We start from the raw sequence: 72089 nt of genomic DNA, 5'->3' as shown, positions 1-72089 counted from the left end.
GTGTTCTGCTTAGAGCCTTAAGCTCCTTATGTGCTTCGTCTCACCAAATCTTCTTAACAATCACTGCAAAAGGAATTATTATTAGTCCCATTTTACCTATGATTAAACTGCGATATTCAAATAACTTGCCTGCTGTTTCATATCAGGTAAGCAGCTGAACAGTATTTTAATCTAAACACCCATTAAACTAATAATTGGTTGAAACCAGTAGAGTTCACTTAGAATATGAATTTTGACATCTTTCCTTGTAAATATACAATTAATTATTGAGACATTACAAGTGCTGATGAATCAGTTGATAATTTTCTTCTTCCATAAGTATTTTGTACTTAGAAAAAGTATACCACATGCAATCTATATTCAGACGCCAAGTTATAGCTGCACTTTCATCAGATGAATCAATTTCATATTTGTTTCCTGGATTAGCTGTGAACTCTGTCTGTAATTAAATTGCATTTAATCAATTTGGGAGAGAAAAACCATCTGTCAGGTGTGTGAACCTAATTAGCCACGGTGTTTTGAATGGACCAGTATATAATGGTAGTGATTTTACTATCAAGAGTTACAATTCAAACAAACAAAATTTTATCATTACACTTTATGTGAATCTCAACAGCTCATCAAAAGTCTATTTCTGGGAAAATCTTCATACTTTGGCTTGGAAAATAACATTTTATGGGAGATTGCCTTTGAATGAAGACATCTGTAGTGGGGCTAGAATTTACAGAATGCCTTTTATGGAAGATAATAGCAAGATCATCCAAACACATTTGCATTAGATACATATCCTGGGCATGACACACATTTGTTGGGTACCCCTGTAATAGGTACTGTGCTGGGTGCTGTAGTACTCAAGGATGGGAAAGATACCATCCCTACATGCAGTGTTTTATAGTATAGTCCAAGGAGGTAGTTTTGTAGATTAACAAAAGAAATCTAAAACTTCCTGAACTCTATCTATCAAGCTCTGTTCTAAATCCTTAGTTAATCCTCACAGCCTGCTCACAGTGGTTATTTCTATTTTACACAAAGACACTCCAGTTGATGAGGGCGAGACATAATAACAAGAGAGAGAGAGTCAGCAAAGTTGGCTTCCAAAAGGTAATCAAACCGTTGAAATAATGGTGAATTTTCTCATGTGGCACTGAATTAGATTTTACTATAGTGCCCAAAGTCATAAAGGTTTGCAAAAACCCTTTGAACAGAAGCACGAAAAGAAGGTACTCTCCAGAGAAAAAGAGAATTTTATCACTTAGAAGGGAAATAAGTGCAGTTCCAGAATTTTCACATATTTTTTAACAGAAAGAAGTATCTAGAAAACTGGCATGTAGATGATTAAATCTGACATTTACAGGCTGAAATTTTATAATTTCAGACAACGAGACTAAGATATTATGGAATTAGAACTCTACTGTAAAACAAAAAAATGACTTACTTGACATATGAGAACATGTATAAGGCAGGAGGAAAATTGGGGCAGTAGATGACAAAGTGATAATCCATTGAAGGACATGGAACTCTGGAGTTAAGTATCCTCAGTCATCTGAGCACTGCTTTGCCTACAGGAAGAATTACAAATTCCCTTGCAAGGTCTGTAAGTCTCTTCATGTGTAACCTCTGGCTCCCTCCCCAAAGACTTTTTCCCTCCCAGAAATAACTGAATGTCCTAAAGCTAAACAGTAAGCTATTTATTTTGGTGGACAATCTATTGTTCTTTCATTCATAAGAACTACTAAGATTTATAGAAGAATTATTATTAAGAATTATAAAAGAGGTCAATTGAATGTCTTGAGCAATTCACCATGAGAGCTGCAAGTATGCCCATATTTCCTAAGACCACAAAGCCAAGGTCACTTTTAGGTATCATTATCACAAAGAAACAAAGTTTTTATCACTTCAAGAGTTAATGCCAGCATTTGCAGTGTGCAAGATTCAACTTCATGCCTCAGCAAAATTACAAATGGCATGGCATATTGATTTATGAATAGACAAAACTTGGAATACTAAGTCTGCAAATGTCAGGGGTCTACTCTATTACAAATGACAACAACTGAACATAATTCCAAGCAATCATATTCCTTGAAATTTAAAGTCAATACCTGTACCTTTCACGACAAGGACTGGTACTTGTCTGTGTGGATGGCATCTCACTACATCACAAAGGTGCTATTACTAATGGACTCACTTTGTGAAGTTACGGCTTTCCTTTACAAGACAAGACATTTATGAATGAGAAATGTAACCATTCCAAAATTCTGATCAAAGGAAAGAGGTTCTGTCAACAAACATAACGGGGAAAAATCTGAGAGACAAAAGCATATAATGGAGTCAGGGAGTGGAATGAGGGCAGTCTTGGGGACTTGCAGAAAATGTGTCTACAGGGACCCTGGCTTATTTTGTATTAGGTTGAGATAACACAAACATATCCATGGAGACCATTCTTCACTCCCCCAAGGAATTCTATTATTCCAGGTTCTTCTTTTTCATTAAATAAATCATTCAAATTATATAAGTGACCCAGAGCAGGCAAAATGTTGTGTTCAAGTCCTCCATCTCTGCCTTCATCAGCTCACTTCTGGGGTTCCCCATGGATAACTATGCTCTCAGGAGCATTAACAAACTTTAACTGGACCATTGTAAAGTCTTTTCTTCCTTGATTCCATCATTAACATAATACGTAGACCAAGCCCTCAAATTCTATAATCCCTCAGTAATATCATGTTCGACTCAGCTCTTCTTCTAAGAAGAATGTAGCAGACACCGTGAAACACTGATATTTATATAACATTTACATAACATATACAAATATATAAATTGTTTATATAACAAATTTTGCATAACATCTATGTAAATATTATTACATATTATCTATGCTCCATAATTCTTAAATATTATTATTCCCACTGAAATATAAAAAAGTAAAACAAATTAAATAATTGCTCGGGGTTTATCACCACATAGCAACAGCTGAGAATCAAATGGCTGTCCATCTGATTTCAGAGTCAGTCTATTTAATTACTCTATGTTACTCGCTCTTGTGAAACTGGTTTGAAGTGATATATTCCCAAAAGACTGACCCACACTCTATGTTTGAAAAAAAGTTGAACTTTTGGTGCTGGAAAAGCAGAGAATCACTGTGTACTTTATTCCATTTATGACCTGAACTGGAATGCAGAAACTTCTCCCTTCTGCTTGTTTGCTTTTTTCTCCATTTTGTAAATTTTGCTTAAAATCTACTCTTCCATGGAAACCTCATTCATTCATTCCACAATTTTATATTAAATCAGTTCTTTGTATTGGGGAATGTGTTAGACACTGGTCATGGCTAACAGTGTGTAAGATGGACTCTATCCTGTCCTCACAGAGATTTCAATTTAGAAAGATTAAGTATAGGGGTGAGGAAATAGCTTTAAAATATATATGTGTATATATATGCATGTATACATATTTTAATTATTTAATCAAATTATACAATATTTGATTAATAATTTTGTGATCCTCTCTTATAGCCCCAATATTGGATCTACAGAATTTCTTTAAAGACTCCATCCCATAGAATCCTATATCAATTAATGATATAACAGCACTGTTTATAATGCCCTGTTCTATGATCAGATCATTGCTGTATCCAAATTAAGAAGCATTATTATATGGAAAATATTTAAAATCAGAGTAGCAATAAAACATATTTTGTATAAGAAAGAAGAAGGAGTTAAAATATATATAAATGAAATATGTATGTAACAATATGTGTTTATTATATAAAATGAAATATTAAAAGAATATAAGTGAACTAATAAAATTCTTAATTATAAGCAGCAGAAGGAATGAGCTTGAGACTTCTTTGAGCATACATTTTTAAATAGTTTTGCTACTGTACTACAAAAATATTTTAGCTGTTTAAAAAATTAAATTATATGTAAATCAAAAAAATGAACATAACTTTAAAAAAGAACATTTTATATCAAAATATTTTAATAACTATAGGGAGGAAATAATTGTTTCTGCTGATCTAAAACATAAACTACATTTAAGACAAGTTAGTAGGATATACACTAAGTGGCCAAAGAACAGTAACGTTAAATTACACTGTATATACTGTAGTCTTATTATTATTAGAACTATTGGTATCATTATTTTGATATTATTATTATAGTGTATGGTAAAGCAAATTAGTGATTGTGTTACTGTTATAGTATAGAGAGGAGTGCTACAAATATAACACTAAAAACTCATGCCAAATCTCCCCAACCTAATTGGAATTTTTATTACAAATTCAGGATTTTCTAAAATTATACAGTTTGTACTCACAGAAAAGACCTAGAAGCCATGACACCCAACAGCAACGAATAGGAAAGCAATAATAATCCTTAAGGCCACCTTTTTTTCTAATCATATTTCTCCACTGAGAGGAACCAGAGCTTGCCAGAGAAATCCAACTCTAGTCTGGATGGGGGATGAACACAGGGAAGTTCTGCAGTGCCCAGAAAACATCGTCTTAGTCTAAACTCTATAACCAGACTCACCAGATTATAACAGGTTACACATGGGACCAGTCTGCTAGTGGGATATAAGACTAGTATAAGCGCTTGCCCATAGGGTACCCTGGGCATTGGTCTTGAGTGGGATTCTGAAGCCATACATCAGACAGCTCAGGTGCAGGGAGATAGATGCACATGACAGGTGTGGAACCTGCACTATCTTAAGGGCCTTATTTCTGAGGGAAGCTGATATCTCTTGCAACAGCTCTACAAACATAGATCCCATGGTCTCTCCAGAAGGATTCAGTCCCAAGAGTGACCACACCCAGGGAAGCAACAGATGCAGATTCCTATCATATATTTACTATTCTCTGAGGCCAGATGCGGTTTGCCAATGAAAGGTAATTTTTACTATAAGCAATGTCACTCAATAACTTACCTTCTTTATCTGTTTTCAAGGATTCAGAGCTAAGAAGTTAACCAAAGTTCAAATCCTCATGCATCAGGGGAAAGGGTTTTATTAACATTTTGCCCACAGAAGTATTCAAATATTAATGCTGTTTAAAAAGTAGAAAAAATAATGGTTTGTTACTATTTGAGATGGCTATTATTTTATACTTTAATCTAAAAGTTGGTAATTAAAAGGAAAAAAAAGGTCTTTATCCATGGAATCCAAGTAGTATCAGCTATTAAGAATGACAGCTAACAAATGTAGGCAATTCAGATCATAGCATTGGGATAGTAGAAGTTTTCCACTCTTAAGGAGAATTCGTTCAAGGCAAGGGTCATTGATGAGAGCTAAAGTCATCAAGTGAAAGAGGATGGGGGAGTGGACACTTGCAGGATTGTTGAAGGGGGTCATCAAGAGGACCCCGGCAATCGGAGACTCCTCACCCCTCCTCTGTACTTGGAATGTATGTCTTCCTACTGTCCCCACAGTTAGAGCTGTTTCAAGGATACAGCCTTGAGGGAGTAATGTGATGTTGAGACCATCTGGACAGTATATGTGACTGAACCCAGTTAAGTCCTCTATGTAAACTTTAAGATTCTGGCAGGTGGGAACTGAGATCTACTCACACTTAAGTTCCCTGTTTATGAAGCCAGCCACCTCCCAATCTGGAGAGGTTGCCTCTTTCTTAGGTCTCTCCTTGTCCTGCATGTAAGGGGGCCAGTTTCAGATCTTACCCGGGAAGCTCCGAGGTTAGGAACAAACAACAGTGCATAAACATCACCCACACAGGACTTGATATTCACAAGGACTCACTCCTCTACCATGCAGGGGTTTGTGTGTCCTCATTGTAACCCAGCGGTTAAGTCAGTCTAAGCTTCCTTGCCCCTTATCCTTAGAGGGGAAATATTGTATGTTCAGCATGTCTGGGGAAGGAGATTAAATTTCCAAGGTTCAGCCCTTCCTTCTCCGCCCTCATGGGTTTGATGACAGGTAGGGGGCACACATTCCCTGTTCCTCTGAGTCATATTCTTTGCAGAATAAATTTAGGGAAGGCTGTCCTGTGGGTTTTCAGTAAAGTGCATGACTAGATGGGTCAATCGAATTTGGAATGCAATATTAACATAAAGCTGGGCAGCATATTTGTCCCAAGTGTTTCAAAGAAGGATTAGTCATTTTGTTGGGGCTTCTCCATTTGTTCCCACAGACCAACTCCCTGCTGTCTTCAGTCTGTATTGTGTTAATTGTATGCAGTGTGCTCACCGCTTTTTAGTGTTCTAGCTTCCAGCGGGTTCAGCCAATGGTGAGTTTTGCAGGAAATCAGAGAAAGGGCAGGAGAATGAGCTGGAGTATTTATTTTCCTAGAGGCTTCCCAAAATATTGCTTTGGGCTGACTTCTTACCTCTACCAAGGTCACAAAGGTGCAAAAAACTTGGGATTTCACATAGGGATACTTGCTGGTTTTGGTATTGTTACAGCTTGTGCCCTGCAATTTTGATAAATTCTATTAGATGAGATTCCTGTTAAAAAAGAAAACCATAGTATGTTTAGAATCATATATACTGTGTTACTGAACATACTTCTTAAAGAAGAGATGCCATTTTGACTAGGCAGCAATGGAAACTGACTCTTGTGCTTACAATTGTTAACAGTCTGATGCTCAGACAAGTTCTTTTTTTTTTATTTTTGAAACGTTTTCTAATTGAATGTTACTTTATTTTTCAAGGTTTAAAAAGCAAAACTTTGAAATAAAACACTTAGGAAATAAAATTAAAATTTAAAATATTGACAAAATTCCATCATTATTAATATCACTAATAAAATTTTTATTTCATTTTCTCTTTTCTGTGCATATTTTCCATAGCTGCAAAACTTCCATGTATTTCATTGCATCTTTCATTGTATCTTTCTTTTTCTCTTATCATAATAGAACTCATTTTGCAAATCATTTGCAAACATTGATTGGCTAATGGCTATTATTGAGAATATGTGCTATAACTTACTTAAGTGTTACCCCATATTTTGACAATTTGGTTACTTCTGATATATTGTTAGGTTACCTAGCTCTTCAATAAGTACTCTTCTATATCAATTTTGTTTTATATTTATAATTATTACTGCTGATAGAGTACAAATAGTATTTATTAACTAGGATAAATTAGTAAATAGAGCTAAGCCATCCAGAAATACTGTATAAAATAGAAATTCCTAAATCAATAATTGTAAAGCCAAGTTGGAATGAAAGAATAAGAAGGGGGGCACAAAATCGGGGTGAGAAGGTCTGGCTGAGGCTGTGGGAGATCATAGTTGGGGAGCAGCCATAGGACAGGCTCATTTCAGAGGCAGAGCTGATGATACTGACTGTCACCTTTCCCGATGCTCCTTTGTGCCTTTGTTAAGTTTATGAACTGTAGGTTAGAAAATGGGTGTGTCAGACTGTTTAACTAAGGTTCTCTTTTTTAAAAAAAATTTAACCATATCTAAACACCGTCCTGGGGATTTCCCTGGCGGTCCAGTGGTTAGGACTCTGTGCTTCCACTGTAGGGTGCATGGGTTCGATCCCTGGTCGGGGAACTAAAATCCCCCACATGCCGCGAGGTGCATCCAATAAATAAATAAATAAATAAATAAACAAACAAACAAGCAAACACCATCCTGCAACAAAACATCTGCAGCCTTGCCACTGTTCTGAGATGGGTCAAGGGTCAAGGGACTGGTCTTCAGGCTACCTGGGCACCTTGTAAACAACGTGCAGCTCATTCTTGATGCAAATGCTGGTGCCTCATGGACGCTCGTGGGCCTGCAGCTGACCACTGAGATAGAGCCTGGGAGAGGGCTGTGGTTGCCTAGGACAGCCAGGATTGTATTGGCTGGGAGAAGAGTGAATTTAGAAGAGCTCGTTGGATCCCAGAGGAGCCAAGGATATGTATAAAAAAGCAGGCATGAGAGCAGATGCCAAACTGCAGAGCCAGGCCATGAAACATGGAACAAGAACCGAAGGCAAGGCTTACAGAAGGTGATGATGTGGTGAGTGGGTGAGTGAATGGATGAACGGGTGGATGAGACTCAGGGCCAGTCATTGACGACAGACTGTGTGAACTCTGAAGGCAGTTACGTATGACATATCGGACTCAGGGACAGTCCTGAGGGAGAAGACACCTGATTTCAGATGGATGCTGCTTTGGGGAGTGCTCTTTGAGTGGACAACAAGGGGGCATGGGTGGAAGCCCCTCCCCCACATCCTCTACACGTCATGCACTTAATCATGCACTTACCTGCTTCGTATGCCAGCCTTATGTGCTTCTACATGACAGAAGAATGCTCCGAAAACAGCAACTGAAATGTTAGAAGAAAAAGTGGAAATTCCAATTCTATCAATATTAATCTTTTTGGGCCACTGTCACCCAGCATTCTACCTGTGTTCTCTCTAATTCCCTGAGTGTGGGTTCCTTTTCCTAGTAAGGAAATACAAACTTCTTTCCTATTTATGGCTCCAAAAGAGAAGTAGAAAGTTTAATTATATGTAGACCCAAGCAATCTCAGGGCCAGACTGTGAGAATCAAAGACATTTGCATTTGCTGACACTTCTTCTCATATAGAAATATTAAAAATTCAATCACAAACACTTGGAATCATTTGTGTTGCCTGTGTCGCAGTCTGTGAATGCACCTCCCAAAAACCTTACCTGTTTTGCCATTTAGAAATGGAATATTTTCTAACTGTAAAATATGTTAGAGTGTTTCAGGATGCTTTGTGATTTAAAATAAGATTTTCTCAAGATAATTACCCTTCGTAATTCTTTTACTCTACTCTAGATGTGCAAAAGTAGGCTTTTAGATGGAGGTTTCTGAACTTTTGGTCAGAAACTATACAGCACATTCACCTGGAATGTCTGTGCATTTTAGCTGTGACATAGATGATACCTGTTTCTTATCCATCCATTTCTACCTTATCATTCAAAACACTCAGTCCCTATCTTTGCTATTTAGAGGTGATGCACCCCTGCCAGAAGCACCGAGGGTGATCAGCATGTGCCTCATTTAAGGTTCATGGGGAGAGTTTCCAACCCAAAGTCCTTGGTTCAAATGCACCCAAATGACATTCCATCCCAGGCAGCCCAAGCCTGGACTCCTCTGTGATCCTGATGGGACAGCCAGGGCAGTGTATGGCAGCCCTAATGAACTAATACAGTCATTAAAGTTTTATGGGCAGCCTTCCTTGGCAATATCCCTTACCTGCCTGGACACTAGGCTAAGAGAGTTTTTATCATTTCTTAGGAATTTTCTAGTTGCATTTTGTATTTCAGCTTATGTCCACAATGTGTTTAATATTGTAATTCCAGTGGAATATTTTTTTTCTCTCTAAATAATGTTTACAGTTTTAGTTGTTGATTTTTCTAGTTGCTATTCAGTTTGATTGAAAGAGGTCCTTTTTACACTGGGTACTCTGCAAAGCACCTACACTGACATGCCTGCCGTCTGGAAAAGTAGCACATCAGTCTCTCTCTCTCTCTCTCTCTCTCTCTCTCTCTCTCTCTCTCATCTGTCTCTCAAACAAGGAGTTTGACTGATTACATTAGATGTGCTGCCATAGACTTGATTAGGAAATTTCAAAGTTCTCTAAAGTATACAGAGTTTTCTAGGGTGTCAATACAATCTCCTCTTCCAGAATACAGAAAGGCTTTGCTAATATAGTTACTTTCTATATCTCACTATCAAATATTTCCTAGTTTGCTATGAACTTTTCTATGAGAGCATTTGTGTGGAATACAAGTTTTTCAGCAAATAGATGTAGATTTTCTTAAGTGAAGTATAGGAACACTGTAACCTTGATGGCTTCTGTGATTCTCTGTAATCAAGACAAAGCTAAATAGTTGCACTACTGTGATATTATTTTGCTCTCAAAAACAAAATTAAATAGTACCCAGGTGTTATGCTGAAGAATCAAACTTAAAACATTCTGGATCCCTAAGAGCCATTTGTTAGATCCACCTAGCTGAAACAAGTGATTTGATTAAATATGGAGAGACAAGTAAACATCAAAGAGATTTCAAAGTGCAGGAAATTGTAGCTCAATTATGTTTATCATAATTTCAAAATCCACAAGAGAAAATCAAAACACATGGATATAATCATACATTTTAGCTGCTAGAATCTCTAGAATAGTTATTGCTTTTTTGTGATAAAAACCAAATATTTGGTATGACTATATTTTTGTAAAAATAAGCATATATACACAAAATTTATACAATGGAAGTTAATGCTCTTAAACTTTGGTCACATCTCTATGTTGCATGGAATTCTGGTGATTTTTGTTCTTCTTATCCTGATTTATTATTTGCCTACAGCAAAGTACTGTCTCTTGTATAATAATATTTTAAAGCCTGTACAAAACAATAAGAAGCAAGTAGTTTTAATTAATTAAATGAGCACAGACCCAATGTAATTAAAGATACCCAATGGAGGCATTCACTTGGGCACTGTATCATATTATCCATGGGACCCTGTATTGGAGCAACTTCAATGAAAACCATTTGACAACATTTCATTCAAAGCTCTGAAATATACAGGTACTTTCAAAGTGTCACTTAATCTTGTGAAATATTTGCCTCATAAGTAATTCTGGATATCAGCAAAAATTTAAATACAAGGATGTTCTGTTCACCAACACCTATTTAAGTTGGGAACAATTTGAATCACCTTTAATACTCAACAATGATGGAGAGGGTTGAGAAATTAGGAATCGCTCATGGTAAATTAAGGTATTACAAAAATTGCAAATTATGTCATAGAATAATTTTTAAAGACACAGAAAATTGAAAAATAGGGTTTTTAAACATTTTGTTTTAAAATAATTACTGATACACAGGAAGTTGCAAAGGTAGTACAGAGAAATTCCATGCGCTTTTCACCTAATATTTCCCAGTGATTACTGCTTAAATATACATGGGATAATATCGAAACCAGGAAACTGACGTGAATAAAAATGTACGTGTATTGTTCTACGTCATTTTACCACATGTAACAGCCACCACACACGAGGTATAAAACTATTCCATCCCAACAAACGTTTCCTTCTTGCTGACCCTCTATAGTCAACACCCACACTCTACCCCCGACACACACATGGCTGCCATCCCTTATCCCTGGTAACCACTGATCTCTTTTCCATCTCTATAACTGTGTCATCTCAAGTAGGTTATAAAAAGGGAATCATATAGCATGTAAATTTGTGAGATTGTCTTTTAAACTCGGAATAATGCCCTTGGGACCCATCTACGTTGTTGCAGGTATCAATAGTTTGTCCCTTTTTACTGCTGTGTAATATTCGATGGTATGAATACCACAGTTTAGCCATTCACCTACTGGAGGACATTTGGGTTGTTTCCAGTTTTTCACCATTACAAATAAAGCTGATATGAACAAAATTGTGAAAAATTCCCTGGGGTTCTTTATTTTATGAGAGATTTTTTTTTTCATCATAAATGGCTGTCAAATTTGTGAAATGCTTTTTTTTTTTTTTTGCATTTGATCATATGATTTTTCTCTTTAACCTATTAATATAGTGGTCTACATTGATTTTCAAATATTGAACAAGTGTACATCCTTGTAATAGTCATAGTGTATAATTTTTGTGTGCACATATTATAGCTTAATTCTATTTGCCAATATTTTTAAAAGATTTTTATTATTATTATTAGTTTCTGCTTTATAACAATGTGAATCAGTCATACATATACATCTGTTCCCACATCCCTTCCCTCTTGCGTCTCCCTCCCTCCCACCCTCCCTATCCTATCCCTCCAGGTGGTTACAAAGCACCGAGCTGATCTCCCTGTGCTATGCGGCTGCTTCCCACTAGCTATCTATTTTACGTTTGGTAGTGTATATATGTCCATGCTACTCTCTCACTTCGTCCCAGCTTACCCTTCGCCCTCCCCGTGTCCTCAAGTCCATTCTCAAGTAGGTCTGTGTCTTTATTCCTGTTTTACCCCTAGGTTCTTCATGACATTTTTTTCCTTAAATTCCATATATATGTGTTAGCATACGGTATTTGTCTTTCTCTTTCTGACTTACTTCACTCTGTATGACAGACTCTAGGTCTATCCACCTCACTACAAATAGCTCAGTTTCGTTTCTTTTTATGGCTGAGTAATATTCCATTGTATATATGTGCCACATCTTCTTTATCCATTCATCCGATGATGGACACTTAGGTTGCTTCCATCTCTGGGGTATTGTGAATAGAGCTGCAATGAACATTTTGGTACATGTCTCTTTTTGAATTATGGTTTTCTCAGGGTATATGCCCAGTAGTGGGATTGCTGGGTCATATGGTAGTTCTATTTTTAGTTTTTTAAGGAACCTCCATACTGTTCTCCATAGTGGCTGTACCAATTCACATTCCCACCAGCAGTGCAAGAGTGTTCCCTTTTCTCCACACCCTCTCCAGCATTTAATATTTGTAAGTTTTTTGATGATGGTCATTCTGACTAGTATGAGGTGATACCTCATTGTAGTTTGGATTTACATTTCCCTAATGATTAGTGATGTTGAGCATCCTTTCATGTGTTTGTTGTCAATCTGTATATCTTCTTTGGAGAAATGTCTATTTAGGTCTTCTGCCCATTATTGGATTGGGTTGTTTGTTTTTTTGGATATTGAGCTGTATGAGTTTCTTGTATATTTTGGAGATTAATCCTTTGTTAGTTGCTTCACTTGCAAATATTTTCTCCCATTCTGAAGGCTGTCTTTTCGTCTTGTTTATGGTTTCCTTTACTGTGCAAAAGCTTTTAAGGTTCATTAGGTACCATTTGTTTATTTTTGGTTTTATTTTCCTTACACTAGGAGGTGGGTCCAAAAGGATCTTGCTGTGATTTATGTCATAGGGTATTCTGCCTATGTTTTCCCCTGAGGGTTTTCTAGTATCTGGCTTTCCATTTAGGTCTTTAATCCATTTTGAGTTTATTTTTGTGTGTGGTGTTAGGGAGTGTTCTAATATCATTCTTTTACATGTAGCTGTTCAGTTTTCCCAACACCACTTATTGAAGAGTCTCTCTTTTCTCCACTGTATATTCTTGCCTCCTTTGTCAAAGATAAGGTGATCATAGGTGCAGGGGTTTATCTCTGGGCTTGCTATCCTGTTCCATTGATTTAGATTTCTGTTTATGTGCCAGTACCATACTGTCTTGATTACTGTAGCTTTGTAGTATAGTGTGAATTCAGGGAGCCTGATTCTCCCCACTCCATTTTTCTTCCTCAGGATTGCTTTGGCTATTCGGTGTCTTTTGTGCTTCCATACAAATTGTAAAATTTTTGTTCTAGTTCTGTGAAAAATGCCATTGGTAATTTAGTAGGGATTACATTGAATGTGTAGATTACTTTGGGTAGTAGAGTCATTTTCACAATGTTGATTCTTCTAGTCCAAGAACATGGTATATCTCTCCATCTGTTTGTATCATGTTTAATTTCTATCATCAGTGTCTTATTGTTTTCTGCAAACAGGTCTTTTGTCTCTTTAAGTAGGTTTATTCTTAGATATATTATTATTTTTGTTGCAATGACAAATGGAAGTGTTTCCTTAATTTCTCTTTCAGATATTTCATCATTAGTGTGTAGGAATGCAAGAGATTTCTGTGCATTAATTTTGTATCCTGCTACTTTACCAAATTCATTGATTAGCTCTAGTAGTTTTCTGGTAGCATCTTTAGGATTCTCTATGTATAGTATCATATCATCTGCAAACAGTGACAGTTTTACTTCTTCTTTTCCAGTTTGGATTCCTTTTATTTCTTCTCTGATTTCCGTGGTTAAAACTTCCAAAACTATGTTGAATTATTGCAGTGAGAGTGGGCAGCTTTGTCTTGTCCAGATCTTAGTGGAAGTGGTTTCAGTTTTTCAATATTGAGAGTGATGTTGGCTGTGGATTTGTCATATATTGCCTTTATTATGTTGAGGTAAGTTCCCTCTCTGCCTACATTTTGGAGGGTCTTTATCATAAATGGGTGTTGGATTATTTTGATAATTTTTCTGCATCTATTGAGATGATCGCATGGTTTTTATCCTTCAGTTTATTAATATGGTATATTACATTGATTGGTTTGTGTATACTGAAGAATCCTTGCATTCCTGGGATAAACCCCACTTTATCATTGTGTATGATCCTTTTAATGTGCTGTTGGATTCTGTTAGCTACCATTTTGTTGAAGATTTTTGCATCTATTTTAATCAGTGATATTGACCTCTAGTTTTGTTTTTGTGACATCTTTGTCTAGTTTTGTATAAGCATGATGGTGACCTTGTAGAATGAGTTTGGGTGTGTTCCTCCCTCTTATATTTTGGAAGAGTTTGAGAACGATAAGTGTTAGCTCTTCTCTAAGTGTTTCAAAGAATTTGCCTGTGAAGCCATCTGGTCCTGGGCGTTTGTTTGTTGAAAGATTTTTAATCACAATTTTAATTTCAGTTCTTGTGATTGGTCTGTTTATATTTTCTATTTCTTCCTGGTTCCGTCTTGGAAAGTTGCGCTTTTCTAAGAATTTGTCCATTTCTTCCAGGCTGTCCATTTTACTCGCATATAGTTGCTTAGAGTAACCTCTCATGATCTTTTGTATTTCTGCAGTGTCAGTTGTTACTTCTCTTTTTTCATTTCTACTTCTGTTGATTTGAGTCTTTTCCCTTTTTTCTTGATGAGTCTGGCCAATGGTCTAACAATTTTTTTTTTTATCTTCTGTAAGAACCAGCTTTTAATTTTATTCATCTTTTCTATTGTTTCCCTCATTTCTTTTTCATTTATTTCTGATCAGATTTTTATGATTTCTTTCCTTGCTAACTTTGAGCTTTTATGGTTTTTCTTTCTCTAATTGCTTTATGTGTAAGATTAGGTTGTTTTTTGAGATTTTTTTTCTTGTTTTCTTTTCCTTGTTCTTGTTTCTTTCTCTCATTGTTTTCAGTGTAAGATTATGTTGTTTATTTGAGATTTTACTTGTTTCTTGAGTTTATAGCAATACAATAGGATTGTATTGCTATAAACTTCCTTCTTAGAACTATTTTTGCCGCATAGCATTTAGGTTGTGTTTTCATTGTCATGTTTTTTTCTAGGTATTTCTAAATTTCCACTTTGATTTCTTCAGTGATCTCTTGGATATTTGGTAGTGTATTGTTTAGCCTCCATATGTTTGTATTTTTTACAGTTTTTTTTTCCTGTAATTGGTATCTATTCTCATAACGTTGTGGCCAGAAAAGATATTTGATATGATTTCAATTTTTTAAAATTTTCCAAGTGTTCATTTGTGACCCAAGATATGTTCTATCCTGGAGAATATTCCATGAGCACTTGAGAAGAAAGCATATTCTCTTGTTTTTCATTAGAACGTCCTGTGAATATCAATTAAGTCCATCTTGTTTCATGTGTCATTTAAAGCTTGTGTTTCCTTATTTATTTTCGTTTTGTTTTCTGTCCATTGGTGAATGTGGGGTGTTAAAGTCCCCTACTATGATTGCGTTACTGTCAATTTCCCCTTTTATGGCTGTTAGCATTTGCCTTATGTATTGAGGTGCTCCTATGTTGGGTGCATAAATATTTACAACTGTTATATTTTCTTCTTGGATTGACCCCTTGATCATTAGGTAGTGTCCTTCTTTGTCTCTTGTAGAACAGTCTTTATTTTAAAGTCTATTTTGTCTGATATGAGTATTGTTACTCCATCTTTCTTTTGATTTCCTGCATTTGACATCTTTTTCATGCCCTCACTTTCAGTCTGTATGTGTCCCTAGGTTTAATGTGGGTCTCTTGTAGACAGCATACACACAGGTCTTGTTTATGTATCCATTCAGCCACTCTATGTCCATTGATTGGAGCATTTAATTCATTTCCATTTAAAGTAATTATTGATATGTATGTTCCTATTACCATTTTCTAAATTATTTTGTGTTTGTTATTGTAAGTCTTTTCCTTCTCTTGTTTTTCCTGCCCAGAGAAGTTCCTTTAGCATTTGTTGTAAAGCTGGTTGGTGGTGCTGAATTCTCTTAGCTTTTGCTTATCTGTAAAGGTTTTAATTTCTCTGTCAAATCTGAATGAGATCCTTGCTGGCTAGAGTTTTTTGGTTGAAGTTTTTTTGTTTGTTTGTTTTGTTTCGTTTTCCCATTCATCACTTTAAATATGTCCTGCCACTCCCTTCTGGCTTGCAGAGTTTCTGCTGAAAGATCAGCTGTTAACCTTATGGGGATTCCCTTGTATGTTATTTTTTGTTTTTCCCTTGCTGCTTTTAATATTTTTTTCTTTGTATTTAATATTTGATAGTTTGATTAATATGTGTTTTGGCGTGTATCCTGGATTTATCCTGTATGGGACTCTCTGTGCTTCCTGGACTTGATTGACTCTTTCCTCTCCCATATTATGGAAATTTTCAAGTAAAATCACTTCAAATATTTTTTGAGTCCCTTTCTTTTTCTCTTCTTTTCCTGGGACCACTATAATTTGAATACTGGTGCATTTAATGTTGTCCCAGAGGTCTCTGAGACTGTCCTCAATTCTTTTTTCTTTATTCTGCTGTGTGGTAGGTATTTCTACTATTTTACTTTCCAGGTCACTTATCCGTTCTTCCTCAGTTATTCTGATATTGATTCCTTCTAGAGAATTTTTAATTTCACTTATTGTGTTGTTCATCCATCATTGTTTTTTTGCTCTTTATTTCTTCTATGTCCTTGTTAAACTTTTCTTGTATTTTCTCCATTCCATTTCCAAGATTTTGGATCATTTTTACTATCATTACTCTGAATTCATTTTCAGGTAGACTGCTTGTTTCCTCTTCATTTGTTTGGTCTGGTGAATTTTTACTTTCTTCCCTCATCTGCTGCATATTTCTCTGTCTTCTCATTTTGCTTAACTTACTGTGTTTGGGGTCTCCTTTTCATAGGCTGCTGGTTCATAGTTACCATTGTTTTTGGTGTCTGTCCCCAGTGGGTAAGGTTGGTTCAGTGTGTTGTGTAGGCTTCCTGGTGGAGGGTATTGGTGCCTGGTGGATGAGGCTGGATCTTGTCTTTCTGGTGGGCAAGACCACATCCAGTGGTGTGTTTTGGGGTATCTGTGAACTTATTATGGTTTTTGGAAGCCTCTTTGATAAAAGGTGGGGTTGTGTTCCTGTCTTGCTAGTTGTTTTGCATGGGGTGTCCAGCATTGTAGCTTGTTGGTTGTTGAGTGGAGCTGGGTCTTAGCGTTGAGACAGAGATCTCTTGGAGAGCTCTCGCTGATTGATATTATGCAAGACCAGGAGGTCTCCGTTGATTCAATATCCTGTAGTTGGCTCTCCCACCTCAGAGGCTCAGGCCTGGCACACAGCTGTGGCAGCAAGACCCTGTCAGCCACTTGGCTCGGAATAAAAGTGAGAAAAAAAAAAGAAATGAAAATAAAATATAATATTTAAAATAAAAAATATTATTAAAATAAAAAGAAGACAGCAACCAAACCAATAATCAAATCCACCAATGATAACAAGTGATAAAATCTTTACTAAGATAAACATAAAAATCAGAAACTAGTCAGCTGCATACAACAAACCCCAATTCTACAATTGGTCCCAAAATCCACTGCCTCAATTTTGGATTTTTTTGTTGTCTATTCAGATATTCCACTGATGAAGGGCACATCAAGTTGATTGTGTAGATTAATCCAGTGATCCTGAGGCTGCATGGAGAAATTTCCCTTTCTCTTCGTTCACACAGCTCCTGAGGTTCAGCTTTGGATTTTGCCCCGCCTCTGTGTTTAGGTCACCTGAGGGCATCTGTTCCCTGTCCAGACAGGACAGGGTTAAAGGAGCAACTGATTAGGGGGCTCTGGCTCACTCAGGCCAGGGGTGTGATGGGTACAGAATGCGGGGTGAGCCTGTTGTGGCAGAGGCTGGTGTGACATTGCAACAGCCTGAGATGTGCCATGTGTTCTCCTGGGGAAGTTGTTCCTGAATCACGAGACCCTGGCAGTGGCGTGCTGCACAGGTTCCCAGGGAAGTGTGGATAGTGACCTGTGTATGTACACAAGATTCTTGGTGGCTGAAACAGCAGCCTTAGCATTTCATGACCATCTCTGTTGTCTGTGCTGATAGCCGCGGCTCATGCCCGTCTCTGGATCTCGTTTAGGCAATGCTCTTTATTCCTTCTCCTTGTACACCCCAAAACAATGGTCTCTTCCTTCTTTTGCACGTCCAGACTTTTCCCCGGACTCCCTTCCAGCTAGCCATGGCACACTCGGCCTCTTCAGGCTGTGTTCACACAGCCAACCCCAGCCCTCTCCCTGGGTCTGACCTCCAAAGCCAGAGCCTCAGCTCCCAACCTCCACCCGTCCCAGCGGGTGAACAGACAAACCTTTCAGGCTGGTGAATGCTGGTCACCACTGGTCCCCTGTGTGGGAATCTCTCCGCCTTACTCTCTGCACCTCTGTTGTTGCACTCTCCTCCATAGCTCCGAAGCTTCCCCTGTGCCCACCCACATTCTCCACCAGTGAAGGGGCTTCTTAGTGTGTGGAAACATTTCCTCCTTCACAGCTCCTTCCCAGAGGTGCAGATCCTGTCTCTATTCTTTTGTCTCTGTTTTTCCTTTTTTCTTTTTCCCTACCCAGCTGCGTGGGGATTTTCTTGCCTCTTGGGAAGTCTGAGGTCTTCTGCCAGCGTTCAGTAGGCGTTCTGAGGAGTTGTTCCACATGTAGATGTATTTTTTTCATGTATTTGTGGGGAGGAAGGTGATATCCACGTCTGACTCCTCTGCCATCTTGAAGCTCTCTAGAATCGTTTTTCTTAAACATTTGTATACTAAAAATCATGTGGGAATCTCATGCAGATTCCCAGGTACTATGTCAAGAAGTTCAACACAGTAAATTTGCCTGTTTGCATTTTAACAGTAACTGTGAGTGACTTTCTAGAAGGTAGTCCACTGACTGCACATTGAGAACATTGTTCCACAGTATTTCATACACGTGCTAAAGCTAACAATTTGGATTCATGATTTCTGGCATTCTAAGTTAAGAGAGCATATAGGGCTTTGTTTTCTCAACACTAGTGGTCCTTACAATCTATTAAAGGTAATGGCTACTGTCCATGAATCCATCACAAAGCTAGTTTGTTCTTTCTTCAACCAGGCACTAAGCATAGACTACATGCCCTGGGTTTTAGTGTTGCTGAGGAATTCCCACCCCACCTTTTCTTGGTTTAATTACCTTGATCCCCTGAATAATAATCTCTGCACACATAACAGGCACACAATACATGAACTACCACTTTAATTAATTTGGATCCTCTGATAACACAAAAACTAATCCTTGTAAATGTAAAAAGAAATAAGGAAAATTTCTAGGAAACCAGAAAATATACAGATTTAAAGTCAGAAGTCCAGTAATATAGAGGTAGATGTAGATGTAGATGTAGATGCAGATGTAGTGTATCAGTCTGCTAGGGCTGCCAAAACAGAATACCATAGATTGTGTGGTTTAAAATATAGCAATTTATTTTCTCAGTTTTTGGATACCAGAAATCCAAGATCACTGTGCCACTGAGATTGGATTCTGGAGGAATTCTCTTCCTGGCTTCTAAACAGTGCGTCAGCCCTTATCCTCATGTGGCAGCTCCTCTGTGTTTAGGTAGAGGAAGCAAGATTTATCGTGTTTCTTCCTCTTCTTTTAGACACCAGTCCTATCAGATTAGGGCTCCACCCTTATAATCTCATGTAACCTTAATTACTTCCTTAAAGGCCCTGTCTTCAAATATAATCACATTAGATGTTAAGGCTGTGATAGATGAGTTTGGGAAATCTATAACATAGATATATACACAGATATAGATTTATATGTAGCTTTACATTTTAGACAGAAGCTCTACATATTTTAGTTTATTTGAGTTTTACAACATTACATGTTTCTTCTATAGATACTGTTCTTTGTTAGGTGCCCCTCTTTCTTACATCCTTCCCAGGAGATACATATCTAGACCAGAGATAATATCTTATTCAGATATGTGTCCCTACAGTTGTGCTGGAAAACACCCTCTATTCTTTTTCCATAAAGGGTATGGGAAAGGCAAACTTTTGTGCCTTTGAATATTGGAAAGTACCTTAATTTTGTCCTCACTCACTTGAGTGATTAGTCTTGGAAAATGGCAGACATTTGTTCTCAATTGCCAATTTATACAAAGGGAACTGAGACTCTGAGAAATTAATGTAATTGCCCAATGTCACTTAAGTGGGAAGAAGTGGATTCTAGAGACAGAACTCAAACCCTAGTGTTTGAACTAATTTATTCATGAAACATTCATTCTTTTACTCAATTAGGACTCGTTGAATATCTATTATTTTCATGGTTCTATTGCTACAAAGATAAAGATTTTTCTCTAATGCTGAGAATTTTATAATATAATTATGGAGACACAATGTTCTCCCTTTATTCTTTCACTTTTCCCACCTCCCAACCAAACAGAAGTGTTACTTACCTTCCGTGCCCTGCATTTTCCTGAGTCCATGCACTGGAACATGCATTCCAACACCTCCTAACCCATCTACTCCTAAAATCCAAGCTTGACCTTCAAGTTTCCATGTTTCCCATGTGGCCTCTTCTCCAACGTGGAAATCCTCTCTCTCTGCCATATCCCCAAATATTATTTCTATTTCTTGGATCACTATCACTTTCTCCTTGTCCTTGCATGTATGAATTTATAAACTTGCTGCATAGATAAAACCTGTAAGAAATTACTCATGTCTAGTCATTGTTTCTCCACGCGAGCTTAGCAAGCCCCCTCCCATATGCATCAGCAGCCCAGTGTCTTTAATCCATCACTACCTCACACTCCCTCATCTTCTTCTCTGTGAGAACAACATTTTCTCAGACATGCTTTCCCTAAAATAGTTGTTGCTGCCATTATCTGTCCCTGGTCACTGCTAGCTGTCTTTAAAACCCCTGATTTATATTATATTATATTATATTATATTATATTATATTACTATTTTCTATAAGGTACAGTAGACTTTACTCTCCTTAAGAGTAAGGTCCTGGATTATATTCATCTCTCATGATGTTAACATTATGTAACATTTAGAAAGCACTTGAAAAAGTATTTATGAGTAAGTGAATTGATTACTATTGACATATACGAAAAAATTCTTCAGTGTGACATTCAAAAAAAATCTGAGTACTAGCAATAACTTAGAGGTGTCACATAAATTCAGTGACAAGATTTCCTTTTATTAGTTAAACATTTTACCTGTCCTGCTCTCCATGATTGGGTATGGGGTGAACACCTGCTGATTTCCACCTGGCAAAGCTTTGATGATGAATGAATAGATTTTTTATAGCATTAATTACAGGGCTTAAGTTTTTCTATTCAGAGCCAGAGGCACTACACATAGCAGATAGAAGTTGGAGCTTATAATAATCCAAAAACTATCACTAAAGGGAACTCATGTGTCAAAAATAAGTATAATGTTTTAGAAAATAAGTATGCTACCTGCCAAGATGTTCATAGGAAACACTGTCAATTCATCTTCAGAAATAATTGAAGAAAATATTTTTCAACAAATATTTATTGAACACTTGTTATGGACAATGACCCAGGTGCCTTTTGAACAACTCACTTAAGCATTCAATAGAGTCCATCCTTCACATATAGGAACTAAAGTGGGATTAACTGACTTGGCAGGATTTACAAAGCTAGTACATAGCTGCAGAAAAATAAAAGAAAAATCAAGTTATTTACAAAATAACTATTTAGCTTTCTTTTTAATTAATCAGCAACCATTTCCTACTCTCCGTTGTATTATGCTCTTAAGAAATTATGGACACACAGACACAGAAAACAAACTTACGGTTACGAAAGGGGAAAGACAGGGGAAGAGTATAATAAGAGTTTGGAATTAACAGATACACACTACTATATATAAAGTAGATAAACACCAAAGACCCACTGTATAACACAGGGAATTATACTCAATATTTTGTAATCTGAAAAAAATGTATACATATGTATGTATAACTGAATCACTGTGCTGTACACCTGAAACTAACACAACATTGTGAATCAACTATACTCCAATTTAAAAAAGTTGTGGAGTGGAAACCTGTGAGTGAGCAGCTGGGTCTTCTGGGGATCTCTGGAGTGTGATTTGTGATAAGAAATATTACCAGAGATATTACCGTGGAGTCACAAGCTCATATTATCAGCAACTAACTGTGGTCCAGGACTCATCAAATTCTATCGATTTTGCTTCTATCCTGCTCACAAGCTTTGAGTTTTCGTCCCACACTCTGATCATCACAGAAATGCATGCTTGAAGGAAGGGACATGCCAAGATGAGCTGGTCTTCTCTCAACAGCTGAGTGCATTTGCCAAGGTGTGTGTTATAGTTTGGGTTCTCACGTGGAAGCAGACTTTGAGATAAGGATTTAAACCAATGAATTTATTTAAGAAATGATCCTGGTAGCAGAGAAGCGAGACAGGTAAGAAAGGAATGCCCATGCGCATTAACTCATGTTACTTGCTGGGGACGATCCCATATAGGGACCTGTACAAAACAGTCCTCAGAGTTACCCAAGATGAGAGGCGAGGAAGCTAGAGTATTGATTTTTCATTGATTGAGGGCTGCTTCTGGGTCATTAATATCCAGGTACCTCTAGCCTACCCAGTGCATGGGGTGAGACTGTTCACATGGTCAGAAACCTTCAGGCAGAAAAGCACAGGTGCTTGAGGTAGGAAGTCAGCTCTGTGCCTGGCAACAATTTGGGAGGAAGGGTGATACACCACGTGCATTTCCATCCACTTTCATTTACTTCTTCTTGAAAGCTGATCATTAGAATCATTCAGATCCGGGTACCCTATGGCCCTCTTCCATTGCAACTTCATTCGATCAAAAATCATTCAGAACATATTCATTGAGTTTCTATGCCAATCCGATCTCTCTGTTGGGCATTGATTCTGTAAATGTGAATGCATACATTCTTGTCCTGGAGACAGGAAAATGAAAATGCACCATTTTACTAATCTTTACCTGACATCTCATGCTGCAGTGGGATGCTGAAGAAGAAGATATGAATGCTTTCAGAGAACACTTGGATGGTTTTGTTGAGTTTACATTCAAACTGAGTCTTGGAACATAAGTAGAGGTTTCCAACATGCCCAGCTGAAAGGACATTTGAAATGGAGATCGAATTGTTTGTTAATACATAAAAACTCTGCTCAAGAACTTATACAGCAGGATTTCAGACCAGAAAAGGAGTCAGGAGTGAAGTTATTAGGGCACTCAACACCACAACAAGAAAGTGAAGTATCAGCTAAGATAATTGAGATCCTCCTGAAGATTAAATTTGAGCAGCATGAATGTAACAAAGACTTCCTGCCTCAGCTGCCTCATTTGGAAGATGAAGTGAAGAGATTTCAATCAAGTTGACCAGTTTGGATGCTAAAGCCTGAGACCAGATGTTAACAGTGATATAGTCTCATCTACAGCAGAGTCAGTGGGGATAAATTACAAGGGGCAACATTTAGATATGTTTAATGCATAGAAAACTTGTTTTTGTGTTTTATAAGACTGATTGAATTCAGGTTTAGTTTTTGCAATTTATTAGTATGTAAACATGAGCAGATTAATTGTTCTTTCAGTTTTCTCATTGGTTATGTAGAGAAAAGAATGTCATTAACCACCTAGGGATGTTGAGAGGATTAGATTAAAAACTCTTCATTTATCATTTAGCATGTGGCACCTGGCACTCAGTGAGTGGTTAATAGATGTCAGATAATGCTCTTATTGTCAGGTAAATTATTATCCTATTTATTTCCACAAGAACTATCATAAATAAAAAAGTCAATTACAATGTGCACATTAATTACACATTGGGTAGAGTATTATTTTCTCAACTAATTCTAGTTCTTTCTAATCAGACACAACCATACAATTGTCTAATCATATATCAAATTAATAGAAACATAATCTAACTTCATTAATGTATTTTTGTTTCATTATGAAGCTACAGAATATTTTTCATAGTTGGTATAAAAATTAACAGTTAATAGATCATTAAACTACCTCAACATGGTGATAAGCTGACCTTCAGTGGCTCACCCACTTTCCCACATAAAATCCTTAAGAAAAAATAAATACTTAAAGTTAATTGCATAGGGCTTCCCTGGTGGCGCAATGGTTGAGAATCTGCCTGCCAATGCAGGGGACACGGGTTCGAGCCCTGGTCTGGGAGGATCCCACATGCCGCGGAGCAACTGAGCCCGTGAGCCACAACTACTGAGCCTGCACGTCTGGAGCCTGTGTTCCGCAACAAGAGAGGCCGCGATAGTGAGAGACCCGCGCACCACGATGAAGAGTGGCCCCCACTTGCCGCAACTAGAGAAAGCCCTCGCACAGAAACGAAGACCCAACACAGCAAAAATAAATATAAAAATTAATTAATTAATTAATTTTAAAAAAGTTAATTGCATAATTACGAATTTTCTGGATTTTTAAAATAATTCAGAATTGTTTAATATTCAATTTTAAATTACAAGTTTTTGTTTTATCACAATGGCTATGAATCAAGGGTATTTAAATGATTTGATGGTTAAGTACATTCCTACAACCTCAGTTGCTATACTTATTTTTAATCTGACTCTTTTCAGGAGCTTTAACAAGATATATGTATATCAAAAGATTAATAAAATGGTCCTTGCCATTGACATAGAAATAAAAGACTCAGAAAAGAAAGAAAAAGCATGAATTACCAAAGAAATAATATATGTATAAAAAAGTATCAGATGTGGTATAGTATTAAGGTAGCAAAAAAAAAATCATATGACCATCTCAATAGACAGAGAAAAAGCATTTGACAAAATTCAACAGTCTTTCATCATGGAAACTCAACAAATTGGATATAGAAGAAACGTACCTTGGACATATATAGCAAACCTATGGCTAACATCATACTCAACAGTGAAAGGCTGAAAGCTTTTCTTCTAAGACCAGGAACATGGTAAAGGTACCCAATCTCACCACTTCTATTCAACACAGTACTACAAGGACTAGACAGAGCAATTAGGCAATAATTAATTACTTAATTATTTAAAAATTAAAAGGCATTCAAATTATAAAGGAAGAAGTAAAATTGTCTTGTTTACAGATTACCTGATCTTATATAGAGGAATTTCTAAAGACTCCACTAAAAAAGTGTTGGAATTAATAAATTCAGTAAAGTTGCAGGATAAAAAATCAACTATAGAAATCAGTTGTGTTTCTATACACTAATGGTGAACTATCTGAAAATGAAATAAAGATACAATCCCATTTACAATTGCACCAAAAATAATAAAATAGGAATAAATTTAAACAAGGAGGTGAAAGTTCTGTACACTAAAAAAATATAAGATATTAATGAAAGAAATTAAAGAAGACACAAATAAATGGAAAGATATCCCATGTTCATGGACTGGATGAATTGATAATGTTAAAATGTGCATACTACCCAAAGCCATCCATAAAGTAAATGTCACTCATCAAAATTCCAATGGAATTTTTCCTCAGAAATAGAATAAACAATCCTAAAATGTGTATAAAACTGAAAAGTATCCCAAGAAGCAAAAGGAATGCTGAGAAAGAAGAACAAAGCTGGAGGCATCACACTTTCTAATTTCAAACTATATTACAAAACTGTAGTAAATAAAACAGTATGATAAGGGCATAAAAACAGACACATAGACCAATGGAATAGAATCAAAAGTCCAGAAATAAACTCATGTGTATACAGTCAGCTGATATTTGAGAAGGGACCTGGAAATAGTCAATAAGGAAAGAAGACTCCTTAATAAATTGTGATGGGCAAACTGGATATTCACTTGCAAAAGAATGAAATTGAATCCCTATCTTACACCCTATGTAAATACTAACACAAAATGGATTAAAGACTTAAATGGACTAAAGATCTCAAACTGTAAAACTTCAAGAAAAAAAACACAGAGAGCAAACTCCTTGACATTAATCTTGGCTATAATTTTTTGTGTATGACATGAAAAGCACAAGCAACAAAAGCAAAAATAAATAAGTGAGACTACATCAAACTAAAAAGCTTCTACATGGCAAAAGAAAATAATCAGAAAAATGAAGAACCTATGAATGGGAAGAAATATTTGCAAACCATATTTCGAAGGCATGGTTAATATTCAAAATGTATAGGAAACTCAAACAACTCAATGCTAAGTAAATAAATAACCCAATTTAAAAAATGGGCAAATAACTTAATAGACATTAAAAAAAGAAAACATACAAACAGACAAAGGATACATGAAAAGGTTCTCAATCATCAGGGGAATGTATATAAAAACCACAATGAGATATCATTAAACACCTGTTAGAATTGCTATTGTTAAAAAAGGTGTGATGAGTGCTAGTGAGGATGTGGAGAAAAAGGAACTCATGTACTCTTGGTGGGAATGCAAATTGGTACAGCCAGCATAGAAAATAATATGGAGGTGCCTCACAATATTAAAATATAATCCAGCAATCCCACTTCTAGGTATATAGGTATCTCTGTTTCAAAGAGATACCTAGACTGCTATGTTCATTGCAGCATTATTCACAATAGCCAAGGTGAAACAACCTCAGTGTCCATCAATCAATGAATGTGCAAAGAAAATGTGCATATATAATATATAAAGTATATGAATGAACATAGTATTTCTATATACATATATATGAATAAACTATATATGAATACTACTCAGTAATAAAAAATAAGGAAATTCTGCCTTTTGTGACAGTATGGATGGAGCTTAAGGGCATTGTGGTAAATTTATAAAGTCAGACAGAGAAAGACAAATACTATATGATTTCACTTACATGTGGGATCTAAAAAAGCCAAATTCATAAAAACAGAGAGTAAGTTGGTGGTTAACAGAGGCTGGAGGGTTGAGAAAATAGGGAAATTTTGGTCAAAGGATACATGCTTCCAGTTAAAATATAAATAAGTTCTGGAGATCTAATGTACAGAATAGTGAGTATAATTAACAATACTGTCTTGTATACTTAAGACAGTAGATCGTAAACTTTCTCACCACATAAACAAAACATTGTAATTATGTGAGGTGAATGTATTAATATTATCATGGTAAACATTTTAAAATATAATATTTGATAAAATATTATAAAATACATTTTAAAATATTTGATACATATATCAAAACATCACATTGTATACCTCAAACTTACACAAAGTTATGTGTCAATTATATCTCAATAAAGTTTGGGAAAAAAGAGCCAGCTTTTGGTTTTGTTGATTTTCTCTATTGATTTCTTCTTTTCAACTTCATTGTTTTCTGCTCTAATTATGAATATTTATTTCCTTCTTCTCACTTTAGATTTAATTTGCTTTATTTTTCAAGTTTCCTAAGGTGGAAACTTAGATTATTGATTTACATTTTCTCTCCAAATGTATGGATTTAATGCTATAAATTTCCCTCTGAACACTCCTTCTACTGCATTCCACAAATTTGATAAGTTGTGTTTTCATTTTCATTCAATTCAAAATATTTAAAAATTTTTTCCTGAGATTTAATCTTTGACCCATGTGTTATTTAGAACTATGTTGTGTAATCTCCACTTATTTTGGAGTTTTCCAGTTATCTTCCTGTTATTGATTTCTAGTTTAATTCCATTTTGGTTTTAAAGAAGACATTGCATGATTTATATTATTTTATATTTGGTAAGTTGTGAGATTGATTTTTTGCCAGGAAAGTGAATATTCTATGTGAGTTTGAGAAGGATATCTATTCTGATTTTGGAGGTAGTGGTCTATAGATGTTGATCATATCCAGTTGATGGATACTGTGGTTGAGTTCAGCTATGTCTTCACTGATTTTCTGTCTGCTAGGTCAATCCATTTCTGGTAGAAGGGTGTTAAAATCCCCAGCTATGATAGTGGATTCATCTATTTCTTCTTTCATTTCTATCAGTGTTTGTCTCACTTTCTCTCAGTAGTTTGACAATTTGTTGTTAGGTACATACACCTTAAGAGTTGTTATGTCCTCTTGGAAAATTGATTTCTTATCATTATGTAATATGTTTCTTTATCTCTGATGACTTTTCCTAAAATATGTTCTGTCTGCAATTAATATAGCTACCCCTGCTTCTTTCTGAGGGTATGATATATGGTATATTTTTCTTAATGCATTTACTTTTAATCTGTATGTATCTTTATATTTAAAGAGGATGTCTTGTAGATAACATATAGTTGGGTTTTCTTTTTTGATTCCCTCTGACAAATCTCTGTATTTTAACTGATGTATCTAGATTACTGATATTCAAAACGATTATTTGTATAATTGGATTAGTATCCATCATATCTCTTCCTATTTTCTATGTGTTGCCCTTGTGTTTTTTTTCCATTTTTGTCTCCAATGCTTTTACTGCCTTTTGTGGTTGTAATTGAGTATTTTATAGGATTTCATTTTCTCCCCTTTCTTAGCATATTAGTTAAAATTCCTTTTTTATATTTTTTTAGTGGTTGCCCTAGAGTTTGTAAGATACAATTACAACTAATTCAAAGAGAAATATTGTCAGATATAATTTTTTTTTTTTTTTTTTTTTTTTTTTTTTTTTTTTTTTTTTTTTTTTTTTTGCGGTACGCGGGCCTCTCACTGTTGTGGCCTCTCCCGTCGCGGAGCACAGGCTCCGGACGCGCAGGCTCAGTGGCCATGGCTCACGGGCCCAGCCGCTCCGCGGCATGTGGGATCCTCCCAGACCGGGGTACGAACCCGCGTCCTCTGCATCGGCAGGCGGACTCTCAACCACTGCGCCACCAGGGAAGCCCGTCAGATATAATTTTTAATCAGTGGAATTTTCAAGGGACCCATATAAAATAGGAGAATTTCTGACAATTCACTCTGTGTGCTTTCTCTGCTTTGCCAGACAATGAGTTATTTGGACATGAGAGCTCATCCAAGTCCTCCAGAGGCCAGGTGACCAGTGTTACCAGCACAGCCCTAGACAGTGAGCTTAGGTTTGCTGGTGCCAACACAGGCTTAAAAAGCCCTCTTGCATTTGCCCTTTCTAGAGGGCATACATCTTGAGTTGTAACCCACCCTGTCAGATGTCTGTTGGCTTTTATCCAGAGACTTTTTCATAACACACATCTGAAACAAACTGTGTGTGTGTGTGTGTATATATATATATATATATATATATATATATATATATATATATATATAGTGAAAATGAAGACCAAAAGAAAATAGAACACATAATGATAAAATGATGCTTAGTAATATTATTAGAGAGCAGTATATATTTCAATGCAAAAACTTTCAACAGAAAAAAATTAGTTTGTATGAATAAATTATATACTCAATAGTAAAACTATAACAATACTTAAACTTTAGCAAGCCAGTTAGAAAATCAGAAAAAGACTTGAATATACAGTTCATCTAGAAAGTAAAACATTGCAAATAACCACATCAAAATATATTAAACTTCATTAGCCATCAGAGAATTACAAATTAAAATCATGATGATATAACACTACACACTTTTTTAATGACCAAAATAAAATATACTGACAGTGTCAAAGGCTGGTGAGGATGTGAAGAAACTGGATTTTTTGTACATTGCTGGTGGAAATGTAAAAAAATGTAAAATGTAAAAAAAACAGCCACTCTGATAATCAGTGTGATATTTTGTTTTACAAAGTTAAGCCTACACTTAGTATACCACTCAGAAATCACACTAAAGGTAATTTATCCTAAGGAAATGTAAGCTATCCTAGGGAAATGTAAGCTTACGTTAAAAAAAAACCCTGTACAGTAAATTAGCTTTATTTTAAGTGGACAAAAACTAGAAACAACTCATATGTCTTTCAACAAATGAATGGATAAAAAGCCATGGTACATCCAAACAATGGAATGCTACTCAGCAATAAAGTAGAAAACCATAATTTAAAAAGATACCTGCACTCAAATGTTCACTGCAGCACTACTTACAATAGCCAAGTCATGGGAGCAACCTAAATGTCCATTGACAGATAAATGGATAAAGAAGATGTGGTGTGTATATATACAATGGAATATTATTCAGCCATAAAGAAGAATGAAATAATGCCCTTTGAAGTAACATGGATGCACCTAGAGATTATCATGGTAAGTTAAGTAAATCAGACAGAGAAAGACAATATTATATGATATCACTTATAGTGGAATCTTAAAAAAGTGATACAAATGAACTTATATACAAAACAGAAATAGACCCACAGACATAGAAAACAAACTTATGGCTACCAAAGGGGAAGCAGGGGGAGGGATAAATTAGGAGTTTGGGATTAACATATACGCACTACTATATATAAAACAGGTAACAAGGACCTACTGTATAGCACAGGGAACTATATTTAATATTTTATGATAACCTATAAGGGAAAATAATCTGAAACATTATATATATATATATATGTCTGTTTACGTATAACTCAATCACTTTGCTATACACCTGAAGCTAACATAACATTGTAAATCAACTATACATCAATTAAAAATAAAAACCAAAACAGGTAGAATGGAAAATTTATTCATACAACAGTATGAACAGGTCTAAGGGAATTATGTTGAGTGAAAAAGCCAATCTTAAAGGGTTATATATTTTATGATTCCATTTATATAACTTTCTCTAAGTGACAAATTAAGATAGAGAATAAATCAGTGGTTTCCAGGGGTCAAGTTTGGGGAAAGAATGCAACTATTAAAGGTTGGCCTGAGGTATTTCTGTCTAGTGATGGAAATAGTGTATCCTGATCTTGGATGGTTACTCAAACCAACACATGTGATAAAATTTCATGAAGTGTGCACAGACAAAAAAAAGTGCATAAATACTGATAAATATTGAATAAAGTCTGTACCTGAGTTATTAGAATGACACTGACATTAGTTTCTGGTTTTGACATTGTCCTATGATTTGATAAGATATTATTATTACTGGGGGAAGCTAGGTAGAGGGTACATTGGAACTCTCAACTTTGGGAACTTTTTACATCTTAAATTACTTCAAAATAAAAAGTTATCAATGAAAATACATAGTAAACACTAGAGAGTCTAATAACCCATTTGGTATAATTGAGCATTTATTCTTTGTTAACTTGATATAACTGATATATATTGTATTAGTTGAAGGTGTACAACATAATGGTTCAACATATTTATATATTGCAAAATGATTACCACAATAAGTTCAGTTCCCCTCACATAGTTACAAATGTTTTTCTTTTAGAATCTCAATATTTATTCTTAAGATCTCAATATTTATTCTTAATTTAATATCTCAATATTTATTCTTAATTAAAATAAGGAGGGGGAGGGAGAAAAGTGTGAAAGGACGGAAGGAGGAAAGCAATCAGAGGAGAAGGAAGGAAGAAACTCAAATGGGACTAGAAAGAAACTATACTTTTATAAAGATTGTCTTGTAAAACAATACCCAGCGTCATATTAGGAATGAGATTCTCAGTACATAATTGGAATTTGTGAACAAATCAGGGAATTCAAGGTCAAGTGAATTTGGTTCTTATCCTAATAATGTAGTTCACTAAGTCAGTCATTATGAGAGAAACTCGACCTGAATCTTAGTTTCCTTAACTGAAATTGGCAAGAATAATACTGATATTATGAGGTTGCCATGAGAATTAAAACACGTGTGTATCCACAGTGTAGACCCACTAAGTCCTGGTACTCTGAGAGCATTTGCAGAAGTTCAACTGTATGAAATTAAATATATATGTCTCTTAAACAAAATACACTGCAATATCTAGAGAGAATAATTTTCCCTCTTTCTTGCTCTCTCTCTCTGCTGTTTGACTTTTCACCTTCCGCTTGTTTAATATTCAGAAAAATCTTAGATTCTAGTCATTATTTCCAGTTTACATGGAGAAAACTGAAGAACAAAGAAGTTAAATAATTTCCCCAGTATCATTGTGTTAATAAGACAGAAAGCCAGAATTTCAACCCGCGAGCTAGTTACTTTCTACCAGATATTGAAGTGCACATATACATTATAATGAATATAGGAGATGTATACATTCTAAAATGATCCTAAATGCCAAAGGCTATCTCAAAACTGCACAATTAGTTGAAATCTATGTTCTTATTGTCCCATGAAATTCATTTTTATAGTAAGGTTCCAGACGTTAGTGGTATCCAGGTAGAATGGGAAAAACTTTACTTAGCAAAAGTTACTTATTGGATTTCTCCACTGGCTGTGAATTCTTCACTTGCCAAGATTTCTTGCACTGCCCCATATTCATCTCTGCAGATGTGATGCTTCAAAGCCTTGTCTCTGAACACAGCATAGCCAGTAGGACACAGATGCTCTCTGAATACAAAGTGAGTGATTCACATGAGTCAGCGTTAATGGGAAATCAGTACTGAATCAGAAGAAAGTACCACAAGGACTCAGGATGAAGGACTGAACCGCACAGGGAGCCATGATTAATGCAGCCAAAGAAAGATGGAGAATGAGGTGAGAACTACTTAAAGAAGATCTTCCCGTACATTAGGTAATAAACCTTATCTCAGATCGATGGAGCATGATATTTAAATTGATGAAGCATGTCATAAAATCTCTGCAGGAGATGGCACTGCTATTTGTATTCTTCACTAACTTTTGAAATATTCCCAGAAAAACCCTCCTTCCACCTTGCTGTTCCCAGAGTCCCACTCAGCATACACAGGAAATTGAAAATTAATATCCAAGCAGTGTTGAGACATGTTGAGTTTCAAAGCTGAAGTTACTGCTTAGGCTTGATGAGGAAATTACTGGCTAGAAATTTAAATGAAAAGAAGAAAAGTAGTCATAACTTATCACTGATTTTTTATCCAAGAGTAAGCAATTGTTTGGATCTCTTTTAATTTACAAACTTAATTGTTTATTTGTAGTCATCTGAAAATTTAAATACGAGGAAGAATCAGTGTCTCTTTATATGTCTCATTATTTAATTTCAGCCCCAGGTCTTCAGAGTTTGCTCCTAACAGTAGGTAATTATTTGCACATAAGGACCATAAAAAAGAAGACATTTCTAGAAAAGTAGACCTGGTTTCCAGTCTGTGTCTTCTTTCAGGACAAGGTTGATGGAATACTTATCTTTGCACCCTCAGAACCAAGCACAGTGCTTTGCATATTGTGTAAACTTTTCTAAAAAGTTGATTAAGGAATAAAATAAACTATAAAATAGGCCTCACTGGCTTTTATAAAGGCTGCAGAGTATTGAATACCTCAGGGACCATGTGTGCTGAATTTCCTGTTATCAATTCAGCATCACCACTGTCCTTCCCAAGGCCACCTCTGCATTGTAGAAAAGAAGTCAGGAATTGTATTTCCAATAGGATTTTGGGTTCAGTTGGCTGGTATGAGGAATTGCCTTTGGGGTGGGAGGCTGAAAGAAAGCAGAGGTCACTACTGTTGGACACAGTCACAGCCACATATGTGGTTGCCAACACCCTTCTGGAACCAGCCATTTCCTGCTGCAGGCTGATATGTGAACAGTTGTGATCCCAGCTGAGATTTTCCCAGATCCCCACTGCCCCAGCTCTTCAGACTTGGAACACACACCGAATTCCCAAATTAAAGTCATCAATACCTGGTATACCTTGACTCCAAGTCCAAGAATAGACTGTTTTCCTGAACCCTGGTTCCACGGCCATTTCCATCATCAGCCTTAGAACCATAGTGCCTTGTATATTAGCACTGAAACCTCTTTAACCACTCAGTGCCTATGAGATCTCAGAGGCCAGCTGGTGGTGCTAAGACTCTTGACTCAGTCAATGGAAATCGAGCTGTTGTCGAGACCAGGGACGCTCTGTGCTGTTCTCCTGCTGTCTTTTCAGCTCCATCCTTCCTCTTGAACTTCCCCAACACAATCCTACCACAGAGCTTTGTTAAGGAGAACTTTTTATACATTCGGATTTTAATGAAACATTGGCTCTTTTCCGTATTTATTAGAACATTTGTAGACTTCAGTGAAGAGTGAACATTCAACAACAGGCTCTGTAGTAATTGGCTTAGAGGGGGCCCACACTCTTTTTTTGTTTCCAGGTCATATTTTCAACATGACTTTCAGCCTCACTTTGAAAATTAAAATCCGTCAAGTTGTGTTACAGTCTAGGCATCTCCCTCTTAGCTGCTGTCATCAGGAAATCCCACCTCCAAATTCACAGGTAACATTGACATCAGGGCATCAGCATTTCTCTATATCTTCACAACTTCCCTTAACCCAAAGTGTAAGTACTCATTCTGGTGCACATTCAATGCCCTGTAGGTTTAAAGTCTCAATTTCCTCAATTCCAAGAGATGTTTATCTACACATCAGTGAACCACAATCCCACAGTGGCAGAAATTCCTCATTTTCAGAAGGATTCCAACCTTAAATCTTGCAGGGCTCTCTTTGGTCACCACCATCAATAACCTCATATCTCTCACCATCTTATACTCAATATGTCTCTGTTTTAACTTTAGGAAGATATCTGGTCCTCAGGGTATACTCTTTTCTCCCTCTTTTGAGTTTTTTTCTGATTTGGCTGCTTTCTGAATCCAGTTTGGGCTCCCCACCCCACCATATCTCCCACCTGGGCTGCAGTGAGGATTATAATCATAATTCTATGGTGTGCAATATCCAGCAAGGTGTGAACACTGCCTAGCAGCTTTAAGTCCACACCCAGCTCCTTTTCTCAGGCTGCTCTAGGTCACGGCTTTGGGATTTTTCTTCTCTATGTTTCTAGTGCCTAGAAAGGTTATTAACATGCACTATGTATTTGGTGACTATTTTGCTGAATTCAATGAAGATCATTTTAACAGTTTTCTAAAATGCTCTCTCTCTCCCCTAACACTCCCACCCACACAATCTCAGGAAGATGAACTTTCCTCCTCCTATGATGAGAAAAGAGAGCTTTTTGACAGAACCCCCCGACTTCAACAACTACACATTTACATGGCAAGTGTGAGTCTAAATTTAAGAAAGATGTGTAGAAAAACACCAGTTTTTTTGTTTGTTTGTTTTGTTTTGTTTTTGTTTTTCTGTAATCAACTTAATTTTGTGTCATTGGGTGGGCAGGAATATTATTCTCATATATTTTGAAGCTACCAGGTTCACTTGGTCTGACCTGAGTTTTAAGGCTGTGGGTAAGGTCTCTACTGCAGCCCTTGATTCCCAAGCTGGCTGGCCCTGGGGCAGGTGTGGTGTCTTCCACGGCATCTTTAGCCCAGTGGGTTGCATCTCCTACTGCATTTGGGACCAGTGGAAGAGCTGAGAGCCCCTGCTGAGGGCTGCCTTCCTGGTGGTCATTGAGCATCCCGGGTGTCCTACAGGGCAGCCCCGCTGTGCACAGGGTTCTCAGAAGTCTCTTCCATCCCTCCACCTGGGAGCATCTTTTTGTATTCTAAGTGCACCTTATTTCCTCAAACACCTCTTTCTTCAGTGGATCTAGGCTTTTGGAAACAGAACCCAGAACAACTTTCTTCTCAGTTTGGAAGAACAGTGAATGTTGCTTGATTAACCAGGGAAAATGAAGGGAAGAATATGTGGAGAAGGCAAAAATGAATATCTCAAAGGTAACTATATGTGGTAGTTTACCTAATAATAACTAAGCTCGTCTTTCCTTCCCTTTCTCCTGCTAGAGAGGTTCCGTGGTCACCATCTGTGGCCTGGCCTCACCTGGTCTCGGGATCCCTCCCTCAGCCCCACCTTGGGGGGTCACTCATCATATGTAAGCCTTTTCTCTCCCATTCCACCCACCTCTCCATTTCTACTGGATTGTTTCTTCCAACATGTTTATACTTACACTAGGACGTCCAGCTTTAAGGCAGCTTTCCTTGACCATGTCCACCCAATGCTGTGTGTCCTTTATTCCCTCTACAACTGCATGTTCAAAAAAGAGGTTGACTTTTCCACCCTGCCTTTCTCACCATGCAATCACCTTGATGCACTGAACTAACCTTGCCCAGATCAGTGAGGGTGGCCTAAAGCTGCTGAGAATCTTCTATCTCTTGTTCACTTGACTCCACTAAGGTCTCTAAAATGATTAAGTACGATAAAGGACATTTTATCACTTGACATGCTTGGCTCCATTATCAACTAAAGCAGCCGTGTCCAGATTTCTTTTCTGCATCTCTGGTCCCTTTTCCCTCAGGTTTTGCATGAGGTCTTATTTCCCTGTTCATCCCACAACTGCTCATGTGATCCAGGGCTACAGCCACTTCTGTTTTGCCACCATACACTTTTCTCATACAACTTGCAGACACAAGTCCAGATGGTCTTCTATAACAATATTTACTGATTGCACAAGAATAGTTAAAATACTGAAAATCCCTGATGAAATCAGCTCCTCATATTCCTTTTTCATGATAATTATTTCCAACATTTATTCCCTATCAATACTAAAGCCCATTTTCAAATTATTTTCTTATTTAAAAAATAGTTTACATAAGTAATAATTTACTATATTTTCAAAATAAAAAAGCAAAATCATACAGAAGTTCATAGATTAAAAATGGAAGCTCCCAATTATGATCCCTGCTTGCTCTTTTTTACTTACTTAAAATATTCCACTTACCCAATCATTGACATTTAATGGCTTGACAAAAATATCTGTGCTTTTAAATACATACTATATACTTATTTATATGTGTACACTGTGTGTGTGCTTGTATATGGGTTTCATTAAAGAACCCTCTCTACATACATATCATCCTCAAAAAGGGTACAGACCTACTGGAATTCTAATACCATAGCCTGTGATGGTGAAGCAATAGAAATTTATTATTAATACGTGTTGGGTTTTGCTATATTTGCATTTCAATAGAATTGCATAATGATATTTTTCAACTTTAAAAAGTATTTAAAAGATGTCGTATCTCTACATCTCATTGCTTAAATCCCTCCATGTATAAGAAAGGAAAGTTGAGTCTAGGGCTTAGCAAAAGAATCCATACCACTCTTAAGAAACCTGAACAAGAAAATGGAGCTTTGTGTGCAGAGAGCTGGGCTGATTCCCATCAGATGTCTTGGAGGGGACCTGCTTCTGGGACCAGTTACCCTAATGCAGAAGAAACCAGGGCTCCCAGGTGTCAAGACCTCTCCTTAAGGATGTCCCATGGTAGAGCAAAAACAGTCATCAGGCTGACACTCAGAAACGGGTTCCCTTGGGAGAAGCTGTGTGTCCACAGCAGACAGGTTCTCCTTGCAGGAGGACTACGGCTCCAACTCTGTTCACCAGACTCCCGCCTGTGCCAGGGAAACCCTGTTCTGCACCAGGGAAATCTCTCTCTCAGTCTCAGCGGGAATGTTACTGCTCCTGGTCCAGTGTTACCTACAGGAGGAGAAATTACTAGAAAAACAGATTCTGCTGTAATCCTTGGATAGTTATCATAATTAACTACTAACAGAAAATAAAACTGCAGAAATGTTTATTTATTTTACTGAAAGCAGATCATAAGTAGGCTTTATTTAACAAATGAATAATTTTTGGCGTGCTTGGTGACATGACTACGATAATTGAGAGGAGCTAAGATATGAAGAAAAGAGGTTGAACTTGGCATTCCTTCTTCAAGGACACCTGGGGCTACAGATTGTTCAAGGGAGCCATAGTTTTGTAGAGCCACAGGGCAGTGGCTCAGCCACAGTCACTGCTCATGACTGGGAGCACCTGTGTCCAGGTATAAGGCCTTTCCGTTTATAAGCCTCAGTTTACCTCTCTGTAGAAGTGGGGTCAGGAAATGTGTGTGAGTCAGACCCAGGGCACTTTACTCAGGATTCTACTACAAATCAATATAAAGATTAGAAAATGGAACCTCAGAACTTGGCCAAAGTCTGTCATTTGGGGCTTAGATCTGAGTCCCATGGTGTTATGTATGGACTTCTAGAATTTTCCTGGAGTAGGGCAGGGTTTTGATTCTCCCAGAGTCAGGCAGCAAGGCAAGCCTGACAGTGATGATGGTGAGGCAGCTCTGAGAGCACGAGCCTTTGCCTTTGCATTAACCTGCCCAGTTGTTCCATTTAGAGCAGAAAGCCACATCTTAAACCCAAGAATGAGGCTGGAGGAAGAAAGCTGTCTGGGCTCACCCTCTGAAATATGATTTCATAAGTTACAGCAAGACTGAGAATAAAATGTATGAAGCAAGGGCACAGTCTGGGGCTTTTGTATGTCCTTAGGAGTTATATGCCCAGTGGCCAGTCTGAGCCCTGCAGACAACAACCCAGTGTCTCCAGCCACTTCACAGAACTCTGCCCTCATCCCTACCACTCTGCCCACAGCTCAAGCCACAGCTGCCATTGTACTTTAGTACTCCTTTTGCCTCTCTGTCTGGCTTTATGGCTTCATATTTACTGAACCCTCGTCTGGATATATTATGACTCAGGGGTCCCATGCAGGGGTTTTTCTTTCCCTTTGTACATTAAGTCTCAGATCAAATGACATCTTGGAAAGCTTCTCTCCATCCTCAATTTAAATCTCTAAGTCAGAATCTTTTCCTTCCACCTTTCTCAATAATACCATGCTGCATGCTGTTGTGTTTTCCTGAAGGCATATATGGCTGCCTAAAAATGTCCTGTCTATTTATTCACTTACTTATTTATTTACATCTCCCTTCCACTGGTGTATGAGTTCCAGGAAATCATAGATTGTGTCTTGTTCAGTGCCTACTTACAACAGAATCTGGCATTGTACCATGAAAGACAGAGTAGTCCTGCCTATGCAATGAGGAAGCAATGGGGAGGGAGTGATTGTTATGTAGTTTTCTGCGTAAGTGATGGCATTTATGGAGTATTTGACCTGAAAAGTTCAATAAACAATTAATCTATGATGGTGCTGTCAGAAAGGAAGACATTTTCCTCTACCCCTAGGTTCTTGACAGATTAACAGGAGAAAATCAAGCAAAAGTTTAGTAACATCTTGGGAAAGACCAGGAAAACTCAGTAACTCACCTAAATAGCTGAAGCCTTCACCTTAAATACCATCTTCAGCTAAAGGCAACAGAGGATGTTGGGGTCCGTAGTTCAGAATTTCAAAGGGGAGGAAGGCCATTCATGTGGAGATGGAAAAGCAAAGGTTTGGCAAATAAATGTTTGGTGGGCCAGGCAGAGAAAAAGGGGTGCCAAGAAGAGTTTTAACAAATGGATTTTGCCAGGTTCCTTCCTGTCTACACACCTACTTCAAACTATAGTTATCCGTAGGGATAGCGCTTTTCCTGGAGCAGCTCCTCTACATTCTTTTAGGCAGCTAGGAGGAAGGTCAAAGTTTCTGTCTGAATCTTTTGGGACTCCTACAGTGTCAAGAGTAACATTACCTTTCTTCTGTGGTTTACTTTGGGCAACTCAATCAGTAGAAGCAATCATCATGGCAAATGCTGTGGACACCACTTCATAGAACAATCCCGTTTCCACAGCAATGAGATTTTAAAACTAGGTGACTGGCTGACTTAAATCTCACCAACACACAAGATGGCTTAGAAGAGAGAAGTAATAGAAAACAAATTTCTTGTAATTGCATCAGTTACATCAAATCTTACAGAATGCTTTCCCCTGGGCTGTGGGAAACACTGGTCAGAATGAAGCAAACTCTAACTTTATTAATAGATAGAGGTCAAGTCTTAATTCCAGCCCCTCCACTTACCAGTTGAGTGACCTTAAAATAATGTCTTAACTTTTTTGATCATCAATGTCCTTATTAAAATGAGATGTTCATACTGCCTGCCCCATGCCTGGCTTGGAGGAAATGTTCAACCTAAAACAAGCAGTGTGTGTAGTGCTCTGATTTATTCTCACACCACCCTAGGTAGTAGACAAGATCAGGTGTTATAATCAATCGATAGAGACATAGTACGTTGCAGAGGTGCCCACAGCTGAAGAGCATAGTATCAACCCCCATACTTAATCCCCTGCTCCAGTGTTGCTCCTTCCTAAAACATAAATCTATATGACCCTTTTCTTTTTTTTTTATTGGCTTGCATATGCATGTGAGCAAGTGTGTGTGTTTTGTAATATTTTCCACATAAAAGGAATTGTGTAAATGTATCCATGAGGTCCAGAGAATAAGACAAAGAGAATAAGTGCATACCCATTAAAGAGATCGTAACTGTTACCAACTGTTCACCACAAGCCCCCTTCCCCAATATGATCCACCTCTCTCTCTTCATTCTCCCAAGAAGAACCACCACTCTGAAATTTGTGTTTACAATGAACTGGATTTTGAATATAGTTTTCTTACATATGTATTTAACTTCAAAGTTGTATCATTTCATTATGTCATTTTTTTTTACTTTAAATAAACGGTAGTATACTTTATACAGTTTTCCTTGAGTTGCTTTATCCCACTCAGTACTGGATTCCTGAGATCCCAGCATGTTACTGAAAATGGTAGTTCATTCTTTTTTTTATTATTTTATGTTATTTTATTGTGAGAAAATAACACAGTGGATTTATCCATTCTACAAAAGATAGATTTTGTAGTTGTGTTCAGTTCTTGTATGTATTTCCTTGTATAGCTGTGCAAGAGTTTCTTTGGGATATAAAACTTGTAGTCCAAAGGACATTTGTTCAATTTTCACTCAACTATTTTGTTTTAAAAATTGTTTGTAAGACTGAAGTTAGGGCAGTGAAGAAAACATACAAAAATCACTTCCCTTATGGTGATTATATACCTGTGGGAAAGGCAAAGAGTAAATGAGACAGAAAAATAAAACATTATGTTTGTCAGGATAGGCCTGGTTATGCTACTGTAGCAAATAATCCTCAAATCTTAGAGGTTTAAAAATTAAAAATATTATTTCTTGATTTGTTACATGTTCTTCAAGGAGTAGCAGGGACCACTCTCCACCTTGTCATCTTTCTCATTTGGGGACCCAGCATGGCCAAAGTGCTGCACTCTGGGTACACATCAGGCACAGAGGAGGAGGGTGAAGAAAATGTGGCAAAAGCCACTGATGCACGTCAAGCTTCTTCACAGAAGAGACACCTGTCCTTGTACCTGTGCCTCAAGCCTCAGGAAAGGCTCCTGGTCCTGCACAGAGTGTGGCTGTGAACTCCAAACACCCTGCACCTGGGAGGAAGGAGGTAATCAAACACTTGCAAGAAGTCCCAGTGACTAGCACAAATAGGGTTTATTAGATGGTTATAATCATAAGGGGAAAACGCAACAGGAAGAGGACTAGTACAAGAGTACAGGACTGGAAACCTTTTTGGGGAGAGTAATTAGTTAATTAATCTCCCCTTGTTGGGGAGAGTAATGGTGATTAGAGAAGGTCTCACCAGGAAGATGACTTTGGGATAAACGATCAAAGTAGACAAGAGACTGACTCATTGTGGAGTCATTTCCAGGGATGACCACTCCCCACTAAGGGAATCAGGGAAAGGCCTGGGCAGAAGCTAAGTGGAGTGTGCTAGGAGGGGCACGAGAAGGAGCCAGAAGTAGAAGTTGAGTGAAGCTGGGGGCAGATTGGGAAAAGACATGTGGAATTTGGCATTTACTCTAAGTTACAAAAGATTTCAATAGAGGTATTTGAGCAGAAGAGTGACACCATCTGACATATTTTAGTAGGATGGTTGCTATGGTAAAAATAAGCTGAATAAATATTGGGGTGCATGTGTCTTTTTGAATTACAGTTTTCTCTGGATAAATGCCCAGAGTAGGATTGCAAGATCATATGTAGTTCTATTTTTAATTTTTTAAGGAACCTCCATATTGTTCTCCACAGTGGCTGTATCAATTTACATTCCCACCAACAGTGCATGAGGGTTCCCTTTTCTCCACACCCTCTCCAGTATTTATTGTTTGTAGATTTTTTGATGATGGCCATTCTGAGCAGTGTGAGGTGATACCTCGTTGTAGTTTTGATTTGCATTTCTCTAATAATTAATGTTGTTGAGCATCTTTTCATGTGCTTTTTGGCCATCATGTCTTCTTTGGAGAAATGTCTGTTTAGATCTTTGGCCCAATTTCTGATTGGGTTGTCATTGCAGCACTATCTACAATAGCCAAGACATGGAAGAAACCTAAATGCCCATTGACAGAGGAATGGATAAAGAAGATGTAGTACATATATACAATGGAATATTACTCAGCCATAAAGAAGAATGAAATAACGTCATTTGCAGCAACATGTATGGACGTGGAGATTGTCAAACCGAGTGAACTAAGTCAGACAGAGAAAGACAAATATCATATGATATCACTTATATGTGGAATCTAAAAAAAAAGGTACAAATAAACTTATTTACAAAACAAAAATAGAGTCACAGATGTAGAAAACAAACTTATGTTTATTGGTGGGGGTAGGGAGGGCAGGGATAAACTGGGAGATTGGGGTTGACATATACACATTACTATATATATATATAATAGGTAATTAATAAGGACCAACTGTAGGGCACAGGGAACTCTACTCAATACTCTGTAATGACCCATATGGGAAAATAATCTAAAAAAGAGTGGATATATGTGTATGTATAAATGATTCACTTTGCTGTACACCTGAAACTAACAACATTGGAAATCAACCCTACTCCAATAAAATTTTTAGAAAAGAAGGTACTGAATGTTAGGGGGAGGGTTGACAAAGCCAGGAACAGGGGACTAGTTAGGAGGATATTTTAATAATTTAGAAAAGCGATGAGGGTAACATGAACTGTGATGGTGGAAGTTAGTGTTGTGAAAAGTGGTCAGAATTAGGGGTCTGAGAGAAAGAGAACAGTCAAGGTGCTTCAAGACATAGTCATGAGCAAGGGAGGGATGGAAGGACCTCACCAGAATGGACCGCTACTTTCAACTCTGCAAGGACAGTGATGCAGTGCTGCCCAGCAGTTATTATACATCTATCCCCTAACACCTGAAGGGTGTAATTATCTCTTTTTCTCCTTATCTTAGCTAACAATATTGTTTGACTTTTTAACTTATTTTCTAAACTAGTGGGTACGAAATGTTACCGTGTTTTTTTGGTTTTTTTTTTTTAACATCTTTATTGGAGTGTAATTGCTTTACAATGGTGTGTTAGTTTCTGCTGTATAACAAAGTAAATCAGCTATACATATACATATATCCCCATGTCGCCTCCCTCTTGCATCTCACTCCCACCCTCTCTATCCCACCCCTCTAGGTGGTCAAAAAGCACTGAGCTCATCTCCCTGTGCTATGCGGCTGCTTCCCAGTAGCTATCTATTTTATATTTGGTAGTGTATATATGTCCATGCCACTCTCTCACTTCGTCCCAGCTTAACCTTCCCCCTCCCCATGTCCTCAAGTCCATTCTCTACGTCTGTGTCTTTATTCTTATCCTGCCCCTAGGTTCTTCAGAGCCATTTTTATTTTTTAGATTCCATGTTTTATTTTTAATTCATAACTCCTTGATTTTTCATGAGCTGCAGTATTTTTCATATATTCATTTGACAATTGTGATTCTTTTCATCCAAAACACCGATTACTGATTCAATTATTTTCCCTATTTTTTTTCCGATTGGGTTGTCCATTTTTCTTCTTTTTTTTGTCAAAATTGTTTATATATTCAAGTGGAAGTGAAAACATCTTCTAGTTTATAGCTTATGTATTCTAATTTTTCTTTTAAATTGTCTAACTCTTTGTTACTGGTATATAGAAATCAATTGATTTTTTTAAAAAATAGTTATATCTGGTCTACCAGCAAAGCAATATTACTAATTTAATGGTCTTTTATAGATTTTAGGAGTTTCCTATATGTATTAATCAGAGTTCTCTAGATAAACAGAAGTAATTGCAGATAGTTCAATTGATTGATCTATTGACTGTCAATAGACAAGTATAAGAGGAGATTTCTTATTGGAATTGGAGCATATGGTTATGGAGCCTGAGGAGTCCCACAATCTGTCTTCTGCAAGCTGGAAACCAGGAAAGCTGGTGATGTAATGTAGTCCAAGTCCAAAGGCCAGAATATTGGGAGGCTGATGGTGTAAGCCCTGATCTGAGTTAAAAACTCTGAGAAGAAGGAGCACTGATGTCCAAGGGCAGGAGAAGATGGATGTCTCAGCTCAAGTAGCGAGAATAGGTTAACCTTTTCTTTGTCTTTTTGATCTATACAGGCCCTCAATGGATCAGATGATGCTCATTCACAATGGTGAGGATCATCTTCTTTACTCAATCCACCAATTTAAATGCTAATCTCTCTGGAGATACCATCACAGACACACTGAGAAATAATGCTTTACCAACTATCTAGGCATCCCTTAGACCAGTCAAGTTGATGCATAAAATTAACCCTCACACTATATTTATAAAATGTCATGTTAACGTAAGAGTTTGCTTCCTTTTTCCAATTCTCACAACTTTTATTTATATATATATTTTAATTTTAATACATTGCGTAGGCTTCAAGTTTGGCAATACTGCTTGCTCAAGAATACTTAGTAACATCAACTGTACCATAATTTCTGTTTTACTCCATCCCCAGAAAGATGTCATAAGATATGAAAATAAAAAATTGCAGTTAAACCTAATTTAGCTACAAAAGGTGAGATTACAGTCTATGCCCAATTGTTTTCACAAGAATATAAAAAGTTACATTCAGTGGTCAGGATACTATAGAGGTACAGACATCATGCTTTACACCTTGATAATGCCCTGCCTTGTCACACACAGGAATAGTCCCAATCTGAGGATGGAACAAACAAAAAGAACACTTCCATGAGATGGAAAGATAATATGTTGAATACTTGTTTCAATCTGAGCACACATTTTTTAGTTGATTTAGTAATCTCTCCAATTCTTAATCATTTATTTAAACCCCTATTCCAATTTTATAAAACCATGAAAAGACAATGAAAGGATAATAACTAATGTGGTATGTCCATTATGTTACCTTGCCCACTATTATACATCAGTAGCAGTGAAGTATTGGGTTGGCCAAAAAGTTCGTTTTGCTTTTAAATAAAAATAAAGACACATTTTTCATTTTCACCATGAACTTTATTGAACAACGTATTCGTCAACCGAGCAAACTTTTTGTCCAAACCAATACTACATTGATCATAGAAATATAATCAGGTGGGTCCAATTGATGGAATGGTAACTTCCGCAAATACTATTTATTATATTTTCTTATTCTCATAATTTCTATGGTTGCTTCTGTTTCTGATAAGCACAGTCTAGATTAGAATAGTGTCAATTACTGCCAACATACATTTGTAGCATCCCCACCTTATGTACACACACACACTCACAAACACACACACACACATACACCCCTCTGTTCAGTTTAATTCTCTGGCCAGCTCTGCACAGTCTTTTGCCCTTGGGGAGTTCTATCTACCTAAAGTCATGCTCAGGTAATTTATTTTTTATTGATGCTGAGTTCAGTTTCTCACTCCCTTGGTTGTTTCAGTACATGCAAGAGGACTGTGCCATCATTTATTCCGTCTTCATACTATTTTTTTTTTTTTTTTTTTTTTTTGCTGTACGCGGGCCTCTCACTGCTGTGGCCTCTCCCGTTGCAGAGCACAGGCTCCGAACACACAGGCTCCGCGGCCATGGCTCGCGGGCCCAGCCGCTCCGCGGCACGTGGGATCCTCCGGGATCGGGGCACGAACCCGTGTCCCCTGCATCGGCAGGCAGACTCTCAACCACTGCGCCACCAGGGAAGCCCCTGTCTTCGTACTATTTGATCACATACATGCATAGTCTTTTAATAAACCTAGTTGTAAGATTTAATCAAGATGTCTGCTGTATTCTCCCAATCCCCGTCTGAATAGATATATGCATGACCTATCTTAATTTTTCTTCTAAATCCCTGTAGAAATTTACTTAGGATGTATTTTATCACACAGTCTTCTAGTAGTATATAGTAGTATATAGACCACTGGATTTAGCATCCATCCATAAACATCCAAACACTCCCCAAAGGATGTAAATCCCTTATCCTGTATCACTAAATACATGGCTCTCAGCTCCACTCAATGTGCAGATTTACCATCACCTTCCTCCAACAGCATATCTATATTGGCTGATTTCCAAACAGCAGCACTATCCTCAATCCAGAAACTCTCATGTGTGAAACAAGCAAGATGTATTGTCTCAGCTGGAAAAAATTATAGTTCAGACCATATGTTAGTAGGGCAGGGAGATCTTGGAAGACAACACCATTACTTCCACAAGCAATACTCTGCGCTAATGAAAGAACTGATCTCTTCACAAAGTTTCCCTAGTCTTGAGCTTTGTAATAAACCATTTATCTTTTTTCAGTGAGTTCCACTCTCTCTATGCAAATGTTTATCTGACCTAATGGATATTTCTGGTCTCATGTTTATCTGATGTCTTCCTATGGTAGAAGCGGTCTCTCCTGGCACCTAGGACCAAGATGTAGACTGTCTTCCACCAGGCCTGTATAAAGTAAATGCATCAGGCTACACCAGTAGATTTGCTGAATAACAGTACTGAATCTCTGCCAAAGCCCCCATCCACGTGCATTCTTGTTGAACACATTTCACAAAGCATTTGAGTGATTGAATATTTGCATCCCAGCTACACTGCCTCCCCACAGCCTTTGTAAACATTGACTGTTATTTCTGCTCAGGGTACAATGTAAATTTAGATTTCTTCCTCATGACTTTCTGAGTAGGGTTCAGTAGGATTCCTAGGGTGGGATGTGTTTTCGTCCAAACGCAAACAAGCCTAAACGTCTACTCTTGCTCTTCAGAGGCAGGTCAATGAGAGAGAATAATTTATTTCTTAAAATTTGAAAGATGTCCCTAGTTGCTTTGTCCCAAACAGTCTCCAAATTTTCTCAGACTAGACCAGGCACTGAGTTGTGGCTGGGTTTATCCTCCAGCCTATATTTGTCATATAGTTAACTAGAGTCCTTAAATTCCCCTGCTCTTATTTTTCCAAAGAGACAATTATAATGACAAATCAGGTTTTTTAAAAAAAAATCTTTATTGGAGTATAATTGCTTTAGATTGTTGTGTTAGTTTCTGCATTATAACAAGTGAATCAGCTATATATATATATGTATAAGGTCAGATTTTTGAACACCTACTTCTACACATTACAAGTTAGTTGCCACAGTATTTGGAAGAGTCTGTACCTACTTGGGACTATGTTATGAATTCCAATTTTCCCTTTTACTCACTAGTTTGTACAATTGGTCATATGCTCCCTCCCCCTGTTATTATTCTGAGAATCCATGATGGCATAAATGCACCCATTTTTTGCTGATTTTTCTCAAAAAAATGTTCCAACTCCTTAAAGGAATCACCTCTGCATCTTGTGATAATCTGGCCATGGCTCCAGGTATTTCCGTGGTCTTGTGTGGGATCCCAGCTATTTTGTGAGTGAATATGTTCTGTCTGCTGGGACGACCAAGCAAGGTCATGCCTTCCAAAACCAGAGAACTGGTCTTTTTAAAAAAATTTCTAAGAGCATTTCTCACCCACTTTATTATATATATTTTAAATTTTTATTGGAGTATACTTAATTTACAATGTTGTGTTAGTTTCAGGTGTACAGCAAAGTGAATCAGTTATACGTATACATATACCCACTCTTTTTTGGATTGCTTTCCCATATAGGCCATTACAGAATATTGAGTAGAGTTCCCTGTGTTAAACGGTAGGTCCTTACTAGTTATCTACTTTAATAGTAGTGTGTCTATGTCAACCCCAATCTCCCAATTTATCCCTCTCCCCCTACCCACCCTTGTAACCATAAGTTTGTTTTCTACATCTGTGACTCTATTTTGTAAACAAGTTCATTTCTGCCCTATTTTTAGATTCCACATATAAGTGATATCATATGATATTTATCTTTCTTTGTGTGACTTAACTTGAATCTTTCTCTTTCATCTCATTTTCTCCCATAGATTTAGTTTTTGGCAATGTCACTAACATTTAGCAAATAGTATTTACTAACTCATCCACTCCTTGAAATTCTTTCTATGTTCACTTAGCCAGACCTCGCGGTCTCCATTTCTTCCAAATTTCCTTGGTAAGGGATTGTTCCCCATAAACAGTCACAAATCTTTCAATACTTCGTATCAAGGATGTGTAGGGAATATTCCTAGCATTGGATTTGCGTCATGCTTTTCTCTCCTTCCCATATTTTTAACCAGAAAGTGCCTTCACTGTTATGATTTGTGGACCAGAATTACAATTCCCACTGCAGAGAACAGTCTGTGCTACTACTGATGGCCGACTTGTCCAAGGAAACTCACAGGCCTTATAGATCAACCTCCAATGTCATTAATGATTCAAAGAGCACAAGCAAAAATGCAGTCAGAGCATTCTGCTTTGGGCAAACCAAAAATAGGCAGAAACAGCTCCCAAGGTGCTCCCTTTCTTGCACGGGGATGAATTCTGGGTTCAGAAAAATGGAAAAGAGCTAAGAGTGTCTGCAGTGCTGTGAGTGTGGTTGAAGTCTTTTATAAATGACAAGTCAGACAGGGTTAAAGAGATTATATGACTAATTTTTATCCATAAAAACTTTATTGTATATGCCCCAAATTTATGTTCCAGGTTTACTTAAAAATCAGCCATCTTGACTTACCAGGTATATGCTAATAAGGTATTTGAAAAGATCTTGCTCTGTAATATTTCTGTTTACCAAATGCCACTATCATATGCACAAGGAAATTTGTCTTAAGTCATAATGTCCATAGTTGATCCAAGAAGAAGGTGGGTGAATTATAGACCTGCTGTGAACTCTTCTATATGAAGATATGTACCATAACTAGTGGTGCCTTAGCTACATTGTGTGGTACATGTATGTTCTCTTTGGTACATAATTCCCAATTTTTCCAAATTGGTTAGTACTAACACCAGCAAATTATGAGATCTCCTTTTTTTTTTTTCCATACCCTCAGCAACAAATTGGTGTTCATTCATTCTAATACTCACCGTATTCTGATGATGTGTCATAGTATCTTATTTTTGTTTTAATTTAATTTCCCCAATGATTAAAGGGCTGCTGATATATATATATTTTTTTTTTTGCTCTTTTGGTATTCTTTCTCCACTCTTTTTTGAATTGCTTGTTGAAGTCTCTTGCCTATTTTTATATTAGGATGTATGTCATTTAATTATTGACATGAAATATTTCATTATATATATATTTTTTTTTCTTTCTTTCTTTTTTTTTTTTGTGGTACGCGGACCTCTCACTGTTGTGGCCTCTCCCGTTGTGGAGCACAGGCTCCAGATGCGCAGGCTCAGCGGCCATGGCTCACGGGCCCAGCCGCTCCGCATCACATGGGATCTTCTTCAACCAGGGCACAAACCCGTGTCCCCTGCATCGGCAGGCAGACTCTCAACTACTGCGCCACCAGGGAAGCCCTCATTTTATATTCTTGATAAAGCTCTTTGCCATTTTATATATATGGAAATATCCAATAATCAATGGCTTTTCTGTTACTTTCAGTGGTGAGGATTGATGAACAGAAATCCCTGATTTTAATAATTTTAATATTAGTTTATCAATAATTGCCTGTACAATAATGAGTTTGGGTATTTTTCCTGTTGTAAAAAGATTTGTCTGTCCCAGAATCAGAATACTATTCTGCTGAGTTACCTTCTAATAACTTTATTGTTGAGAAAATAAACATTTAGATTTACTGTCCATACGTAATTGATTTGTGCATATCCTATAACGTGGGGTCAAAGTTAAATAACTATTTCGTAGTGTTTTCTACTTGATCCACCACCATATGTTAAACAGACTCTCCCCACTTCTGCTCTGATGCCTCAAGTTTGTCATTACTACAGATATCCATTTGACAGTTGTGTTTCTGGAATCTTATGGATCTACTGGTCTATTTGCTATCTGTCGTGTCTTTGTTTTAATTAATATCACTTTGAAAAATGACATTAGGGAACATAGGCACCCTAGTATTGTTTTTCTTCAATATGGATTCAGCTATTTTTGTTTCCTTGCATTTTCATATGATTTTAAGGATCAGCTTCTCAATTTCCACACAAAAAAATCTGCTTGGTTTTTCATTTGGATTTGATTTAATCATATATTGATAGAAGAATATTAATAACTTTATGATATTCATCTTTCAGTTTATGAAGATGATATATACTTCACTTTATTTAGACCTTTAAATGTTTTCTCAATGATATTATATATATTTCTATGTAAAGATCTTGCATCTTTTCTTTAGATTTATTCTTAAGAATGTGATGTTTCTTGATGCAATTACAAGTGGTAGCATGTAAAAAGTTAATTTGTAATTGCTGATATCTAATAACATTGCTGAATCTAGTGACACTGCTGATTTCATATATTGATCCTCGTTTTTTATCCATAACATTTAAGAGGGTTGCTTCATGTTGTTTGGCTATAAATATAGTAACACTTTCATTTTTTCATCTAAAGTCTTTATAAACTTAATTTATGTTTCTTATCATATAACACTGACTAGGATCTCTGATAAAATGTTTAAATTAGGTGGCTATTCTTATTCTATGGGTATTCTTGTTTTATTCCTGATTTCAAGGCAAAAGATGTGCATATTTTACCATTAAGTATGGGTAGTCTAAATTTTATATGTAGTTATCCTTGGGCACACGGGTTTCTGAGATGACCCTCGAATTTCCACCCCCAGGATACAAACCTGTACAGTCTCTTTCCCTTGAGTGTAGTCGAGACCTGTGATATGATGGATTTTCTGTACCTCCTGTGTACTAACCCTCACATGCACACTTGTCTATGGTCACTCCAATTACTATCTCTTTCTATACCTTCACACTAATTCTTTTGATTCCAACCCCACACCACAGGGTTAATTCAACCCTTTTGTCTTGCCTATTCTCAATTTCTTTTTCTGAAAGTAAAAAACCTGACCCTCATCATCTCCAATATATTTACTTATTTGTTCAATCCTTACATGCACATAGTTTCAGGATAACTAACCTAAGCCCTTTTAAGAAATAAAATTACTAACTAGAATATAGTATTTCTATACAGTTATTTTTGTCTTTAGACTCAAAATATCCAAGTCAAAATCCTGATTTGCAAAGTGATGTAGGTTGGTTCCTTTTTCCCCAGTCCCTTCAGTCTAGTTATACATTCATTTGTAATGCAGTTAGGTTAATTTTTTTGACTGTCCTTTTTAGTTTCATTTGACATGTGTGATTCATTATGACTTGAGTTTTGTTTTGAAACCATAATTGAGGGTCAAGTTTTAAAACCAGCAAGTGTTATTTTTGGAGATACACTGTCTAAGGAAGCAATGAACCATCATGTGTGAGCAACATTTACAAGAAGAACATAAAAAAATAGCTTCAAAACTAAAGATTTAGCTGAAAGAAAGAGCATTACATTAAAGAGTTAACAGAGCAGTTGTTCATATTTCCCAGATAATATTGGTGCTTTAAAGGGTCTTATACATAGGCATGATTTTTTTTTCTGTTGTGTGGTTGTTAAGAATTGTACAGTTGCCAAAATATTAGTGAAAGACTACATCAAGGATGCTTCCTTGGGAAAGCTGGGGGGGGGGGCTCTGCCCATTGAGTGCAGCACAGATACTGTTAACATGGTAGTTCTTTTTGTATATGTGCTATTTGAACGTGATGGTGAGATAAAGGAAATTCTTCTTTATCTTTTATCATTGATTCTGACAAACCCAGAACTACATAAAACTATAAAAGATTACATTGTCATCAGCACTGGTTTGAAGGGAAAAGTATTGTGCATGTATTCAAATGACTTGGCTATATTGACAAGAAACAATCTGGGTGGTCACCAGATTATTGCAGCTGGTTGGTGTCAAAATGTAAATCAGCATAATAATACCTTCACCGAGAAGGTCTTGCCTCTCCACCCCAAAGTGAGATGAGCTAAAGTGTGCACAGGGCCATAGTAAAAACTGTGAATGGCATAACATCTAATGCCTTGAATTTTAGATTATTCTCATCAGCATCTGATGATGCAGAAGCTGATTATGAACAATTATTAAGAATGCTGAGGCATGATAGTTAAAATTGGGAAAATTTCTCTCAAGAGTATTTGAACTACAGAAAAGACCATTAGCATTCCTCATTCCTCAAGATAAGAAACAAGAGTAACCATACATTGGTCAGCAGGACATGCACATTGCGTGATATTTTCAGCATTTTTAATCATCTGAATATATCCAGGCCAGGAAGAATTTAAATAGATTTCTCAATGACAGATACAATCAAAGAGCAAAATTAAAAACCTTTAAGAAGAATTTCTACATATTGTTCTGTAATTAAACAATTTTATTTATTTATTTTTAATTTAAAAAATTAAAATCTTTATTGGAGTATAATTGCTTTACATTGTTGTGTTAGTTTCTGCTGTATAACAAAGTGAATCAGCTATAAGCATACATGTATCCCCATAGTCCCTCCCTCTTGCATCTCCCTCCCATTCTCCCTAACCCACTCCTCTAGGTGGTGACAAAGCTCCGAGCTGATCTCCCTGTGCTACGTGGCTGCTTCTCACTAGCTATCTATTTTAAATTTGGTAGTGTATATATGTCAATGTTACTCTCTCACTTCTTCCCAGCTTACCTTTCGCCCTCCCCGTGTCCTCAGGTCCATTCTCTACATCTGTGTCTTTATTCCTTTCCTGCCTCCTGCCCCTAGTTTTTTAAGGACATTTTTTTTTTTTTAGATTCCCTATATATGTGTTAGCATATGGTATTTGTTTTTCTCTTTCTTACTTCACTCTGTATGAGACTCTAGGTCCATCCACCTCATTACAAGTAACTCAATTTCATTTCTTTTTGTGGCTGAGTAATACTCATTGTATATATGTGCCACATCTTCTTTATCCATTCTTCTGTCGATGGACACTTCGGTTGCTTCCATTCCATGTCCTGGGTATTGTAAATAGTGTTGCAATGAACATTGTAGTACAGATTCTTTTTTTTTTTTTCGTTATGTGGGCCTCTCACTGTTGTGGCCTCTCCTGTTGCAGAGCATAGGCTCCGGACGTGCAGACTCAGTGGCCATGGCTCATGGGCCCAGCCACTCCGCAGCATGTGGGATCTTTCAGGACCGGGGCACGAACCCACGTCCCCTGCCTCGGCAGGTGGCCTCTCAACCACTGCGCCACCAGGAAAGCCCCATGACTCTTTCTGAATTATGGTTTTCTTGGGGTATATGCCCAGTAGTGGGATTGCTGGGTCATATGGTGGTTCTATTTTTAGTATTTTAAGGAACCTCCATACTGTACTCCATAGGGGTTATATCAATTTGCCTCACCAACAGTGCAAGAGGGTTCCCTTTAATCCACACCCTCTCCAGCATTTATTGTTTGAAGATTTTATGATGATGGCCATTCAGATTTCTTTGAGGTGATACCTCATTGTAGTTTTGATTTGCATTTCTCTAATGATTAGTTATGTGGAGCATCCTTTCATGTGTTTGTTGACAATCAGTACATCTTCTTTGGAGAAATGTCTATTTAGGTCGCCTGCCTATTTTTGAATTGGGTTATTTGTTTTTTTGATATTGAGCTGAATGAGCTGCTTGTATATATTGGAGATGAATTCTTTGTCAGTTGCTTCATTTGCTAATATTTTCTCCCATTCTGAGAGCTTTTTTTTGGTCTTGTCTATGGTTTCTTTGCTGTGCAAAAGCTTTTCAGTTTCATTAGGTCCCATTTGTTTATCTTTGTTTTCATTTCCATATCTCTAGGAAGTGGGTCAAAAAGAATCTTGCTGTGATTTATTTCATAGAGTGTTCTGCCTATGTTTTCCTCTAAGAGTTTTCTATTGTCTGGCCTTACATTTAGGTCTTTAATCCATTTTGAGTTCATTTTTGTGTATGGTGTTAGGGAGTGTTCTAATTTCATTCTTTTACATGTAGCTGTCCCATTTTCCCATCACCACTTATTGAAGAGGCTGTCTTTTCTCCATTATATACTCTTTTCTCCTTTATCAAAGATAAGGTAACCATTTGTGTATGGGTTTACCTCTGGGTTTTCTATCCTGTTCCATTGATTCTAGATATCTGTTTCTATGCCAGCACCATATTCTCTTGATTACTGTAGCTTTGTAGTATAGTCTGAAGTCAGGGAACCTGATTCCTCCAGCTCAGTTTTTCTTTCACAAGATTGCTTTGGCTATTCGGCGTCTTTTGTATTTCTATACAAATTGTGAAATTCTTTGTTCTAATTCTGTGAAAAATGCCATTGGTAGTTTGTTAGGGATTGTGTTGAATCTGTAGATTGCTTTGGGTAGTATAGTCATTTTCACAGTGTTGATTCTTCCAATCCAAGAACAAGGTATATCTCTCCATCTGTTTGAATCATATTTAATTACTTTCATCAGTGTCTTATAGTTTTCTGTATACAGGTCTCTTGTCTCCCTAGTTAGGCTTATTCCTAGGTATTTTATTCTTTTCTTGCAATGGTAAATGGGAGTATTTTCTTAATTTCTATTTCAGATTTTTCATCATTAGTGTATTGAAATGCAAGAGACTTCTGTGCATTAATTTTGCATCCTGGTACATTACCAAATTCATTGATTAGCTCTAGTAGCTTTTGGTAGTATTTTTAGGATTCCCTATGTGTGGTATCATGTCATCTGCAAACAGTGACAGTTTTACTTCTTCTTGTCTGATTTGGATTGCTTTTATTTCTTTTTCTTCTCTGATTGCTGTGGCTAAAACTTCCAAAACTATGTTGAGTAAAAGTGTTGAGAGAGGGCAACTTTGTGTTGTTCTTGATCTTAGTGGAAATGGTTTCAGTATTTCACCACTGAGAATGATGTTGGCAGTGGGGTTGTCATATATGGCCTTCATTATATTGAGGTAAGTTCTCTCTATGCCTACTTTTTTGAGAGTTTTTATCATAAATGGATGTTAAATTTTGTCTAAAGCATTTTCTGCATCTATTGAGTTGATTGTATGATTTTTATCATTCAGTTTCTTAATATGGTGTATCACATTGATTTATTGTGTATATTGAAGAATCCTTGCATTCCTGGGGTAAACCCCACTTGATCATGGTGTATCATCCTTTTAATGTGGTGTTGAATTCTGTTTGCTCGTATTTTGTTGAGGATTTTTGCATCTATTTTCATCAGTGCTATTGGTCTGTAGTTTTCTTTCTTTGTGACATATTTGCCTGGTTTTGGTATCAGGGTGATGGTGGCCTTGTAGAATGAGTTTGGGAGTGTTCCTCCCTCTGCTATATTTTGGAAGAGTTTGAGAAGAATAGGTGGTAGCTCTTCTATAAATGTTTGATAGAATTCACCTGTGAAGCCCTCTGGTCCTGAGTTTCTGTTTGTTGGAAGATTTTTAATCAAAGTTTCAATTTCAGAGCTTGTGATTGGTCTGTTCATGTTTTCTATTTCTTCTGGTTCAATCTTGGAAAATTGTGAATTTCTAAGAATTTGTCCATTTCTTCCAGGTTGTCCATTTTATTGGCATAGAGTTGTTTGCAGTAATCTCTCATGATCCTTTGTATTTCTGCAGTGTCAGTTGTTACTTCTCCTTTTTCATTTCTAATTCTATTGATTTGAGTCTTCTCCCTTTTTCTCTTGATGAGTCTGGCTAATGGTTTATCAATTTTGTTTATCTTCTCAAAGAACCAGCTTTTACTTTTATTGATCTTCTCTATCATTTCCTTAATTTCTTTTTCATTTATTTCTGATCTGATCTTTATGATTTCTTTCCTTCTGCTAACTTTGAGGGTTTTTTGTTCTTCTTTCTCTAATTGTTTTAGCTGTAAGGTTAGGTTGTTTCTTTGAGATTTTTCTTGTTACTTAAGGTAGGATTGTATTGCTATAAACTTCCCTCTTAGAACTCCTTTTGCTGCATCCCATATATTTTGGGCCATCGTGTTTTCATTGTCATTGGCTTCTAGGTATTTTTTAATTTCCTCTTAGATTTCATCACTGATCTCTTGGTTATTAAGCAGTGTATTGTTTAGCCTCCAGGTGTTTTAATTTTTTACATATTTTTTCCTGTAATTGATATCTAGTCTCATAGTTTTGTGGTCAGAAAAGATACTTGATAGGATTTCAATTTTATTAAATTTACCAAGTCTTGAATTGTGACCCAAGATATGATCTATCCTGGAGAATATTCCATGAGCACTTGAGAAGAAAGTGTATTCTGTTGTTTCTGGATGGAATGTCCTGTAAATACCAGTTAAGTCCGTCTTGTTTAATGTATCATTTAAGGCTTGTGTTTCCTTATTTATTTTCATTTTGGACGATCTTTCCATTGGTGAAACTGGGGTGTTAAAATCCCTTATTATGGTTGTGTTACTGTCGATTTCCACTTTTATGGCTTTTAGTATTTGCCTTATGTATCAGGGTGCTCCTATTTTGGGTGCATAAATATTTACAATTGTTATATCTTCTTCTTGAACTGATCCCTTCATCACTATGTAGTGCCCTTCTTTGTCTCTTGTAATAGTCTTTGATTTAAAGTCTATTTTGTCTGAGTATTGCTACTCCAGCATTCTTTTGATTTCCATTTGAATGGAATATGTTTTTCCATCCCCTCACTTTCAGTCTGTATGTGTCCCTAGGTCTGAAGTGAATCTTTTGTAGACAGCATATATACGGGTCTTGTTTTCATATCCATTCAGCCAGTCTATGTCTTTTGGTTGGAGCATTTAATCCATTTACATTTAACATAATTATCGATATGTATGTTCCTATTACCATTTTCTTAATTGTTTTGTGTTTGTTATTGTAGACTTTTTCCGTCTCTTGTGTTTCCTGGTTAGAGAAATTCCTTTAGCATTTGTTGTAAAGCTGGTTTGGTGGTGCTGAATTCTCTTAGCTTTTGCTTGTCTGTAAGGGTCTTAATTTCTCCATCAAATCTGAATGAGAACCTTGCTGGGTAGAGTAAATCTTGTTTGTAGGTTTTTCCCCTTCATCACTTTAAATATGTCCTCCCACTCCCTTCTGGCTTGCAGATTTTCTGCTGAAAGTTCAGCTGTTAACCTTATGAGGATTCCCTTTTATGTTATTTGTTGTTTTTCCCTTGCTGCTTTAATATGTTTTCTTTGTATTTAATTTTTGATAGTTTGATTAATATGTGTTTTGGCATGTTTCTCCTTAGATTTATCCTATATGGAACTCTGTGTGCTTCCTGGATTTGATTAACTCTTTCCTTTCCCATATTAGGAAAGTTTTCAACTATAATCTCTTCAAATATTTTCTCAGTCCCTTTCTTTTTCTCTTCTTCTTTTTGGACCCCTATAATTGAAATGTTGGTGCATTTAATGTTTTCCCAGACATCTCTGAGACTGTCTTCAGTTCTTTTCATTCTTTTTTCTTTATTCTTCTCTGTGGTAGTTATTTCCACTACTTTATCTTCCAGGTCACATATCTGTTCTTCTGCCTCTGTTATTCTGCTATTGATCCCTTCTAGAGTTTTTGTTTGTTTGTTTGTTTTGTTTGTTTTTTTGTTTCTGCCGTACGCGGGCCCCTCACTGTTGTGGCCTCTCCCATTGTGGAGCACAGGCTCTGGACACGCAGGCTCAGCAACCATGGCTCACGGACCCAGCCACTCCGTGGCATGTGGGATCCTCCCGGACTGGGGCACGAACCCACGTCCCCTGCATCGACAAGTGGACTCTCAACCACTGCGCCACCAGGGAAGCCCCCTTCTAGAGTATTTTTAATTTCATTTATTGTGTTGTTCATCACTGTTAGTTTGCTGTTTAGTTCTTCTAGGTCCTTATTTAATGTTTCTTGTATTTTCTGCATTCAATTTCCAATATTTTAGATCATTTTTACTATCATTATTCTGAATTCTTTTTCATGTAGACTGCCTATTTCCTCTTCATTTGTTAGATATGGTGGGGTTTTACCTTACTCCTTTATCTGCTTTTTGTTTCTCTGTCTTCTAATTTTGATTAATTTGCTGTATTTGGGGTCTCCTTTTCACAGGCTGCAGGTTCATAGTTCCCATTGTTTTTGATGTCTGCCCCCAGTGGTTAACGTTGTTTCAGTGGGTTTTGTAGACTTCCTGTTGGAGGGGACCAGTGCTTGTGTTCTGGTGGATGAGGCTGGATCTTGTTTTTCTGGTGGGCAGGTGCATGTCTTCTTGTGTGTTTTGGGATGTCTGTGGCCTTATTATGATTTTAGGCAGCCTCTCTGTGTTCCTGTCTTGCTAGTTGCATGGCATAGGGCGTCAAGCACTGTAGCTTGCTGGTTGTTCAGTGGAGGTTGGTGTTGGTGTTGAGATTCAGATTTCTGGGAAATTTTTGCCATCTGATATTAGGTGGACCTGAGAGGTCTCTTGTGGACCAGTGCCCTGAATTTGGCTCTCCCACTTCAGAGGCACAGCCATGATGCCTGGCTGGAGTGCCAAGAGCCTGTTATCCACACAGCTCAGAGTAAAAGCGAGAAAAGAAAGAAAGAAAGAAAGAAAAATATAATTTTTTAAAGTTATTAAAATAAAAAATAATTGTTAAAAAATGTTTTTAAAGTAATAAAAAAAAGAAAGAAAGAAGAGAACAACCAAACCTAAAAACAAATCCACCAATGTTATCAAGCGCTAAAAACTATACTAAAAAAAATAAAATAAATTGAAAAAATAAACAGGCAGACAGAGCCCTTTGACAAATGGTAAAAGCCAAGCTATACAGACAAAATCACACACAGAAGCATACACATACACACTCACAAAAGGAGAAAAAGGAAAAATATATATATATCATTACTCCCAAAGTCCACCTCCTCAATTTGGGATGACTCTTTGTCTATTCAGTTATTCCACAGATGCAGCATACATCAAGTTGATTGTGGAGATTTAATCCACTGCTCCTGAGGCTGTTAGGAGAAATTTCCCTTTCTCTTCTTTGTTCGCACAGCTCCTGTGTTTCAGCTTTGGATTTTGCCCTGCCTCTGCGTGTAGGTTGCCTGAGGGCGTCTGTTCTTCGCCAGACAGGACAGGGTTAAAGGAGCAGCAGATTTGGGGGCTATGGCTCACTCAGGCCAGCGGGAGGAGGGGTACAGAATGTGGGGTGAGCCTGTGGCAGCAGAGCCCAGCGTGACATTGCACCAGCCTGAGGTGCACTGTGTGTTCTCCCTGAGACCCTGTCCCTGGATCACGGGACCCTGGCAATGGCGGGTTGCACAGTCTCCTGGGAGGGGAAGTGTGGATAGTGACCTGTGCTTGCACACATGCTTCTTGGTGGCTGCAGCAGAAGCCTTAGCATCTCATGCCTGTTTCTGGGGTCCGTGCTGATAGCTGCAGCTCGCTCGCCTCTTGAGCTCATTTAAGTGGTGCTCTTAATCTCCTCTCCTCATGCACCAGAAAACAGAAAAGCAAGAAAAATTCTCTTGCCCCTTTGGCAACTCCATACTTTTTCCCGGACTCTGTCCTGGCTAGCTGTGGCACACTAACCCCTTCAGGCTGTGTTTACGCCTCCAACCCCAGTCCCCTCCCTGGGATCTAAGCTCCGAAGCCCGAGCCTCAGCTCCCAGCAACCTCCTGTCCCGGCGGGTGAGCAGACAAGCGTCTCGGGCTGGTGAGTTTTGGTCGGCACCAATCTTCTGTGCAGGAATCTCTCTGCTTTGCCCTCTGCACCTCTGTGGCTGGACTCTCCTCCATGGCTCTGAAGCTCCCCGCCTCTGCCACCCACAGTCTCTGCCCATGAAGGGGCTTCCTATTGTGTGGAAACCTTTCCTCCTTCACAGCTCCCTCCCACTGGTGCAGGTCCTGGCCCTATTCCTTTGTCTCTGTTTTTTTCTTTTTTCTTTTTCCCTACCCAGGTTTTTGGGGGAGTTTCTTGCTTTTTGGGAGGACTGAGGTCTTCTGCCAGTGTTCAGTAGGTGTTCTGTAGGAGTTGTTCCACATGTAGGTGTATTTCTGATGTATTTGTTGGGAGTAAGTTTAGCTCCACGTCTTACTCTTCAGCCATTTTGAAGCTCCCTACCTTGGTGTTTTTAATATTTTTTCTTTATATTTATTTTTTTATAGTTTGACTAATATGTGTCTTGTCAAGTTTCCCCTTGGATTTATCCTATATGGGACTTTCTGTGCTTCCTGGACTTGATTATTTCCTTTCCCATGTTAGCGAAGTTTTCAACTATAATCTCTTCAAATATATTCTCAGACCCTTTCTTTTTCTCTTCTTCTGGGACCCCTAAAACTTGAATATTGGTTCATTTAATGTTGTCCCAGAGGTCTCTGAGACTGTCCTCAATTCTTTTCATTCTTTTTTCTTTATTCTGCTCTGTGGTAGTGATTTCCATTATTTTATCTTCCAGGTCACTTAACCGTTCTCCTGCCTCAGTTATTCTGCTATTGATTCCTTCAAGAGAATTTTAAATTTCATTTATTGTGCTGTTCATCATTGCTTGTTTGCTCTTTAGTTCTTCTAGGTCCTTGTTAAACCATTTTTGTATTTTCTCCATTGTACTTCCAGGATTTTGGATCATCTTTACTATCATGACTCTGAATTCTTTTTCAGGTAGATTGCCTATTTCCTCTTCATTTGTTAGGTCTGGTGAGTTTTTACCTTGCTCCTTCATCTGCTGCATATTTCTCTGTTTTCTCATTTTGCTTATCTTACTGTGTTTGGGGTCTCCTTTCTGCAGGCTGCAGGTTCATAGTTCCCATTGTTTATGGTGTCTGCCCCTAGTGGGTAAGGTTGGTTCAGTGAGTTGTGTAGGGTTTCTGGTGGAGGGGACTGGTGCCTGTGTTCTGGTGGATGAGGCTGGATCTTTTCTTTCTGGTGGGCAGGAGCGCCTCTGGTGCTGTGATTTGGCTTGTCTGTGACCTTATTATGATTTTTGGCAGCCTCTTTGCTAATAGCTGTGGTTGTGTTCCTGTCTCACTAGTTGCTTGGCATATGGTGTCCAGCACTGGAGCTTGTTGGTCCTTGAGTGGAGCTAGGTCTTAGCATTGAGACGGAGATCTCTGGGAGAGCACTCGCCAATAGATATTATGTGGGGCTGGGAGGTCTCTTGTGGTCTAATGTCCTGAAATCGGCTGTCCCACCTCAGAGGCTCAGGCCTGACACCCGGCCGGAGGACCAAGATCCTGCCAGTCACAGTTTTGGGAAGTCTGAGGTCTTCTGCTAGCGTTCAGTAGGTGTTCTGTAGGTTTTGTTCGACATATAGATGTATTTTCAATGTATTTGTGGGGAAGAAGGTGATCTCCATGTCTGACTCATCTGCCCTCTTGAAGATCCTCCTGGTAATTAAACAATTTTAGATCAACTAAAGGATAACCTTGATGGTGCATATCTATGAAAAATTATCAATAGACACTTTAGGAAGTTGATAAAATATTTTGAAAATTGTTTTCCATCAAAAGAAGATCTATCAAAAGGAAATTATAATTTTATAGTTAACTTATAAATTAAAAATGATAGTTGAATTTAAATGATCTTTCCATGATACAGAATCCACCTCTTCTGTTGAAAAATCATTTAAATTTAACGGCAATTTACATGATAATTTGCTTGAACTAGCTACTAATGTGTTTAAAATAATTATGGAAATATCTTTGTTTCCTTTTGAAGCATCCCATGTTTCATTTTTATAAAAGTCAAAGTCCTGGGCTTTCAAAAATAGCTTTAAATTTCATTTTTTTTATTATTCTTATCAACATACTTCTGAAAGACTAGTTTCTGTACTAAAATTTTTGTTCAAATAAAATATAAACAACTTAGGGATTTATTACCTGTGTTAATAGTTGTCAATTCCTTAACAAACAAGAAGTTCACTGGTCACATTAAAATACTTCAAATATTGATACTTTAGTGTTTATTAAAACTTCATGTACATACATTAATATGGGAAGTCAATTTTTTTTTTTTTTTTTTTTTTTTTTTTTTTGTGGTGTGCGGGCCTCTCACTGTTGTGGCCTCTCCCGTTGCAGAGCACAGGCTCCGGATGCATTGGCTCAGCAGCCATGGCTCACGGGCCTAACCACTCCGTGGCATGTGGGATCTTCCCGGACCAGGGCATTACCCCATGTCCCCTGCATCAGCAGGTGGACTGTCAACCACTGCGCCACCAGGGAAACCCCGGGAAGTCAAATTTTTAACTGTATATTTTGTTTAGTTACAATTGAACAGTGATAGGAAGCTAGTGATTACTTTTAAGCATATTTTCAAGGAATCAGATGTGTACTTTTTGTAATTATTTTATTTCCCTATATCATATTTGGTTGAATTATATTTAATAAAAGGTAAATTTATTTTTGTTGAATGAAGTCATAAAACTATTGAGACATTTTTTACATGTATGTCCTTAGGTTAAAAAAAATGCTCATTATATTATACTAGTAATTCATTTTTTCTTTGTTTTTTATTTAAATTTTTAAAAATTGAGGTACAATTGATGTATAACATTATATTAGTTTCAGATGTACAACATAAGGATTCAACTGTTTGTATATATTGTGAAATTATCACCATAGTAAATCTAGTCACCACCCATAGCCACATGTATTTACAATTTTTTTCTTGTAATGACAACTTTTAAGATCTACTTTCTTAGCAACTTTGCAATATGTCATTTGCAAAAACATGAATAGTAATTCATTTTTATTGTATTTCACAAATTATCAGTCCAGTATAGTGTGATATAAAAACAGGCAGACAAAATTGAAAACAACAACAAAAAAGACAGAAAAAAGAAAAGAAGAGAAAAGTAAAGATAACCTGTCCTTCAACACAGATAGTCGGAGAATATAAGGAAGGCCTTTCCTGCATGGCCCGATATTTAATTTTGAGGCTAACATCAGGTTTCATCACTGGACTTTCCACACAGAAGGTGAAGGTCCTGAGCAGCCCCTCACCAATAGGGCTCATGAAAGATGAAACTGACCTGCTCCTAGCAACCACAATGGCCTAGTGTCTACATACAAGCTCTGCCTTGGTCCCTGGTCTTGCACGGTCATCACTGAACGGCCCAGGAAAGAGAAAGAGAATGATCTGCAAGGGAGTGGCCATCCCCCAGGACATCTGGACGTTGGCCAGGGTCCTTAGCCCACTACAGTCATTGATTATCCCCAGGGCCCATGGTGCATCAGCGCCCTCTGGGCTGTGTCTGTCAGCATGGATGGATGGTTCCACTTTCTGTCCGTTGAACTGGTGTTCAGAGCTTATCAAGGACAGGGTTTGTCCTTCAAATAGAGGGGGTGGAAGTGAGTGACAGAATCCAGCCAAGTAGGACAGAAGAATTTAGTATCAGAAATTGAGAGTCAGATTATATCCCTGCCTTAAAACAAAACAACAAACAAACAAACAAACGAAAAAAAAAACCACTTAGCTTCTTTGGAAATTAACTGATTAAAGGAGTCTTGTACCCTCTCATTCTATAACATGGACTTCATCTTCCAAATAGTAATACCAGAGTCAGTGGCATAGGGAAGTTACATAACAAATATCTTAGAGAGAAGAGACTGGCCTTTAAAACTGTTTCTCCCCCTTTGCTCAATTCACTAGTTTATTCAGTCATTTGACAATGTTGTATTGTTGTTTTGATATTACTGACAGAGATAAGCAGACTGTGTCACACATAATATGTGAATTTGATTTAGTTAAAAACTATGGAATGCACATATCCCTAAACCATTTTCTGCTTCTGGTGAGGGATCTACACTTCATTTTAATTTCTGTCTTCAAAAATGCTTTTAAGCTTGGTGGTGATTCACTTTATTGTGCCCTTTATATACTTCCAGGAATTGCTTCTTTCATCTACTATTTGAAATGGTGACTGGTAGAGGAAATCATTCACAATAATATGCTCCAGAAGGAAAATATAACCATCCAGCTATTGTTCCATATCTTTAAATCATGTTTTACCTCATCTGATAAAAAGCCTAATTTATGTTGGAAAGAGCAAATGTGTTTGCTACAAAGTGGGTTTCCTGTTGCCAAGTAAGATAAATGTCAGGGCAAGGAACAGAGGTATAGCTTTCTTATATATTAATATCTAAATAGGGAGATTTGAAGCATTATAAAATGGCATTCCTCTAGGAAGAGAGGGAAGGATTGTCATTGACTCATCAAATATTTATTGAAAACCTAGTATATGTCAGAAACTGATCTTGGACTTGGGGCTACAACTATGAACAAAAAAAATTCCCACCCCTGGCTCACATTGAACCTAAATAACCATGTCTTTGCCATAAAGAGCTGAGTGGTCCTTTCCACTGTCTACCTCAGTCACTGTAAAAGTACGACAAAGTAGAGTGAATGTCGCTCACGCTCTTGAATTCAAGACCATCTGGAAATGTGACTATGAGATACTGAGCATCAAATATGAGTCAGGTGATTTACTTACATTCCTTCTCAGTCTCATAAATAAACGCTCCAGGTAGGAGCTACTGTTTCCCTATGATACATCCTTCTAACCCACAATGGATAAAATAATTTCATCAAATCAAATGCTGTGGCAGAGTTGAGTTTTCATTTGGTGGTTGGGACGATTTGGGAAAAGTCTGTCAGGAAAACAGCACTGTTTAAAGTTTGGGATGGAATAAGTGTTGTTGATTTGTACCAGTTGCTCTGGAATGTTCAAGGGCTTCTGGGAATCTTTTGTAAATTGGCGGCTTCAGATCTTCTGAGACACCATCTGATGCAGTTCGCTGTCTGGAGCTGATTCTCTTCTAGGTTGGAGAGAGAGTATGTCTGACCCTGGAGAGCATTTTGACAGAAATCTTGTTTCTGTTTTTTTCTTTGTTGAGTTTCCCTCTGGGTCTTTTCTTTAAGGATACAGATACTTGTTGTTTTTCATGACTTACTAAATAAATAGAACACAAGGGGAGGTTTGATTTCTTAATTAAGGCAAGCTTCATTAAAGTTTGTGCGTTTCAACATTTTCTTATGTTAAGAAGTCTTTCAACTCAATTCCTCATTTTTTGGTAGAGTTTAAATATATAAGATTAGTTTAAACATTGGATTGACTAAATCAATAAAAAATCATATATTTTGGTACTGAAAAATGGATTCCAAATGTAGATTATTTTCCAAATTCCATGTTTCTTCTAAAGGTTGTAAGATTAAGAAAGTGGAAGCCAAGGTTTTTTGTCTTAATTCTCTTACCATCTACTTGTGAGATCTTTGCCAAGACACTTGTCATCCTGAGAAAATTAAGATTCTAAAATGTCATCCTGTTGAAGGACTATATAATAACTAATTGTGGCTATCAATTAGTGTAATAGAAAGTTTTACTAAAAATAACCATAGTAAAACCAATGTTTTAATGTTATAGTGATTTCATAATTAGCCACTGAACAAAATCTTTTACATTAATATACAGCAATATGTGATTGAACCAGTAGTAATAGTAATGCTGATTACAATCACAATACAGAGAAAAACTAGATAAAAAAGAATGGAAAAGGAAGGTGTGAAATATATCATTTTTTGCCTATGTATTGGAAATGGAAGTGTATGGAAAGTAATTAAATAATTATGGTGAATGAAGAATTGTTTAATGGATTGTTTATGTGAGGATGCATGGGGAGTTGTGTAGAGCTCTTTTGGAATGAACCATCTGAGATTTGACAGCACAGCCTAGGATGAAATGGTAATGACAGCTGTGACATGCTTATTGTCCACTGATTTAACAAACCAATGCTGAAGAAAAGCCGTTCAAAGGTTTATACAGTGTGAGCTCCAAAATGTGCAACCTTCTTAATTTTTTCAAAATATTGCCCTTTAAACTATTCAGGAAACTGCTATTGAAAGCACAGCTGAAGCTGCCTCTGTTCTACTTTGTGTCCTTGCCAACCTTGTACATAAAAATTATGTATGAACAACAGTTGTGTGTGCAGGTATCCGTGTGCATACAAGCATCTACATATGAATACACTTTGTGAGTACAGCACGTATTATCAATCAGAAATTGAATATTGCTGACTTTAAAATTTTTTCCTGAGTTCTCATGGTATAAAAGATTCTCAATGGCTTGTTTGACAATTTTTGTGATAGATTATAATGAACTAATTGTGATTGGAAAGACAAGAGAACCCATAGTCTTTGGACACCTCTCTTGTTCCATGCACTTTGTGAAGTCCTTTATAATCAGTTATTAATATAAATTCATATGACAGTTATTAATATTCAAATATTATGGATGAGAAAACTAAGCTCAGAGAGCTAAAATAACTTATGTAAGATGACCCACAAGTGACTACTGTTCTGAGGTTCAAAAATATTTTTGATAAAAACCTCAAGCTTGTATCATGTATCCCCATTTAGCCTCAATATATCACGAAGCCTCAAAGCAATCGCTATCTCTGAGGCAATCTGCTACCAAATGAATCAAGTCCTGCTGTTTGCCGCTTATAAAATCAATTACATACTCACAAATGGTAGAAGAAAAAGGTGCCTTTAATCAGAATTCTGGCAATCTGGGGAGATGGGGGACGTAGGGTCCCCCAAAACCACCTCCCAATATTGTGCTCCGCCACAAATTTTTTTAAAGGGAAACAGAGTAGTAATCTCGGTTAAGCGTTGCACTAGGGTGTCAGAGTCCTCACCATCCTCCCCTCTGTGCAGGCATGTCACCTCCTCGGGATTTTCTTCTAGATGTTATCTTGTTCACACAGTTTGGTCATGCAGTCTTTTCAGGAGGTTACTGAAGGGGAAGCTAGGGAAGAGTTCTGATCATCTGTAATTACTTCTTCTTCATTTCTACTTCTTTGATCTATGGAGGGAACCGACAAGTTAGGCAACATATTGTGTGATTAAAAGATGTGAAAGGTGTGCTAGGGCCAATGATGAGTAGAGCACGGGGGTGCCTGGTTTAAGGTTAGTTACAATATAGCTTTGCTAAAGTGACAGGAAAAGGGGTTTCCTGCTGAGGGCGGTTTCCTGTCAAGAGCTGCTTACAAATCCTCCATAATTTAATTGTGATTTAACTATTAATATACAATAAGGGGATTACTATACAACCAAGTGCATCATTTAGGAATGAGCCCACCTGCAAAAACAAAGCAAACGTCCAAGCAAAACAAAACAAATATCTGACTAATGAAGGCTGAATACAAAGGTGGATCATCTCCAGCTGCCAGAAGTCACTGTGTTAGGAGTGAAGACAGAGGACCAATGATGTCATCAAGGTCCCAGACATGTCCTGTCTCCCTGCTCTGCCAAGATATGTGTATGGCTTTTCTTCTTCTGGACTCAGGAGGACGCTGACTGCCTTCAGGTACGTGTCTCTGTTCTAGACATTAGAAGGCAGAAAGGGAAAGAAAGGTACTGACAGTCCATGCTGTCGGAGTCTGTGTCTATATAATTGACCATAACTTACATCACACAACCTCAACTAGTGGCAAGAACCTCTGAATATGTGCATATATTTAATGCAGCACTTTGATACCCTAAAGCAAAGAAGAATTCAATTTTCAGGAAAAAAAGAAGGATTTTGATGGAAATGAATAATGTCTACCTCACTGAAAATTTCAACTCTGATCGATGACCTAAAACATCTACATCCAAAGAAACTATTATTTCATCATGTGCCCCCAAATACCACAGACTTTTAGATATTCATCTGAGAGAACTTAAACTCTAACTACAAGGGAAGCTAATCACTAGCCCTAAATCACATGCAAGTTATTTTTAGGAGACAAAAAAGGGATGTTGATGTAAACATGCTAGGCATTAGATTTTAACTCCCAATTCATTTCTTTAAGTATTTTTGATTTTTATTAATTTCCAAGCGCTCATATTTTATGTTGCTTCAAATGGTCAGTCTATTTCCAATCTTTCCATCTGTAGACATATTTTTCAGTGTTCTAAGGTTTGGACAAAGAATGTCACCTGCCATTTCAGTAAACAAAGGATGTTGCAGCCTTAAAGACAGAAGCCACTCTGAAGGGTGCACATTGAGGGGAATTCAGGATGGAGAAAAATAGGACACTGGTTCTTGTTAGTTAAGATGCATATCTAAGGAATAATTTCAATGAGGCCCGACTCTTGCATCTTCCCATATATAGAAAGCACTGAAGTCTTTAGCTTGAGATGTCTGTTTTGTGATTAGCAGTAATCTTTTGATGTTTGACTATATTTTCTTCCAGCAAAAACTCCCTATATCTCCTGGCTCCTCTGTTTACCTCTTTGGAGCAGGTCCTCAGCACTGAGAAGCTGTATCTCTGGCTGTAGTCCTCAGTAAGTCTGCCAAAAGAAAACCATAATTCTCAACTTTTAGGTTGTGCATGTTTTTCAGTTGACAAAGGGAACCGATAAATATAACCAGTGTTTTGTCAGAAACAGCAGGACCTTGGGAGGCTACATCAGCTGCAATCGTGTTGTGGCTTTCCCTGTTTAGAAGTTCACTAAAGCTCACCCCACTTCCTCTTCTCTTCATGTAACACCTTCTCTAATTCTCAGCCACTCGATAAACAGTTTTCTACAGACAAACAAGATGACTGATATGAAAGATAATCTCGAAATTTAGTCCAGAAAGACCTGGATAAGAGATCTGTTATCCTTTTCAGTGGTGAAAACTGCATCTTGCTGTGGGTTTACAACAATTAGAGCTGATGTGCCGACATATCCAATTGTAGCAGCTTTCAAACAAGATCATGCAATTGGACACTATCTGGCCAATTTGTAGGTACCAGAACTACTGGCCAGACTGAGTGAACATTTAATAAAATCTATTATCCAGGACTTAAAATCATGACTTGTATCTTACCTATTTCACTCAAAACCAAGTGGGTTAGGTTTTAATGTTAACACAGTCATTGGCAGATGATTCTTCCTTCTAGATTTTGAGATAACTCTATCCTACTTTTATGCTTTTGTCTTATTTTTATACACCATCATATATACAAATATTTTCAAGATCTTTATATTGTGAAATAAAACTCATGTTTTATGACAAGACAAGAAAAATTTAAACAAAAATTTTCTCTGCCCTTTCGTCTCTTCTCTCTGTCCACTGTGCATTGTGTATCTGTATTAGGCATTGACCAAACCTCCCCCACTGGCAGAAATACCTGCTCAGCCGTAAAGAACAACATCATCCCAGCATCAACAAGGCAACTCCTTAAAAAATAACACTCCTTTGGATCTTGTAAGCAGCCACGATGATGCTTAGATCTAGACTGTGTAAGTTGTCAATAATACGCCATTTAATGTACAGCCCTTTGTCTCAAAAAGCTTATATAACTGTGACTTGACTTCTAATTGGGCCGAACAATTTTCAGAGCTTTCTGATATGTTCTTCCTGGGTTATAATCCTCAAATTTGGCTGAAATAAAATTTTCCATTTCTTTCCTAGATGGACTGGTTAATTTTTCATTGAATATGAATACTTAGATCATTCAGATTCCATTTGAATAGCTAATTCTTCAGTAGGTAAAAGGATCAGCCTGTAAGGTTTACTCCCCTTCCCCCCCCCCCATATTATTAATTGAGAGTCAAGTGAATGAATCTAGACATGGGATAAGATGTCTCTTCTCTCCAAGTCTGGGCATGGCTTTAATATGTAGTCCTTAAAGAACTCTTGGACATGCACTTATTGAGTTAGTATTGGTTTGAAAACCAGTCTTCTTTATGTACTACTCAGATAACATTGAATTCACAAGTGTAACTAGGACAGAACATTTCACCATCTTCTGAATCATGGTACATATTACAGTTTTACTGTCTTTGTCTGCTTGCACTTGTGACATGGAGCTTTTTCCTACTGCATTTTTGTAAAAGTATTATCTTAACAGGAAGTAAGTCTGCCTACTTTTGTATCCAATTTCATAATCTCTTTTGAATTTGGTCCCAATCTATTAATGGTTGATAGAAAGGTGACACTTCATGTCAATGCTGTTCTTCCAAGAGAAGAAAGGAATACACACCCTGGATCCTGAATTGTGTCTTTCATCTTGTTTGTTAACAAATGATGTTTTGTTTCTATCTGCATCACACTGTGGCTAAAAAGTTTAAGTCCTTTTTCAGGATGTGTCTTTATTTTTTGAATCTCAGCTGCCTGTTATTTCTGATCATGACTGATCACAGCTGACCATGTTATTCTTCAACAGGATGCAGAGGGATGGTCCACAAACCTACCGACCCGAGACTCCTACAAGCCTGCAGGATGCCACTTCCCCTCTCCAGTACCATATGGGCCACTGCCAAGGTTTGTCTTGAGGTGGCAGCAGAGAGATATAACCCAGAGAGTTCTGAGTAGATCCTGCCCATCCTCCTATTTCCTGGCCCATGAAGGTACCATCTTAGACTTGTCTAGGGACAAATATATGATTTGATATGAGTATATATATTTGTTGCTTTATTCTGCTTATGAAGCTGATGCAGAACTGCATTTTGTAAGCTTGGTGTTAACACTTGTCCTTCTATTCATAGGTCAGCAGGCCTGTCTTCATTTTTAATAAGGAAGGAGAATGGAGAATGAGGCCAAATCATGCCAGGCTTAGGAAGCACAAGGGGTTGTAGAGAAGTTTTGATTGTGAAGAGCAGATGGTCTGATCTAGACACAGAAAACAGAAAGTTCTCTTATCTCCACATGCACACCCTCCCAGGCAGTGAAGAGTGCCTGTAGCTGGAAAGATTTCCAGATTTTATAGTGTTTTCACAATTAAAGTTGAGTGCACAGCATGTTGCCATGAGCCAGATAAAAGTACATCATCAAGAGTTCTGGGTAGATTGGGTACTTGCCTGTTTGAATAAGTTATAAATTTTTGAGGGGGCTACTTGGGAACAAATACTTTACTTCAGGCTGCATATTCTAATGTCTAGCTCTGAATTGAGACTGAGCGCTTTCTAAGGTTTTAGCAGAGCGATCAGAAGTCGCACTGTGGCTTCCAGATGCATTGTTTTCCCTGGTGCCTGTGAGCGGGGAGCCTCATTTATGCTGGGTATACTGACTAGTGAGCTTGGGAAGTAGTGGGTGTCTGTATTGCCCCAACAAGCTTGTTTAACTTTACAAAGTAGTTTAATAAGCAAAAGCTCATTTGTTTTCCCCTTCTGCAATTGACTCTTTTGAAATAAACCTGGAAGTAGCACCCTCAGACTTTCTCTCTTGTGTTCAAAAATTCATTTCTATTTCAGCTATATTAAAAAAGACCTAAAAGCACAATGTTTCCTCGTTTTTGGTGTGCATGTAGGGGGTGGTTCTGCCGGGGAGAACTGCAGTTGACCAAACTGTATTATAAATTCTGGCTACCAAAATGAAGAGTCCTCTACAGTGGGCTTCTCTGCCCAGCTCCCCTTAGGTGGGGAGAGCCCCATGGTCCTGACCACGTGACTGCCACTGGAGCTGCCGTGCAATGCAGAGACCCTCCCGTGTTACCAGCTTCTGCTCCCATCCTCTTAGTTGGGTCAGTGTTGGGTCATTGATGTTAGAGAGAGAAGGAAGCTTCCCTTGTTTTCACTTTCACTTGTTTGTTTTAGTGCTTTATTTTGTCTTAATTAGAAACCCAGGAAGTCAAAGCCTGCTCTCTGCAGGTGGAAAATCTGTGCAGATCTGGCCACACTGGGAGCTCCTGCAGGAGGAGCAGGCGGGTCTGGGGCAAGCAGAGCCCAGGTGCAGAAGAAACAGGTAAGGCAACTACCTAGAATAAAACGTAGAAATAACATAAAATATAAACAGAACAAACGTTTAGAGTTTTCCTCTGCCTCATATTATGCCTCGGTTATGAAAATAAGAATATTTAGAAGACAAGAACAAGCAGAGAGAAAATAGGGGAAAATCAGTGACAGAGAACCCGAGGGACCAAGGATGGGGGCTGTGGACGGAAGGATGCGCAGCAGCGTTGCCCCACAAACAGAAAGGTACTTCCCGTAGGGCCTCTCCAGGGGCCGTGGTACTGCTGGGGTACAGGCAAGGCATGGGGCAGCCCAGGGGGGGCCCTGCAAATGTCAAAGGTGAGGTGGGGGAATGCCCCTTCGTTACCGGCCCATCCCCCAACACTGGACTGTGTCGGTTGTGTCCCACGGACCAGTCCTCCAAGTGCCAGATGTTCCTGGCAGCCCTGGGGCCTGAATAGGAGCTGGGGTACTTGGGGAAACAAGGCTTCAGGGAAATCACAGGGCATCACGGAGTCTTTACCTTGAAGGGTGGGCACAGTCAGGAGATGCTGCACCAGCCTGTGGAGCAAACATCAGACTTTGACAACCATGGTTTGAGACCCCAGAACTTCCACTTGAGCAGAAGGGGTTTTGGGGAGTCCGGGGATTCACTGGGGAAAGCTTGGCGGGATTTTTCTCTGTTGTGTCTATTGTAATTTTAATGCACAGACTTGTATTTTTACTC

Source organism: Hyperoodon ampullatus (genome assembly GCF_949752795.1).
Source record: "Hyperoodon ampullatus genome assembly, chromosome: 9".
NCBI classification, from domain to species: domain Eukaryota; kingdom Metazoa; phylum Chordata; class Mammalia; order Artiodactyla; family Ziphiidae; genus Hyperoodon; species Hyperoodon ampullatus.
Note: the sequence above shows the minus strand (reverse complement) of the source record.